At 32.1% G+C, this 72,089-nt stretch overlaps 1 protein-coding gene and 1 long non-coding RNA gene across 2 annotated transcripts; one reads left to right on the top strand and one right to left on the bottom strand.

The window, feature by feature from the left end:
* The first annotated feature begins 16,416 nt into the window (after positions 1 to 16,416).
* LOC139524458 (uncharacterized) lies at positions 16,417 to 22,810 on the top strand. Its single transcript, XR_011664799.1, has 2 exons — positions 16,417 to 16,625; positions 17,175 to 22,810. It is a non-coding gene; the product is annotated as an uncharacterized lncRNA (long non-coding RNA).
* A 4,743-nt stretch (positions 22,811 to 27,553) lies between these two features.
* Positions 27,554 to 30,473, bottom strand: LOC139524457 (cholecystokinin receptor-like). Its single transcript, XM_071319245.1, has one exon. The coding sequence runs from the start codon at positions 30,387 to 30,389 to the stop codon at positions 29,265 to 29,267; it is 1,125 nt and encodes a 374-aa protein (XP_071175346.1). The 5' UTR covers positions 30,390 to 30,473; the 3' UTR covers positions 27,554 to 29,264.
* Between the last annotated feature and the right edge of the window lie 41,616 nt (positions 30,474 to 72,089).

Raw genomic sequence — 72,089 nt, 5'->3', positions numbered from 1 at the left:
ATGACCCTATTAGCGTGCATGTACCCGTTCCAGTGCTTGGTTAATACCCTGTTACCTTTTCGTTACCTATTCGTTACCTATTCACTTATAATACGTTTGATGTACGTTGCAGCTTTTAGAAAAGGATTTTCAATTGTGTCCATGTCTTTGGTGGTAACAATGTGTTCTTAGAGATGAAATGACCTTATTAGCGCGCATGTACCCGTTCCACTGCTCGGTTAATACCCTGTTACCTATTCGTTACCTATTCGTTACCTATTCACTTATAATACGTTTGTTGTACGTTGCACCTATCAGAAAAGGATTTTCAATTGTTTTCATGTCTCCGGTGGTATTAATGTGTTCTAATAGATAAAATACCCCTATTAGCGCGTGTGTACCCGTTCCAGCGCTCGGATAATACCCGGTTACTTATTCGTTACTTATTCGCTTTTAATGCGCAGGGTATATATACTTTGCACCTTGAAATAAATTGTTTTTTAATTGTGTTCATGTCTCTGGTGGTAACAATGTGTTCTTAGAGATGAAATGACCCTATTAGCGCATATGTACTCGTTCCAGCGCTCGGTTAATATTCTGTTACCTATTCGTTACCTATTCGTTACTTATTCGCTTTAAATACGTTTGTTGTACTTTGCACCTTTTAGAAAAGGATTTTCACTTGTGTTCATGTCTCTGGTGGTAACAATGTGTAATTAGAGATGAAATGACCCTATTAGCGTGCATGTACCCGCTCCAGCGCTCGGTTAATACCCTGTTACCTATTCGTTACCTATTCGTTATTTATTCGCTTTTAATACGTTTGTTGTACGTTGCACCTTTTAGAAAAGGATTTTCAATTAAGTCCATGTCTCTGGTGGTAACAATGTCTTCTTAGAGATGAAATGACTCTATTAGCGTGCATGTACCCGTTCCAGCGCTCGGTTAATACCCTGTTACCTATTCGTTACCTATTCACTTATAATACGTTTGTTGTACGTTGCACCTTTCAAAAAAGGATTTTCAATTGTTTTCATGTCTCCGGTCGTATTAATGTGTTCTTATAGATAAAATACCCCTATTAGCGCGTGTGTACCCGTTCCAGCGCTCGGATAATACCCGGTTACTTATTCGTTACTTATTCGCTTTTAATGCGCAGGGTATATATACGTTGCACCTTGAAATAAATTGTTTTTTAATTGTGTTCATGTCTCTGGTGGTAACAATGTGTTCTTAGAGATGAAACGGCCCTATTAGCGCGCATGTACCCGTTCCAGCGCTCGGTTGATACCCTATTACCTATTCGTTACCTATTCGTTACTTATTTGCTTATAATACGTTTGTTGTACGTTGCACCTTTTAGAAAAAGATTTTCATTTGTGTTCATGTCTCTGGTGGTAACAATGTGTTCTTAGAGATGAAATAACCCTTTTAGCGCGTATGTACCCGTTCCAGCGTTCGGCTTATACCTTGTTACCTATTTGTTACTTCTTATTTCAAGGTGCAACGCATAGCATGCGTATTTAAAGCGAATAAGGAACGAATAAGTAACAGGGTATTAGTCGAGCGCTGAAACGGGTACATATGTTCGATTAAGTTCAATTTCTCCTCCAAGAATTGACAGTTACCACCAGAGACACAAAAATATTTCTTTTTAAAGTGCAACGCATTACACACATTTTAAAAGCGAATAAGGAACGAATAAGTAACAGGGTATCACTGAGCGGTGAAATGGGTACATATGCGCTAATAGGGTTTTTTTCAACTCAGATCACAGAACACATAATTACCACCAGAGACGTGAAAGCAATCGATAATCGATTTATTTCAAGGTGCAACGTATACCACGCGTATTTAAAGCGAATAAGGAACGAATAAGTAACCGGGTATCAGTCGAGCGCTGAAACGGGTACATATGTTCTTTTAGGGTAATTTCACCTCTAAAAACCGACAGTTATTACCAAAGACACAAACATATTTCTTTTTTTCAAGAGCAAACGCATAACACACGTTTTATTTTTTAATTTAAATATATTTATTTATAGTGGATTGGGAAACAAGTTTTGCAACTTATATTTACCCCTTTCCACTTTTCGGGTGCGAGTGCTGCCTCTAAGAACACATTGTTACCACCAGAGACATGAACACAAATGAAAATCTTTTTCTAAAAGGTGCAACGTACAACAAACGTATTATAAGCGAATAAGTAACGAATAGGTAACGAATAGGTAACAGGGTATTAACTGAGCGCTGGAACGGGTACATGCGCGCTAATAGGGTCGTTTCATCTCTAAGAACACATTGTTACCACCAGAGACATGAACACAATTAAAAAAACAATTTATTTCAAGGTGCAACGTATATATACCCTGCGCATTTAAGCGAATAAGTAACGAATAAGTAACCGGGTATTATCCGAGCGCTGGAACGGGTACACACGCGCTAATAGGGGTATTTTATCTATAAGAACACATTATTACCACCGGAGACATGAAAACAATTGAAAATTCTTTTCTGAAAGGTGCAACGTACAACAAACGTATTATAAGTGAATAGGTAACGAATAGGTAACAGGGTATTAATCGAGCGCTGGAACGGGTACATGCACGCTAATAGAGTCATTTCATCTCTAAGAAGACATTGTTACCACCAGAGACATGGACTTAATTGAAAATCCTTTTCTAAAAGGTGCAACGTACAACAAACGTATTAAAATCGAATAAATAACGAATAGGTAACAGGGTATTAACCGAGCGCTGGAACGGGTACATGCGCGCTAATAGCGTCATTTAATCTCTTAGAACACATTGTTACCTTCAGAGACATGGACACAATTGAAAATCCTTTTCTAAAAGGTGCAACGTACAACAAACGTATTATAAGTGAATAGGTAACGAATAGGTAACGAATAGGTAACAGGGTATTAACCGAGCGCTGGAGCGGGTACATGCACGCTAATAGGGTAATTTCATCTCTAATTACACATTGTTACCACCAGAGACATGAACACAAGTGAAAAGCCTTCTCTAAAAGGTGCAACGTACAACAAACGTATTTAAAGCGAATAAGTAACGAATAGGTAACGAATAGGTAACAAGATATTAACCGAGCGCTGGAACGGGTACATATGCGCTTATAGGGTCATTTCATCTCTAAGAACACATTGTTACCACCAGAGACATGAACACAATTGAAAATCCTTTTCTAAAAGGTGCAACGTACAACAAACGTATTATAAGTGAATAGGTAACGAATAGGTAACGAATAGGTAACGAATAGGTAACGAATAAGTAACAGGGTATGAACCGAGCGCTGGAACGGGTACATGCGCGCTAATAGTGTCATTTCATCTCTAAGAACACATTGTTACCACCAGAGACATGGACACAATTGAAAATACTTTTCTAAAAGGTGCAACGTACAACAAACGTATTATAAGTGAATAGGTAACGAATAGGTAACAGGGTAATAACCGAGCGCTGGAACGGGTACATGCACGCAAATAGGGTCATTTCATCTCTTATTACACATTGTTACCATCAGAGACATGAACACAAGTGAAAATCCTTTTCTAAAAGGTGCAACGTACAACGAACGTATTTAAAGCGAATAAGTAACGAATAGGTAACGAATAGGTAACAGGGTATTAACCGAGCGCTGGAACGGGTACATATGCGTTAATAGGGTCATTTCATCTCTTAGAACACATTGTTACCACCAGAGACATGGACACAATTGAAAATCCTTTCCTAAAAGGTGCAACGTACAACAAACGTATTATAAGTGGATAGGTAACGAATAGGTAACAGGGTAATAACCGAGCGCTGGAACGGGTAAATGCACGCTAATAGGGTCATTTCATCTCTAATTACACATTGTTACCACCAGAGACATGAACACAAGTGAAAATCCTTTTCTTAAAGGTGCAACGTACAACAAACGTATTATAAGTGAATAGGTAACGAATAGGTAACAGGGTATTAACCGAGCGCTGGAACGGGTACATGCGCTCTAATGGGGTCATTTCTTCTCTAAGAACACATTGTTACCACCAGAGACATGAACACAAGTGAAAATCCTTTTCTCAAAGGTGCAACGTACAACAAACGTATTATAAGTTAATAGGTAACGAATAGGTAACGAATAGGTAACGAATAGGTAACAGGGTATTAATCGAGCGCTGGAACGGGTAGATGCGCTCTAATAGGGTCATTTCTTCTCTAAGAACACATTGTTACCACCAGAAACATGAACACAATTAAAAAACGATTTTTTCAAGATGCAACGTATACTTACCCCGCGCATTAAAAGTGAATAAGGAACGAAGAAGTAACAGGGTATTATCCGAGCGCTGGAACGGGTACATGCATGCTAATAGGGTCATTTCATCTCTAATTACACATTGTTACCACCAGAGACATGAACACAAGTGAAAATCCTTTTCTAAAAGGTGCAACGTACAACAAACGTATTATAAGTGAATAGGTAACGAATAGGTAACAGGGTATTAACCGAGCGCTGGAACGGGTACATGCGCTCTAATAGGGTCATTTCTTCTCTAAGAACACATTGTTACCACCAGAGACATGAACACGATTAAAAAACGATTTATTTCAAGGTGTAACGTATACTTACCCCGCGCATTAAAAGCGAATAAGGAACGAATAAGTAACAGGGTATTATCCGAGCGCTGGAACGGGTACATATGCGCTTATAGAGTTATATCACCTCTAAGAACCCAAATCTACCACCAGAGACAACAAAACAATTGAAAATCATGTTTTACCACATGAAAGGTGCAACGTATGATACACGTATTATAAGCGAATTATAACGAGTGATGGAACGAATTAAACAAGGTAATAGCATGCTCCGAAACGATGTACACCCTGCTAACATGTTTAACCCAACCACATTATGTTAGTATGTGCCTCTCCCTAGACAAGACCCTGAAATTAAGTAGTTATCGTTTGTTTTTGTGTTACATATTTGTTTTCCGTTATTTTTTTGTATATGAAATACGGCCGTTAGTTTTGTTGTTTGAATTGTTTGAAATTGTCATATCTGGGCCTTTTATAGGTGACTGCACGGTTTGGGCTATGCTCATTGTTGAAGGCCGTACATTGACCTATAGTTGATAGTTTCTGTGTCATTTTGGTCTATTGTGGGTTGTTGTCTCATTGGCAATTATACCACATCTTTTTTTTTATGTAAGCGCTAACACGGTGATTTCATCCCTTCGAACCAAGATCCATCTTCAAACATACGGACATAAAGCAGTTAAAAGGTAGAACGTATAAAAATCAAATAAGGAACAAATGAGTATCGAACATAAAGTAAAAGAATCGGTTGAGCACAAACACATATAGATAGGTCATAAAAAGATCATTTTACCTCAACAAATTTAGAACTAGTACCAGATATAAGAGGATAAACAACAAGAAGTAATTGTAACAGGATGCTGTTACGAAGTCTCCCAAACAAAGCTCCCATAACACGCAATTCATATGGTCCCATGTTCATTTGATTTGATTTTTTGTACCATACAAGAATATATATGGCTTACTGGTGGGGATCTCCACCATTTACAAGTATTCAAACAGGAGGGGGTGGTGGTGACCCCCAGGGACTTTACCTACATTTAATTTTATTTGTTTTATTGTCCCCTACAAGAATATATATGGTTTAGGGGTGGGGATGTTGACCGTTTACAAGTTTTCAAACAAGAGGGGGTGGGATGACCCCCTCAGGACTTCCCTTTTATCTCATGTTATTTGTTTTATTGTCCCCTACAAGAACATATATGGTTTAGGGGTGGGGATCTGGACCATTTACAAGATAATAGTACATTCTCAAATTGAACGAGGTGGGGGTGACCCCAAGGAACTTCCATTTAATTTCATTTGATTAGTTTTATTGTCTCTTACAAGAATATATATAGCTTAGGGGTGGGGATGTTGACCGTTTACAAGTTTTCAAACAAGAGGGGGTGGGCTGACCCCCTAGGGACTTTCCTTTTATTTCATTTCATTTGTTTTATTGTCCCCTAAAAGAATATATATGGTTTAGGGTGGGGATCTGGACCATTTACAAGATAATAGTACATTCTCAAATTGAACGGGGTGGGGTGACCCCCAGGAACTTCATTTAATTTCATTTGATTAGTTTTATTGTCCCTTACTAGAATATATATAGTTTCGAGGTGGGGATGTTGACCGTTTATAAGTTTTCAAACAAGAGGGGGTGGGGTGACCCCTAGGGACTTTCCTTTTATTTCATTTCATTTGTTTTATTGTCCCCTACAAGAAAATATATGGTTTAGGGGTGGGGATCTGGACCATTTACAAGATAATAGTACATTCTCAAATTGAACGGGATGGGGTGACCCCCAGGATTTTCCATTTAATTTCATTTGATTAGTTTTATTGTCCCCTCCAAGAATATATATGGTTTTGGGGTGGGGATCTGGACCGTTTACAAGATAATAGCACATTCTAAAATTGAACGGGGTGGGAATGACCCCCGGGGACTTCCATTTAATTTCATTTGATTTGTTTTATCGTCCTATTCAAGAACATATATGGTTTAGGGGTGGGGATCTTGACCGTTTACAAGATAATAGTACATTCTCAAATTGAACGGAGTGGGGTGACCCCCAGGAACTTTTATTTAATTTCATTTGATTAGTTTTATTGTCCCATACAAGAATATATATGGTTTAGGGGTGGGGATCTGGACCGTTTACAAGTTAAAAGCATATTCTCGAATTGAAGGGGGTAGGGATGACACCCCCTGGGACTCCCCTATATTTCATGTGATTTGTTTTATTGTCCTTTAATCATTTCTGAAGACTGCATGTATCTATCACTTACAGTTTTCAAGTTATATTCATTTGAAAATTTTAGAAAATAAAATCCCATAGGGTTCTATAGTAAACCCCTCCCTTCTTTCTGCCCCCCCCCCAAAAAAAACCCTTTAATAGACCCCAATGCACAAATGAGCGATTGATGGCTCACCTAGACATATTAGTCTAACATTTTATGAAACCCTAAGTAAATCTGACAAGTAGTTTGGGAGAAATGCTGCGGACAAGTTCATTTTTAAAGTGGCGGAAGAAGAAGAGGAAGAAGAGGAAGAAGGAGAATAATAATTAATTAAAAAGGGGGAAGGATATTAAAAATCGAATAAGTAACGCATAGGTAACGATAGGGAATAGGGAATAAGTAACGAATAGGTAACGAATAGGGAATAGGGAATAGGTAACGAATAGGGAATAGGGAATAGGTAACGAATAGGTAACGAATAGGTAACGAATAGGGAATAGGGAATAGGTAACGAATAGGTAACGAATAGGTAACGAATAGGGAATAGGGAATAGGTAACGAATAGGTAACGAATAGGGAATAGGGAATAGGTAACGAATAGGTAACGAATAGGGAATAGGGAATAGGTAACGAATAGGGAATAGGGAATAGGTAACGAATAGGGAATAGGGAATAGGTAACCAACTTGACGTCCATTAGGACAGCTCCAAAATAGATTCATTTACCTATTGTGGTCTGCTTTTTCATATGTTTTTTTTTTAACCATTTCTATCTATTTTTACAACCTACAGATTATCCGAAGTCTTCCACTTTTTTTTACTCCATATATTTCGATATTGAAATATGGCTTCCATAAATAGATATATTGAACCCGTACAAAGACACTCATTATTGTGAAATACGAGAGTCCAAGCAAACTTGCCATTAAATTTCTTGAAATATCGCATGATTTACACATAAACACCGACTTAAATCAAATAATATATCGACAGGATTATAAAGTAAATTTGATACGTGAATTATTGCTCTTAGTCTTCTATCGATATAAGCGTGAGAATTATTTGTTCATAATTTATTTAAAGCAATTGAAATGTCACTGAATTGAATACGTTTTGAGTCCATGTGTTATAAGATAGACAATTTAAATACGAGAAGAACTGTTCCCGATAAGGGTTAATACCCACGCCAGAACTTAAGTGAACACGCACAAAAATTTGAGGGGTCTTTGAAATGATTTCATTATTAAATCATCTGTGACCTACCAAATATTAAAGGTCATACTTTGGTTCAATCAGTGATTACAAGATACATCATTTCAGCTAAAACATTGAACTTCATTAGATTTGAGTAAGATTATCACATTCCTTTCATGAAAGACTAGGCCCTGTGAACGAACAAACAGAGGAACATTGGCATACCTATAGACCCTTCAAACTCTATGATATATCCTGATAGAGTTAAGGTGAGAGCAAAATGTTTCAAGCCATTTAATACGAAAATAGGCTTGAAAATCGCAAATTATTGTCAGAAGAACAAACTATACTCGTTAACTTTCCGAGTTACGTTTCCGTTGGATAATACAAACGATTCGGATGTTTACGGTTATATTTTAAAATCTCTTTACTAATATTTCATGAGCTGCAAAACACTTGCTTTTTCTTATTTATAATATTATCACTGAAGTTGTCCACAATTAACGTTGCTCATTTTTTATATTGCTTGGTAATCTGTTTACATTGGAGGCATACAAGTAAAATGTGATATAGGGTTAGTTAGAAATATAACCTCACAACAGATCATTTACTTATCTGTTCCCATTTCCATGTGAGTTTATATAATATCACAACAGATCATTTACTTATCTGTTCCCATTTCCATGTGAGTTTATATAATCTCACAACAGACAATTTACTTATCTGTTCCCATTTCCATGTGAGTATATATAACCTCACAGCAGATCATTTACTTATCTGTTCCCATTTCCATGTGAGTTTATATAATCTCACAACAGATCATTTACTTATCTGTTCCCATTTCCATGTGAATTTATATAATCTCACAACAGACAATTTACTTATCTGTTCCCATTTCCATGTGGGTATATATAACCTCACAACAGATCATTTACTTATCTGTTCCCATTTCCATGTGAGTTTATATAATCTCACAACAGATCATTTACTTATCTGTTCCCATTTCCATGTGAGTATATATAACCTCACAACAGATCATTTACTTATCTGTTCCCATTTCAATGTGGGTATATATAACCTCACAACAGATCATTTACTTATCTGTTCCCATTTCCATGTGAATTTATATAATCTCACAACAGACAATTTACTTATCTGTTCCCATTTCCATGTGAGTATATATAACCTCACAACAGATCATTTACTTATCTGTTCCCATTTCCATGTGAGTTTATATAATCTCACAACAGATCATTTACTTATCTGTTCCCATTTCCATGTGAATTTATATAATCTCACAACAGACAATTTACTTATCTGTTCCCATTTCCATGTGAGTATATATAACCTCACAAAAGATCATTTACTTATCTGTTCCCATTTCCATGTGAGTTTATATAATCTCACAACAGATCATTTACTTATCTGTTCCCATTTCCATGTGAGTTTATATAATCTCACAACAGATCATTTACTTATCTGTTCCCATTTCCATGTGAGTTTATATGATATCACAACAGATCATTTACTTACCTGTTCCCATTTCCATGTGAGTTTATATAACTTCACAACAGATCATTTACTTATCTGTTCCCAGTTCCATGTGATTTTATATAATCTCACAACAGATCATTTACTTATCTGTTCCCATTTCCATGTGAGTTTATATAATCTCACAACAGATCATTTACTTATCTGTTCCCATTTCCATGTGAGTTTATATGATATCACAACAGATCATTTACTTACCTGTTCCCATTTCCATGTGAGTTTATATAACCTCACAACAGATCATTTACTTATCTGTTCCCATTTCCATGTGAGTTTATATAATCTCACAACAGATCATTTACTTATCTGTTCCCATTTCCATGTGAGTTTATATAATCTCACAACAGACAATTTACTTATCTGTTCCCATTTCCATGTGAGTTTATATAACTTCACAACAGATCATTTACTTATCTGTTCCCATTTCCATGTGATTTTATATAATCTCACAACAGATCATTTACTTATCTGTTCCCATTTCTCTGTGAGTTTATATAATCTCACAACAGATCATTTACTTATCTGTTCCCATTTCCATGTGAGTTTATATAATCTCGCAACAGATCATTTACTTATCTGTTCGCATTTCCATGTGAGTTTATATAACCTCACAACAGATCATTTACTTATCTGTTCCCATTTCCATGTGAGTTTATATAATCTCACAACAGATCATTTACTTATCTGTTCCCATTTCCATGTGAGTTTATATAATCTCACAACAGACAATTTACTTATCTGTTCCCATTTCCATGTGAGTTTATATAATCTCGCAACAGATCATTTACTTATCTGTTCGCATTTCCATGTGAGTTTATATAATATCACAACAGATCATTTACTTACCTGTTCCCATTTCCATGTGAGTTTATATAACCTCACAACAGATCATTTACTTATCTGTTCCCATTTCCATGTGAGTATATATAACCTCACAACAGATCATTTACTTATCTGTTCCCATTTCCATGAGAGTTTATATAATCTTACAACAAATCATTTACTTATCTGTTCCCATTTCCATGCGAGTATATATAACCTCACAACAGACAATTTACTTATCTGTTCCCATTTCCATGTGAGTTTATATAACCTCACAACAGATCATTTACTTATCTGTTCCCATTTCCATGTGAGTATATATTACCCCACAACAGGTTATTTACTTATCTGTTCCCATTTCCATGTGAGTTTATATAATATCACAGCAGGTTATTTACTTATCTGTTCCCATTTCCATGAGAGTTTATATAATCTCACAACAGATCATTTACTTATCTGTTCCCATTTCCATGTGAGTTTATATAATCTCACAACAGACCATTTACTTATCTGTTCCCATTTCCATGTGAGTATATATAACCTCACAACAGATCATTTACTTATCTGTTTCCATTTCCATGTGAGTTTATATAATCTCACAACAGATCATTTACTTATCTGTTCCCATTTCCATGTGAGTTTATATAATCTTACAACAGATCATTTACTTATCTGTTCCCATTTCCATGCGAGTTTATATAATCCCACAACAGATCATTTACTTATCTGTTTTCAATTCATGTTAGTTTATATAATCTCACAACAGATCATTTACTTATCTGTTCCCATTTCCATGTGAGTTTATATAACCTCACAACAGATCATTTACTTATCTGTTCCCATTTCCATATGAGTTTATATAATCTCAAAACAGATCATTTATTTATCTGTTCCCATTTCCATGTGAGTATATATAACCTCACAACAGATCATATACTTATCTGTTCCCATTTACATGTGAGTTGATATAATATCACAACAGATCATTAACTTATCTGTTCCCATTTCCATGTGAGTATATATAACCTCACAACAGATCATTTACTTATCTGTTCCCATTTCCATGTGAGTTTATATAATCTCACAACAGATCATTTACTTATCTGTTCCCATTTCCATGTGAGTATATATAACCTCGCAACAGACAATTTACTTATCTGTTCCCATTTCCATGTGAGTTTATATAATCTCACAACAGATCATTTACTTATCTGTTCCCATTTCCATGTGAGTATATATAACCTCACAACAGATCATTTACTTATCTGTTCCCATTTCCATGTGAGTATATATAACCTCACAACAGACAATTTACTTATCTGTTCCCATTTCCATGTGAGTTTATATAATCTCACAACAGATCATTTACTTATCTGTTCCCATTTCCATGTGAGTTTATATAATCTCACAACAGATCATTTACTTATCTGTTCCCATTTCCATGTGAGTTCATATAATCTCACAACAGATCATTTACTTATCTGTTCCCATTTCCATGTGAGTTTATATAATCTCACAACAGATCATTTACTTATCTGTTCCCATTTCCATATGAGTTTATATAATCTCACAACAGACCATTTACTTATCTGTTCCCATTTCCATGTGAGTTTATATAATCTCACAACATATCTTTTACTTATCTGTTCCCATTTCCATGTGAGTTCATATAATCTCACAACAGATCATTTACGTATCTGTTCCCATTTCCATGTGAGTATATATAACCTCACAACAGATCTTTTACTTATCTGTTCCCATTTCCATGTGAGTTTATATAATATCACAACAGATCATTTACTTATCTGTTCCCATTTTAATGTGAGTTTATATAATCTTACAACAGATCATTTAATTATCTGTTCCCATTTCCATGAGAGTTTATATAATCTCACAACAGATCATTTACTTATCTGTTCCCATTTCCATGTGAGTTTATATAATCTCACAACAGATCATTTACGTATCTGTTCTCATTTCCACGTGAATTTATATAATCTCACAACAGATCATTTACTTCTCTTTTCCCATTTCCATGTGAGTTTATATAATCTTACAACATATCATTTACTTATCTGTTCCCATTTCCACGTGAGTTTATATAATCTCACAACAGATCATTTACTTATCTGTTCCCATTTCCATGTGAGTTTATATAATCTCACCACATATTATTTACTTATCTGTTCCCATTTCCATGTGAGTTTATATAATCTCACAACAGATCATTTACTTATCTGTTCTCATTTCCATGTGAGTTTATATAATCTGACAACAGATCATTTACTTATATGTTCCCATTCCCATGTGAGTTTATATAATCTCCAAGATTGTAGGTAACCCACCAACACGTGCCTTGGATTTAAAGTCGTTCACCGACCAGATTCCGGTATTAAAATTAAGCATTTCTTGATACATGCAATTATTCCATGTACATTGCTTGCAGTCTCTCCGTCCCGCCCTAGTTCATCCTGGAATTAAGCTTATAAAATGTATCTTGAATGTTGAGTACAATACGCAGTTTATATAAATCTTCGACCAAGTTGCAGTTACAAGTACAGTGCTTAATTTGAAGAATTTTGTGATTACCTTGTAGAGTTTTAAAGATTTAATTTAAGGAATGACTGTAATATTTTTTCTGTCTATTCAAAATAACATAAAAAATGTGGTGCACACTTATAAATAAACCGCAACGCGAGTTATTCAGTGTGCACCACATTTTTTGTTATATTTCTTCATAGACAGAACAAATATTCTTATAATTTAATTCTAAATTCCATTATAAACAGGTATAAATCATGAAAAAACGTTGTTGACGTCACGGTCACATGACAAAATTATGTCTATGAGCTTATAAACATAACAACGTCAGCAAATCAGTTAAAATATCATGATATAGTGCATAACAAAATTACAAATTAGGAACACACTTGAGAAAATAAGGATGATGTTGCGATAATCAGTCGTTAAACGAAAACACATCGAGTATTCCGAAAACCTTCATAGTTTATATTTTAAACTTATTCGAACATGTATGTGTCAAGTAGCAGCACTGTTCCACGAGGTTTTTGGCGGAAAGGGTGTTTCATTTATCTATTCTTTAATTTTGTAGAGCTTTGTTTTGTATTCTGTATTTTTTTTTGCCTCTTCTCTATTCAATATTATTTTGAACATTTTGACCAATGTTTCTCTGTTCAGTATTTTTTTGGCCCATTTTTCTCAAATCTTGGAAAGTTATTCTCTATTCTGTTAACACCATCCATACCCTTTTCCATGGACTCATTAACAGTATAATTCAGAGCATGTCGAAATAACTTTTCAACTTTTTTCCCATGTTGTTTATGAGATTGCATGCATAAAGTCCGTCGGTCTACATCACAAGGAACAATTTAAGTAAGATAATAGTTTTCAATTAAACCTGTTTTGTTTACATATACAAAAGATATTATGCTGTGTGTGTGTGATCAGTGTGAACTAAATGTTCCTATTGGACTTTATCTTTTTGAACAGAAAACAAAAAAATAAAAAAATATGTTGTCATTTACTTAACTGTGTACACTTATCATGCCCTTTACGTATCAGTTACACCGTCTAACATATTTTCATCACCATTATATGACGGTGCGTATAAGTCGAAATCATCCATAACGAATATCGTCTTCAGACTTAACCTTTTCATACATTGAACACCCCCTGTCTTGTTTGACGAATAGAGAAGACAGCAGCTTTGTTCTTATATCATTTTCCATTGTGTCTAATACTTTTTAAAACCAATTATAACAAGACACGGAAAGAACTTTACGATCCTTCTATTGAAAAAGACGGAAATATTATTTTTGTTGTATCACAGGGTACAAAGGATATAAGTAGTCAGTGGTGTGGGAAAATGAAAAGGCTTGAGAAACTAGTTTAGTCAGTACAAAGTTGAGTAATATTTCAAAGCAACTTCACACAGTTTACAATACTCTCTGTGAAATTTGAACGCAGGACCTAAACTAATTAAAACAGGACATTTTTTTGAAAAGAATAATGTACATAGTGCAATTAACGAACGCAAGTAGGAGTCGGAACTCAGATATCTTTCTATAGTAAATATCTATAGAATCTTGCCGTTAGACATTTCCTCACTGCATAACTGATTCACCTCTAACGGTATTAAGGTACAAGTAAAAGTTACCTCCCTTTCAAGATATACGAATTGTTTCTTTTATCTCTAGTTCCAATCTCACATTATCAGAACTTTACAGAAAGCACCAGTACAGATCATGCTAATAGGTATGTCGTCGAGAATGTGCGATATGCACTGACTCGCTTCAATAATAAGATTTGGTGAAAAATTATTTTTCCCTTAAAGTTTTTATTGCTTTTTTATGAATACGTTTTTTTTTCGAAGTAATGTGAATTCCGATTTTTTTTAAAGTTGGGAATAAAGAATTTATCCTCGTATTGATGAAATGATTTAAAATAGCAACGTCTTAGTACAAAAATACATTGTACTAAATAAGAATTAGTGCAAGAGAAAAATTCAAGTAACTAAAAGGATAGAAACAACAACAATAAAAAAACACATATTAAGTTTTAAATTCTGTTTAGTGGTGTGCTTCCTTTATCACACATCGTAGTACGCCATCATTGTTGCCAAACACTATAGGCTATAACGACTATGTGTGGCTCACTTTCGGTCAATGTGCACCCTCAACAATTGACATTCTACGACATTAAAGACTAGATTAGAACTGATGACAAAACTCTCTTCTTTGTTAATTTTGTATTACTGATATTTTTTTTCTGTTTACATGAAGTTTTTCTCTATCTTCTTATGTGCCCAAAAAGCACAAAAAAAACGTCATTAAAGGGTTTTCTATCTGATAAAATGTCTACTAATGATTTCGGCAAAATTTACGTTATTCGTTAATCTTGTCTTGCTGAACATCTTTGCTATTTTTCTAGCTTTTCAAGATAATAGACAAAACGGCACAAAATTGGCAAATGCCGTCATTTAAGAGCAAACGCTCCAAATACATTTGTAAGAGTCGACGAACGATTTCGGCCTTGTTGACCTAATTTTAGATCTTGTCTTGCTGATAATTTTATGCTTTACAAAGTGTCTATCCATCTATTCCAGTTATCATGATAAAAGAATCACAGTTTATGACCAAACTATATAAAAACTTTCGAGTTAGATGCATTTCCGTCGTAAATTTTGGTTTTAGTTTAGGGGCATCATCACTTCCGTTGCCATGTTGAGCGAGTGGTTGGAAAACTTTGAAGTTTGGTTGTACCTGTAGAAATTTTATTTCAAATCGGGATAGCACATTCTCTATTTTTCGGAGATATTGTTTACCGTGTCCATAAATTTAGAAACAATCCTGTTTACCTTATCTATCCTGTATTCTAAAAGGTTACCAAATCAACAGAATCATCAATTAGAATCAGTAAATTAAAAGCAAACTAAATGTTTTTGTTATATAGATATGCACATTCTTGGGCTCTACAATCTATCGATACCTGTAGCTTTAGCATTGCACGAGGTTATGTTTATCCCTGACTATTTATGACGTCTTTACACTACATCCATTGCATATGATAATCATGCAACTACCATTTGGTTACCGTTTGTTGACACGTTACTGGTATTAGTGGGAATTTTGCTGATGATGTTATTTGAAAAAAAAAGATAATGTACATCTATTAAGATCGATAATTTACTCCCTGAAAACGTTTCTGAGTCAGTAAATATTCCAATGAAAACTAATTAATTAAATAGATTTTCATAGAAATATTATAACCAAATAATCATTTTTGTTACAGATGCAAGTTCAGATAAAGTTGCCACCCACAACTAATCAACATTGTATAGAGATGTAAGTTCGGATATGTGTTACCTCCCACACTCATCTTTTATCTGATCATTATATATTTATGTAGACATAATTTTTAGAATTTGTGCTCTCTATTTTTGTCTGATGAAACAACAATGTTTTCGCCCACACTTGGACAAGTTATACTTGTAATGACTGTATAGTAATAAGCTTATAAAATCCCACTTAATAAGATTTATTCCTATGAAGAATAAATCCGGTTATCGGAGGAAAGTGGGCTTACGTTTTGGGAGTTGTCCCGCTTTGAACACGTGGTGGAACTTGTTATGTATTATGAGTCACGTTAATTATTTTAACCTTGATAACTTTGACGTCATCATTCTTTCTTTGCCACGTACGATACAGCAGAGGGAAGACGCAAAAAATTGGGTTCCGTATGAATTAAATAATGTTTGTTTCAAAAGTTTCAAAAGTTAATAATATTTCTTTGATTTGGTATATGAAATGGATGTCTTTCAAAAAATCTTATTTTACTGAAAAGGTTCGGAAAGTTTGAAAGATAGGAAAAGCACATGGTTTTGATCCAGTATAAAATAGAGTTTAATAAAGATTTTATATCTTTTGTTGTTTCTTCTGTAAAGAGTTTCTAAATATTTCATTGTAAATTTTTAATTGTTGGTTTAATTCAGTGGAAATCATGAATTATATTTCCAAAAATAGAAATTTTAACAGACCCGTAATTTCAGATAAAAACTGCGCACATGGTTTTAAAGACACGTGTCGCATGGACGTCTGCGATTTTAAAACTATCGTTATATGAAATGTTTCATCTGCTACACAGCAAGCAATTTAAAGAGAAACCAATAATGAATAAATGTATGAAGTTTATAAAATATACAGATCTAACATTGTTGGGTTGATGTTTAGACGAGTTGTATAGATATTATAACTTTTCAACGGTCGTTTCACTAATATTATGGTAGTAATTTTTCAGTTTTAAAAACCAAACATCTTATGGAAATCGGGAAAGCAGATCGTATGTCACAAAGGCCCTCTAAAAGTCCTTATAAATGCAGCCAAAGGCAAAGGCCTGAAAGGGTACAGCAGAGGGGCGTACCGACACCGTTGGGAAACAGATCTAGCAATGTCGTTGGACAGCATACTTCCACGCAAGTTTTAGCTACATGTATAATGACTCCAGAACTTAGGAATGAAGTTGTTCAGATTGTCAATGGCAATGCCCTTATTCACTCTCCAGCTACTGTTAGTGTTACATCTCCTGACTCAGTCAATGAAAGGCAACAATCGAATACAGGTATAACACAAAGTTCTAATATTTGCCAATAACTAGTGCAAATGATAATCTATGTTTAAATGTTTCACAAAACTCGGAACAAAATAATTAATGGTGAATATGTAGATTTAGGTATATATTATTGCTTTAATACAAATTCAGGCACAGAACAGTAGATACAAATGGACAGCTGATTATCCAACTAAACTAAGTAAAAAGATTACTGATATTAACACGTGGATAGATGCTTTCCTTATTTACATAAGTATTTATGTTGGTGTACATTTAGAAGATGCACCTAACTTAACCGAATACATACATGTTAAAATATTTTGTGTATCCGTGTTTCCAGTGCAAAATTTACAAAATCTCTCATTAGAGGGTATTGTTGGTCTTGCATACCTACCAGTTGATAATGAGTGTGCACTTATTCTTAATTTAGTGATAAATAAAAAGTTAACCACAGTTTCCATCTTTTATCTTAGATAGTTCAAATTTAATTTAATTTTGTAGAAATCTTCTAGTTTCTGTTTGAAATTACTATTACAATGCTTGTGAAAGGGTATTCCAATATATTTCATTAATTCAGATAATTTATTAGACCACAAATTTTCTCTGTACTAAGTTGATATTTTAATAGGATTGATTGATTGTTGGTTGCTTAATGTCCAGTGGCAAATATTTCAGGCATATCTATCAGGACGAATATTTACACAGTGTCTGTAAATTGTGTCATTTTAGGATAATTTAGTTTGTATCAAGCGGATACATTGTTATGACACAGTGTCTGTAAATTATGTCTTTTTAGAATAACTTAGTTTGTATCAAGGAGATATTCTGGTAGGACACAGTGTCTGTAAATTGTGTCTTTTTAGGATAATCTAGTTTGTATCAATTAGATCCATTGATAGGACAAAGTGTCTGTAAATTGTGTCTTTTAAGGATAATATAGTTTGTATCAAGTAGATACATTGATATGACACAGTGTCTGTAAATTGTGTCTTTTAAGGATATTTTAGTTTGTATCAAGTAGATATGTTGATAGGACAGTGTCTGTAAATTGTGTCTTTTAAGGATAATATAGTTTGTATCAAGTAGATATGTTGATAGGACAGTGTCTGTAAATTGTGTCTTTTAAGGATAATATAGTTTGTGTCAAGTAGATATGTTGATAGGACATAGTGTGTTTAATTGTGTCTTTAAAGGATAATATAGTTTGTATCAAGTAGATATGTTGATAGGACACAGTGTCTGTAAATTGTGTCTTTTAAGGATAATATAGTTTGTATCAAGTAGATATGTTGATAGGACAGTGTCTGTAAATTGTGTCTTTTAAGGATAATATAGTTTGTTTCAAGTAGATATGTTGATAGGACACAGTGTCTGTAAATTGTGTCTTTTTAGGATAATTTAGTTTGTATCAAGTAGATACATTGATATGACACAGTGTCTGTAAATTGTGTCTTTTTAGGATAATTTAGTTTGTATCAAGTAGATACATTGATAGGACAGTGTCTGTAAATTGTGTCTTTTAAGAATAATTTAGTTTATATCAAGTAGATATGTTGATAGGACAGTGTCTGTAAATTGTGTTTTTTAAGGATAATTTAGTTTGTATCAAGTAGATATGTTGATAGGATACAGTGTCTGTAAATTGTGTCTTTTAAGGATAATATAGTTTGTATCAAGTAGATATGTTGATAGGACACAGTGTCTGTAAATTGTGTCTTTTAAGGATAATATAGTTTGTATCAAGTAGATATGTTGATAGGACACAGTGTCTGTAAATTGTGTCTTTTAAGGATATTTTAGTTTGTATCAAGTAGATACATTGATATGACACAGTGTCTGTAAATTGTGTCTTTTAAGAATAATTTAGTTTGTATCAAGTAGATATGTTGATAGGATACAGTGTGTGTAAATTGTGTCTTTTAAGGATAATTGAGTTTGTATCAAGTAGATACATTGATATGACACAGGGTCTGTAAATTGTGTCTTTTAAGGATATTTTAGTTTGTATCAAGTAGATACATTGATATGACACAGTGTCTGTAAATTGTGTCTTTTAAGGATGATTTAGTTTGTATCAAGTAGATACATTGATAGGACACAGTGTCTGTAAATTGTGTCGTTTAAGGATAATTTAGTTTGTATCAAGTAGATACATTGATATGACACAGTGTCTGTAAATTGTGTCGTTTAAGGATAATTTAGTTTGTATCAAGTAGATACATTGATAGGACAAAGTGTCTGTAAATTGTGTCTTTTAAGGATAATTTAGTTTGTATCTAGTAGATACATTGATATGACACAGTGTCTGTAAATTGTGTCGTTTAAGGATAATTTAATTTGTATCAAGTAGATACATTGATATGACACAGTGTCTGTAAATTATGTCTTTTAAGGATAATTTAGTTTGTATCAAGTAGATACATTGTTAGGAAACAGTGTCTGTAAATTGTGTCTTATGAGGATAATTTAGTTTGTATCAAGTAGATACATTGATAGGACAAAGTGTCTGTAAATTGTGTCTTTTAAGGATAATTTAGTTTGTATCAAGTAGATACATTGATAAGACACAGTGTCTGTAAATTGTGTCGTTTAAGGATGATTTAGTTTGTATCAAGTAGATACATTGATATGACACAGTGTCTGTTAATTGTGTCTTTTAAGGATAATTCAGTTTGTATCAAGTAGATACATTGAAAAGACACAATGTCTGTAAATTGTGTATTTTAAGGATAATTTAGTTTGTATCAAGTAGATACATTGATAGGACACAGTGTATGTAAATTGTGTATTTTAAGGATAATTTAGTTTGTATCAAGTAGATACATTGATAGGACACAGTGTCTGTAAATTGTGTATTTTAAGGATAATTTAGTTTGTATAAAGTAGATACATTGATAGGACACAGTGTCTGTATTTTAAGGATAATTTAGTTTGTATCAAGTAGATACATTGATAGGACACGGCGTCTGTAAATTGTGTATTTTAAGGATAATTTAGTTTGTATCAAGTAGATACATTGATAGGACACAGTGTCTGTAAATTGTTCCTTTTTAGTATTTTTGATTTGTATCAAGTAGATACATCAGAAACATAGTGTACATGTCTAGTGGCTTTCGAAGCGTTCCGTAAATTGTATAATTATGATATCATTTGGCCACCACTTTTAGAATCACTTAGGGCATTTTTATTGCATGCAACTATATTTATTGCTTATATGTCACTTGAAACAAATTAAATGGGTTTATAGGACAGCTAACTGTTATCCGTAAAGAAAGATCACGTTGCAAAATTTTGCTATTATTGTTATCCCATTCTCAAAAACGGATCAATGTTGTCATGGTACATGTATAGAAATAACAGAAACTAAACTAGAATATTGTCTAATTTATTTGTTAAAAATATGAAATGCAAAGACCAAAGGTTAAAGTCTCCTTATTCTCTGACTTTGGTGACAAGTACCAGTGTTCATGTGTTCTAAGTTTTAAAAGTTTGAATACATGTAGGAATAATGGATTCAGTTTCATTTTGAATCGGGGATATGGTAAAAACCAATAAGCATGAATAAAGCAGCCACAAGAATGTACACCTTTGCCGCTTAGCTATATATACAATTGGGAGGTTGTTACATAAAATAGCCTGAAATATATAATAAGCCCGATATATTCACATCTGACGGCGTTACTTTATCTCATGTGGGCAATTGTTTTTTTTCTTTTTCTTATTTCATTACAGGGTAATTTAAATATAAATATATGTGTGTGGTCATTTAAAAGTACGGTCACGGCTGGTGTGTTGTGTCGCTACCGCATTTGTGGCGGTGGTCGAACTCAGTGTCCAATAACTCTTGGCATAGCCACTGAATTCGACCATGTGGCGAAAATAGCGACACAACATCTACAAATATATTATGCTTCTTATAATGGAATTATGTATCCGCTGAGCTTCTGTTTCCCAGGGCCAGCATCCGATATATTTTGGAAGCAATAATGTTAATAAGGATATTATATTGATATATAAGGAAATGACATTATAAGGAATAACAATAAGGTGGAAATAAGGAATAAGAATAATGTGGAAATAAGGAATAAGGAATGGACAATAATGTGGAAATAAGGAATAAGGAATGGACAATAATGTGGAAATAAGGAATAAGGAATGGACTATAAGGTTTAATTATATATACTAGGGACTTGCCAATTATGTTTCTCGGCAGTCCCATTCTTTGTCAAGCCGTGGCCGTACAATTTTGTACTTTTGCCAAATAAAATATTTCTTACTTTATATATTTGTATGTCATTTGGCCCCACGTTGTCTCAGATAATAAGATTTATTCCTATGAAGAATAAATCCGGTTATCGGAGGAAAGTGGGCTTACGTTTTGGGAGTTGTCCCGCTTTGAACACGTGGTGGAACTTGTTATGTATTATGAGTCACGTTAATTATTTTAACCTTGATAACTTTGACGTCATCATTCTTTCTTTGCCACGTACGATACAGCAGAGGGAAGACGCAAAAAATTGGGTTCCGTATGAATTAACTAATGTTTGTTTCAAAAGTTACCCACCCACCCACCACTTAGATAAAAGACATACTCCTAAAATGTAGTTAATATACATGTGTTAAATGTTATATTATGTTATATCATGTTGTTCGTTTTTCTGCTGTTTTTGTTCTATTTTTCAGGTTGAAATGACCGGTAGCTTATTCCGATTGTAATCCCAATCCTTCGTCACGGCTTCAGACAAAGACTCCGACCATTGTAATCCCAATCCTTCGTCACGGCTTCAGACAAAGACTCCGACCATTGTAATCCCAATCCTTCGTCACGGCTTCAGACAAAGACTCCGACCATTGTAATCCCAATCCTTCGTCACGGCTTCAGACAAAGACTCCGACCATTTAATGGCGAAAATAGCGACACAACATCTACAAATATATTATGCTTCTTATAATGGAATTATGTATCCGCTGAGCTTCTGTTTCCCAGGGCCAGCATCCGATATATTTTGGAAGCAATAATGTTAATAAGGATATTATATTGATATATAAGGAAATGACATTATAAGGAATAACAATAAGGTGGAAATAAGGAATAAGAATAATGTGGAAATAAGGAATAAGGAATGGACAATAATGTGGAAATAAGGAATAAGGAATGGACAATAATGTGGAAATAAGGAATAAGGAATGGACTATAAGGTTTAATTATATATACTAGGGACTTGCCAATTATGTTTCTCGGCAGTCCCATTCTTTGTCAAGCCGTGGCCGTACAATTTTGTACTTTTGCCAAATAAAATATTTCTTACTTTATATATTTGTATGTCATTTGGCCCCACGTTGTCTCAGATAAACAGCTTCTTTATTTATAGCATGGTTACTTATTTATCATCATTTCCATACGCTTCTTTATTTATAGCATAGTTACTTATTTATACCTTGACTCCCATACTTATCAATTCAATCGATAGTATTTAAAATTTTAATTATGTAAAATCAGAGTAATTAACAGGTACATTTATGCTTACCTCTTTATATAACCCGTCTAGTTGTCACGTCATTAAAAAGACACTACCAAAGGTCATTTTTTCATTACAAATTAGTAATAACAAGAGTAACAAAATAAAATAAGCAGTTTCACACAGTAAATTTCATCACTAGTCAAAACTATAGAAAACACATTTTTTTTTATTACCGATATGTTATTACGAGTGAATGGCAAAATGTCGACCTGGGAAGATAACTTCCAAAAATATCTTAATGAACTGTTACACAAAAAGTCAACTGTTTTACTATAACCTGATGTAAAAGTCGACAGGATAAAGAGTCTAATAAATTGCTTACTTTTGAAACTTAATATGATTAGCTTTAGCAGTGCAATATTCATAAGTTTTAATACTTTTACGTGTTTTCTTTAAAAAAAAAAAGAATGACGTCACCGGCAGGACACTAGTTTATTTTTTAAAGTTGTCTGGTGATATGATGTACTTCAGTCATGTTACAATATTGGAGATCTAGAGCTTTTTCAGCGTAGACACATCGGATTGACACAGGACCCTAGAAAACCTATGATACCGTGTGGACGTAAATGTCACCCTACGCATCCATGCAAGAATGATTGCCACATGCAATTGTATTATTTACAATTCAAATAACATTGAATATTGATGCCAAAGTTAGTTTTCTTCGCTAATTGAAACAAGGGCTCCCGGAGTGTTGAATTGAATACTCAACGGCCGATATGATATCTGCTTGCGCCAAAATAAGCAGTCATTTGCGCAAATGTTTGTATCTACTTGTCTCATTTAAGCTACTTAATTTTCAAATTATTGGTATTAGATGCGGTAAATAAACTGGCATATATGGGTTGAGTAAATTTGACAAATTAATTTTATTCTTATAAATTTTACGAAATGATTGAACTGCCTCCTCCGTTATCATCAAAATCACCCCCTGTAAGTACAATTTTCCACATAAAATCATCGAATTTTCCGAACCATAACCCAACATAGATCATCGCTTTTATTCGTAAACAACACTAATACAATGTATGAAGTCTGTGAAATTCTCCCCGATTTGTTGGTTAAACTGGAATTAATTCCTTCTTTACCTTAAAATGGATTGCTGCAGAAATATCAGAATTTCTTTTCTTAATTTGGTCTATCTATTTTGAAGAGCTCAAAATTACTTACCCTAGAATGTCACTTGGATAACAATTATCGCTGGATTGGGATTTTATGATTTACAATACATTTTCAAACTCTTCTTTACATCAATGTATAGTGTTGAATTACAATTGTGTTTTATCACCCCCCCCCCCCCCCCCCGCGCCAGTTTTTTGGTGGGGTTCGTGTTGTTTATTCTTTAGTTTTCTATGTTGTGTCGTGTGTGCTGTTGTTTGTTTGTCTTTTTCATTATTAGCCATGGCGTTGTTAGTTTGTTTTAGATTTATGAGTTTGACTGTCCCTTTGGTATCTTTCGTCCCTCTTTACTGATACTGATACAGTGTATTTGTTTTTACTGGGAAAAAGGATAATATTAAGATGTTTGTTTTCTTGAGATGTATTAAGGACAATATAAAACTGTTGAAAAATAGCAAAGGTGCTGTTACCTGAAAATCCAAATCATATCATTTTCTTGATCTAATAAAGAAGTAAAATACATCGAACTTAAAGAACAGTTTCATAACTGGAACAAACAAATTCTGATATTAAATTACATCCTCTTAAATGACTAAGAAGTGCTAAATTTGTTAATTTATATAGCAAATAAAACGTAATGTGTCGACTGACAACCATTACTATATGTGAGAACGTAGCAAGATTTCATAAATAAAACTTTGAGAATATCAAGTGTACAACGATATCTTTCTCATTATATATCGGTTTGTTAAAATAAGTTGGCATTACATAACCTCCGAAAATTTTATAGTTCCATTTTGTAAACGAAACTGCACTTGACATCCTAACCTTGGAATTGTCATTTCAATCAACTTAATCATCATGATGATGCATTCCGGTATCAGGTATTGTTTTTTTTTTAGGTTTCCGATATTTGATAGGTTTATTTTGTAAACAAAACTGCACGTGACTTCTTATCATTGGAGATGTTATTTCAATCAACTTAATCAACAAATATTACGATATGTATTGCCATTTCCCTCAGGTTTCTGAATAACGCTTACAACTTTATCGTTTTTGATACAGGGATTCAACAAAAATCAGTACAACTGTGGCGTTAGAAATCCTGCTTGAGAGTATGACATCGTCACCCAATAACTCCGAAAATTATTAACTTGTTAACCTTTAACCGATTAATAGCCTAACACTGTGGCGTTAGAAATCCTGCTTGAGAGTATGACATCGTCACCCAATAACTCCGAAAATTACTAACTTGTTAACCTTTAACCGATTAATAGCCTAACACTGTGGCGTTAGAAATCCTGCTGGAGAGTATGACATCGTCACCCAATAACTCCGAAAATTACTAACTTGTTAACCTTTGACCGATTAATAGCCTTAAAAATAGTACAAAGTATAATGAATGGCAAAAACTGACCTTAAAACAATTGACAAGAACGTGGACTTTGGTGGTTTATATTCATTGATAATAGCCGAAAACACAAATTAATGCTTTTTAAAAATAGCCAGTGAGGGCACATAACAAATACCTTTATTAGCTGATTGACGGAAACAACTAGCAATAAGACAACATACAATAAATTCCACCCATATTTACATTATTACAATATATAGTTAGTATATGTATTTTAATCAAAATTTGACAATACCTTTCCGATCATTTGGTCTTAAGTTGATAATCATGCAACATACAACTTCAATAGTAAAAAGTAAAATCACAAAAAATACTGAACTCCTAAGAAAATTCAAAGCGGAAAGTCGCTAAACAAATGGCAGATCAAATGATAAAACACATCAAATGAATGGACAATACTTATCATATTCCTGACTAGGAACAGGCATTTTCAAATGTAGAAAATGTTGAATTTTCAGTATATAGTTTTGCATATGGAGTATAATTTGAAGATTTTATGTCAGGCCTCAGTTTACAGTAGTTTACCATTTTCCAAGTCTCACTGAGTAAAACGACACCATCGATCAAGAGCTAAAAGTGAAATTATATCTAGCTCATTAAAAGTGATCTGTCGAGTGATCACAAGAATCATATGTGATAAGTTGACGATACGATATATGTAAGTAAATAGAACTGCTAGTTTATTTTCCAGTTAAACGATATTTTTTTCAGTATTTGTTGTCATTAATCTGATGGCGATACTGAATGTTTTGTGTAATACCACATCAAACACACCAGTCTTATTATATGGTACACCATACCGGCGTTTCGTTTACATGTTTACACAAGATTCATCGTGTGCGCTCGAATCAAAACAGATAAAAGGACCGAATTAGATACTAAGCTGAAATTGTTCATTTGTATTTTTGAATTTTCGTTACATTCTTTATGGTTGATATTTTAGAAAAGAGAGAAATATCTCTACCACGTTCAGAAAATTGTTAAAAAGAAGGTAAACTATTATACTCTGTACTTCAATTACGTCGTCTACAAACGGCACATATATCATAAATGTATGTAAATAACTAATAACTGAAAACAAGGGAGCAATTGCTTCTAAATAAATTGATATTGTTTGTATCTATATCATATCATTTGATATGTGATGCTAATTTTGGGATATAAATAACCATTAATATACATTTATGCAACTGAAACTTTATTTCCTGATTTTGAGAGATAACTATTTTAATTATCTTAATCACCAGATCATTCCGGAATGTATTGGGTTTTCCCCAGTTTTTAAATATACGCTGATAACTTCCATGTATTTTATGGTAAACAGAGAGTCAACCAGTACAACCGAAAGATTTGAAACTGCCTGAAACTGTATGAAATTTCCAGTAAGTTGACTTTCAATGGTTTCGGTCAACTTTATTTGAATATCTTACAGAAGTACTTAAAGTTATATTGATATTCGGTTGGCATAATCTGACATGTATATTATACCATGGCAAAAACAAAGTAATAAAAAAACACCAAAAAAAACACATTACCCACAGTCAAACAAAAATAAAATCCTGGGGTCAAACATGAGGATATGGTTTACTTTGTTCACGTCATATAAAGGACACACCATGTGCAACTATATCAAATGCCTGTATATTGCGTAATACTATTTAACATTCACAAGAAACAAAACTTCCGAACTCCAATGCAAATTCGAAAGGGTTAGTCACAAAACGGACAAAATAGAACGCTATCATTGAACGGAATAAGTGGAAATCTACTACTACGATATACTGGAATATAATACATTAAAGGAACAAAACGTTCGTTATGTTCTTTTTCAACTCGACAGTAACTGACTTGATCTAAACAATTCGTACAATATTAAGACTCTACGAGGACGTAAGTGGTTGACAGTCATTGCTGATTGCCGAAAATTTAAATTAGGAAACGACACAGAGTTTTCTTTTTTTTTGTCTTACAAAAACAGACCCAAAAATAAGACAACAAACATAGCATTCGATCCGTTTATTACTTATACTTGGCATTTGTATCAAGACCTGACGATGCTGATTATTGCTATCATTTTTCATGTGGAAACTCTAACATTTATCCCATTTGTTCGATTTTTCTTTGCAATTTTTCATGATTATTTTTTAATTTGTTCAAGTTAAACAATCCAAATCGTGTAAATCTTCAGCGTCAGGTGTGATAGATTCATAAATATACCATCAATTTATATGGCACAATGTCTCAAAGAATACCTATGGTAAATTGTTTTAAGAAATGATGTCATAAATATGATTGGTCATCATTGTCGTATTGCAAATAATAATTACAGAAAAACTAAACCAGGCAATAAACAATAGGATACTGAAAAAGGTGAATTGTAAATTAAGGAAAAAAATAATACAGAAAAAGATGGACTGGGAATATATCAAGATATAAGTAATACATGTTTTGAGATGAAGAATAATAATAAAAGGGCTCTTTACTTTTGGTGTTTTTTTGTATGCATTTACTGTTGTTGTGTCATGGATAGATGAGTTCTTTTCTATTTGACATGTATTTTTCTGTCAAGAAAATAAGAGTGCAAATGTTACGAATGCATTAATTGTGGTTAGCTAACAAGTAATGACTAATGGTAGTTGTAGTTTCGGATTTGCATTGAAAGTGTTTATTTGCAGAAGCCTTAATGCTTCAAAGGAATTAAAAGCACATTAATTGCCAGATCAATTGTATAGCTGTTTACAGGATTCTATAATGACCATCACTTGTCTATATTATCTAACAAAAGAGAACTTAATTAGCAGGTAATACAAAACTCACTAGGCGGATAATGCATTAGAATATCATTTAATTAAACTTTTATCCTTGCCATAATGAGTTTATTTATTTACGGTCTTGTTTTCAATCTTTTGGCCTTTATTGCGGTCGTAGGTGTACTTGACTGTGATTGGATTGTTGCATATTGTTGATGTAATTTGTACTTCATATAAAATGTATCATTCAGTGCGTAACGATATGATGAAACAACAGAATTATGCCAACACAATAACAATTCCGGTTCATTGGACTATTCAGCTGCTAAAATGTCTTAAGTGAAATTAAAACATGCAAACGTTAATCCAATGTACTTTTATGAGCTAATAATTCAGCAGTTGTCTAAATTTCTTGTTTGCCAAATTTCTGTTCTTGATAAATCATTTGATTCGTTTTTCTCGATTCCATTGTCTACCATTTTGTCTATCGGGGCCTTATAAAACTGACTGTATGTTACGAAGTCTCTCATTGTTTAATGCCATATATATACAAGGACCCATGCTTACATATACGTCACGTAGAGTCTATTTGATATTTAAATCGTTGGCAATCATAACAGTATTTCTTGACTTTTATTTAATATATGTATTGCATATTTAGATTTATTAATAAACCAAATCATCGCTCTCTTCAAATATTCCTAAAAAAATTAATAAACAAAGATATGTTTTTTCTGCATATTCTTTTCTTTCTATCAATACATTTTATTTAGATAATAAAAATGAGTGAAAAATTAGCTTCGATTGACATGTTATGTAACAGATAAAATCTGGATAAATTAATTGTATAGCAAAAGATATGTCGTGGCCTTATCTTTATTGGGTTATGTTACATGTAATTTATTGTTATATATATGTAAGTTATAGTGCAAATTATTTCATACTCTTTTAAATATTAATAATTAAAATCTGCAGTGCAAAACACGACTTAAAAAAACTGTCGCTTTTTTGCGAAACTTGATGTCCATAAAAGCATAAATAAAAGGATTCACGATATTATTAATAATAAACATTTCATATATAAAAAACGCGCCAGGTCGCTCCTTGTTTGATAACTTTTCCCAGAAATCATCGTATAATCCTTCAATTATAAGTAAGACAACTTTTGGCAAATAACTTAACACAAAGACCAACGTTATAACAAGAAACATAATTGTCAGTTTGTGAGTTATTCGACGGTTACTTTTTTGTCTTTTTTTGGATCCAGTTATAGTTATTTGGTGATTTTTGACAAGACTTGTATTAGAAATGTTTGAATCTGCATCGGAAGTGACAGGAGTTTGTATACCACCATTTTGACCTTTATCAGAAGCTTCCTCGTTGTCAATGATTTTCTTCGACTTTCTGACTTCTTCCTGATCACTATGCAATTTGTTCAATTTAAATTGACGAACAACTACGCATCCGATTTTTGAGTATAAGACAATAAGTGTAGTTACCATAGCAACAGCAAGAAAGCCTATCACAATTGCATATACAGCCCTTGCTATTTGGTGACCATCTTTTAATTTGCCACAGTTTGTTCCCGTAATTCCATAAGTGGCGCTGTGGAATGGAATAGAGCCGTAAACGAACGGTAACGGGAATGCACATACCAATGATACAACAATGGTTAGTATCAACGCAAATCTTTTAACACGAAGCGACATTGCTGGTTTATTAGGCACACATACTTTTAGATATCGTTGAACTGCAATAATAAGTAATAAAAGAATCGGAATAAATGTTGTGAATCCAGCAAAAAACTGTGCTGTCTTACACAATGCATTGTTAGTAAATGTCACCGTGTAAAAGCATTGTATTATCAAGAATATTCCACAATAGATTGTTACAACCATGTCAAATACAGCTAGAATCGGTATGAAATATCTTTCATCTGACGATCCTTTCATTTGAAAAGAATAAACCAACAAAACTAATATATTTCCGCATGTGCCAAGAACTACATAAATCATAAGTATAACAATGTTTGGTATAAGAGTCTTTGCTATTATTTCATTCCACTCAGACACTGTAATGTTATCCATTGTTTCTAATATATTTTTTTTCTCAATCAAATGTGACTTATTATCTGAGCAAAGTACAAGTTATTTCCTTTTCACAGTTAAACACTTAATGTCGTTATATATCGGATATTTATAATGTTAAAATCTAAAAACGACGACACTTTCCTGTTACAAACAAAAGGAAAATAACTTTGTTTTATTTAACAAATACAGTGTATATTAAGTACAAAGAACCAGGAAGCTTTTTTTAAAAAGATAAATCAATACAAAAGCCTCTCTATTTTGTGTTTGATTGTTTCCGTAAAATTGTGAATGTCATTGACCCTTTTTGTACAGGTCCACGAAACAGTTGCTATTTCAACGAGGAAATACTAAACCTGAGCATGCTCTAAAATCATCACGCTATTTGTCTTTCGTCAAATGAATAAAAGTTTACATTCGTTTAAAAAAACTGAAACTTATGTTGACGTTGGTAACTTTAATGATAATGGTTCCCTAGTGATTTTTGCACTGTAAAAAATCTCATTGGAAATCAAATCTCATGTAGTCAAAGTACATTTTTTTCTTCTGATTTTTTAACCTGTTATTTATAAATGATGCTGTTACATGTAGTTTATGGGTAAAAAGTTCTATTCATTCAAACTTATTCATTTAACCATTTTTAAGAAACTATTATTTTCATTTTGAAAAAAAACTTACTTCAAATGAATTAAATATAAACACCAATACATGTACTTTCATTTTTCTGAATACATGTATTTCAGTACCTACGGGTTAAAATTTACGACACGAGGAACGATATTTTGTTCCTACTGTAAATTTTTCATTTGGGGACGTTGGTGTGCCTTTGGACCCATATTTGTCAACCTTGGCTCCCGTGCCTGTAGTGAAATTTTATTTTTTCAATGCATGTAATTTATGTATCACGGATAACTTATGAAATTAGAGGATTTGATACCCTGAATTACTAAAAATCTTTACTAGATTCTTACAGAGATACAAATATTTGGCTTGAAAGTTTGTTTGTACTTCACTTAACTTAATTCAAACGTGATATCACATCCTTTATTTTTAATATTATGTTCTTTATAGATTCTAAAAGTGTAGACACGATCCGTGTAAACATATCAATCCATGTTAAATCCTGCTACATTCTTCCTATGCCTGTCCCAAATCAGGAGCCTGTTATTCGGTTGGTTTCCATTGTTGTTGCATATTATATTTAGTGTTCGTTCAATGTTTTGTGCATAAATCAAATCGTTAGTTTTTTTCGTTTGAATTGTTTTATATTTGACATACCATCAACATTCAGTTTCTGATAAAATTGTTGTCTCAGGCAATCATACCACATCGTATTTTCATACTTTGATGGCATTAACACCGACTCTCTGTTGAATAGGAGGTTTCGATTTAAAATCAAGTATACCTCCTGGAGTAATAGGATGAAATACGCCGTTGTAAATTCTGTTCCGGTAACTCCGTAATGTTCTATCGTTCGTCCTTTAGTCCGTTGTTCCCATAATTCCTTTAAGGTTTGCACATAATATACCAGTTAATATGTTGGCTAGCGAAGATGATCTCCGAAAACAGGTCTCAAACTGTAACATGTGTAATTTAAATTTTCATGTTTATTTCGGTTTATATGACCGTCGAAAGTCTTCGGAGGCCATCTCGATAACTACTTAGATGACGTTTAGACACAAATACACACGGAATAACAACATATATTATCGAGTCCATTCGTTGTCAATTTTTGTTATTTTGATATAAATGTTTTAGTGTATTATTATAAATCAAATATGAAATTTGAGTCAAATTGGTGAAATGAATTTGATAGCTAATGTCCTTTTTAAGGTATTATGATAATATTCATCAGTCTGAAACAATTAGCAGTCCATTACATTCCATCGGTGAAAAAAAATGAACGGAAATGAAAAATGCTTTCCTTATGTTATATGAAAACAATAACAATACATGATAATTAACGTCGAGTCTCCAACAAATGATGAGGGTTCGTTGTACGGTATGTTATATTGTGTTATTATTTTTTAATGAGCAGTCAACATTTTCAGTTTACTTAACCTAATTGAAGCTTATATACACAAACAACATTGCTAATGGTTATGGTCATTTTATTATCATTGAAAACAGCGTAATGCCATATTTCAAATTATTTGTTTCCGTCATAGACTATTATATATATAGAAAACAAATAAGTTTAATTGAAGTCTGGAGCTGGCATGTCAGTTAACTGCTAGTAGTCTGTTGTTATTTATGTATTATTGTCATTTTGTTTATTTTCTTTGGTTACATCTTCTGACATCAGACTCGGACTTCTCTTGAACTGAATTTTAATGTGCGTATTGTTATGCGTTTACTTTTCTACATTGGCTAGAGGTATAGGGGAGGGTTTAGATCTCACAAACATGTTTAACCCCGCCGCATTTTTGCGCCTGTCCCAAGTCAGGAGCCTCTGGCCTTTGTTAGTCTTGTATTATTTTAATTTTAGTTTCTTGTGTACAATTTGGAAATTAGTATGGCGTTCATTATCACTGAACTAGTATATATTTGTTTAGGGGCCAGTTGAAGGACGCCTCCGGGTGGGGGAATTTCTCGCTACATTGAAGACCTGTTGGTGACCTTCTGCTGTTGTTTTTTTTCTATGGTCGGGTTGTTGTCTCTTTGGCACATTCCCCATTTCCATTCTCAATTTTATGACGGATACATAAAAGGAGAATGAGTAAAAGAGATGTCGACCAAAATTAGGGGAAAAAAACGACGAAAAGTCTTAAACAAACACACTTTTACAAAAACTAATGACAGAAAAACACAAACCAAAACAAAATGAGGCCGAATATCATGTGCTCTGGTAAAGTAAACTTATCCTTCTTCTAGCCAACACGTTGCACTTGCCCTGTTGCTCATTCAATGATTTCACGGTCGAGGAGGAAATGAGAACAAGGCGATTGAAAATTTCCTTTATCATCTGTAAAACAAATATTATATTACGGTCAACCAACTCATCATTACCCATGAAATAAAAAATACAATTAACGTCAATCATAAAAATCATAATCAATTTTAATAAACCGGTACACTAGGATCAGGCCATAACATAAGAGCCTTAATAAAACGATAAAAAAACAAATATCAAATTAAAATCCTATGAAATTATAACCCCCGCCTGTTTAGAGGCAACAACTTGCAATAGTTCTTTGCTTGATAAGTCAGTTTGTTATTAAGATGTGGCCCGGGAGGAGGATATTTTCTTCTTCCAAATCTTATTTCATTCATAAAAAGATTAAAACATGATGCAAGTTTTCATATCTATAGACCCCCTTTAGGGGATCGCATGATGTATGATCTTCTATTCTGTTTTATAGATACAATTATTATTGATTTAATCTTATGTTTTGAATAGTATTGGGAATACACAGATAATTCTCGCATCATTTGATAGAATTTGATATTTAATTATTAAATATTCGTCTTTAGTTTTACATTGTATGATGAATCATACAACAATGATTACATAATGGTATTTTATATGATGTAATTATAATCATTCCCCAGAATTAATTCATTTATTTGTATATTGAATTACTGATGCGTTAAATTATCGATTGACCAACCAGCAATACATACTATTAACCCTGCTATTGTACTTTTGAGGGGGAATGATGGATTGATTGTTGTTTGCCTTACGTCCAACAGTGCAGAAAATTGGCAGACATGTGACGGAAATCATTCGCTAAATTGTCATTATTTTGAACAAACGAAAATGTAGAGCAAAGGGTGAGGTTTAAGATCTCACAAAACCTGTTAAACACCGCCGTATAATTGAACCTGTCCCAATGCATTTCTAAATATTAAATCAAGTTATCTATAGCTAAAAACTTTAAAAATATATATAAAATAAAAATGAATACAAAGGACATACCCAACAAAACCAGAACTCTATCAAGTTGCATATTATGTTTTCCAAACACATAAAAAAAAAACTAATCGTGTGAATTTGTTAGATACGATGCCCTTGAATTGTTTAATTCCTCTAACGTTTGTCTCTTGTCAATAGTTGTCTCATTTGCAGTCATACCACGTCATTTTTTTTTACATTAATAGAAAATTTTCAAGTAACTTTAGAACTGATTCAGCAATCTATAAGTTAAACATGTTAAATTAGAAGTACTAAATTAACAAGACCTTCACCACTCGAACAGCAGACACATGTAGCACATTAAAACACTCTGAAGACCATTTTATCGCTTCTTATTACGGAGACATTGCCATATTACTATAGTCTGGATACAAGACATGTGATTCTTATGCAAATGGAAACACAGCCATTATGTTACTACCCTATTACTCAACAAAACATATTATATAATGATTACTAATTTATTCGTCTTATATGATATCGTGGTAGTTATTACCTCTTAGGTTTTATAATCAGTATTTGCTTTTAATTACTATTAATATATATGAAGGTTTCTAACTTTATGAATCAGTTGCAACTAGTATGTGTAATCTTCAAGCAAAAAAGGTGACAAATTTACAGAACAATTGCAAATATATATATATATACATTTGTTAAAGCCTTATATATTACACGATAGGTCGAACGGACTCCGAATGTATGAATTTTTTTTCTGTTGACAAATGTTTTTATCAGTTTGGAATCCGTTCGTGTACTAACCAAATTGAACGGACGCATAATGAATGCCTCGGACGAGTTAGGATATGAAACGTTCTAGAAACACAAACGTTCCGGACAGAACGGATGTTGAACGTACATTGTATGTCAAACGGACGAGTACCGAATAAAACAGACACATAACGGAAGCGTACCGGATAAGACGGATGAACAAGATAGAGAAAAGTTAAAGGCGTCAATGATTATACATGTGAGCTTAAAATGGTTAAATGTTTCTGTGTTACTGGTTTTCTGGTATTCTTTTAAATGTCACCATGGAATAGGAAGAGGTATAAAATGTCGGAGAAAAATGCCGCCTAACCATGACGAAGAAGCCAAGCCAAATGCAAAAACTTATGCTACTGAAAACCCACGAGAAAGCATACCTTCACAGGGACGTCCCTGCCCTCCAGTAGAGCCTAGTAATCATTCACATAAAAACTCTGACCAATCAATTATTGCATTTCTTACGGAAAATTTTGAATTGGCATATATCCGTTTTACATTCAGTACGTTATCCTTATGTTATGTCCGCTTCACATCCATTTATCATCCGTTTTATACGTTATACGTCCTAAAAGAAGTCCGTTAGTGTATGGATCTACCGAAGCTCAAACGAATATATAACCGGCATATACAATGATATAACGAATACAAAACGGAAACGGAACGAACAAGTACCGTAAAAATTGACATTTCATTCGTTGAACATCTTTTTAAAGTTTTGAACATGCCCAAACTTGACAACAGGACAGAATGGACGTACACGGATTAAACAGACGCTGAACGGAAATGAAAAGAATATGGACGGACGTCTCAATGATAATAACGGACATACAATGATTGAAAAAGTTATCCGGATGGGGTTTTCAGGTTAAAATGAAATACAAATAACAGAAATAAACAGCAAAAAAAGAACTGAAAATGTTTTCAACTTACTAACATATAAAATGAGACTCCTCAAATTTATTTGTTAATAGTAAAACTGATTTTGCAAGTAAATACTAACATCAACTTCGTCTAATCTGGAAAGTGGGGACACTTACATTTTCTCTGTTGGAGAGTTGTCACATTGACAATCAAACGAAATCTCCTCATATTCTATATAACTGAAAATTTAAAACCAGGTTCAATTCACCATTTTCTACATTTGAAAATGCTTGTATCAAGTCAGGAATATGACAGTTGTTGTCCATTTATTTGATGTGTTTTGTCATTTGATTTTGCCATGTGATTAGGGACTTTTCGATTGGATTTTCCTCGGAATTCAGTATTTTTGTGATTTTACTTTTGATTCAACTTTGGAACTGATTCATCAATCTTTAAGTTAACTTAGAAGAACAATACTTTACTCAATCAAACAGCAGCTAAATATAACACATTGCAGACTATTTTATCGCTTCTAATTACTGAGTCATTACAATGTTACGATCGTCTGGATACAAAACATGCGACTCTTATGCACATGGAAACACAGCCATTATGTTACTAACCTATTGGAATATTCACCTAAATATATTATATATAAATACTCATTTAAACATCCAATATGATAATGTTGTAGTTAATGCATTTTTCGGCTCTATAATCGGTCTGCTTGTATAAATGGCAATAAATATCTATGAAGTTGCTCATATTTCTTGAATCAATTGCAACTCTCTGTAATCTTCAAGCAAAAAAGCGTTGACAAATTTAAAATACAATTGCTAATAAATTTCACAACTGTAAAATCTTTAAGAGTAAAATGAAATACAAATAACAGAATTTAAAGGTGTCTTAGGTAATCATTAATCTGTAAGTTAACTTAGAAGTAATATATTTAAAACAAACCCTTTGCGGAGAATGATGGATTGACTGTTGTTTGATTAACGTCTAACTGTGTAGTATGAGCCTAGGTGTATTGGTTAGTGCATCGGACTACTAACACAAAGGTTCCTGGTTCGATTCCCGTCTGGGATGAAAATTTCAGGAACTGAATTTTCGGCTCTCCCTTGACACCATTTGCGAGTATGGTCTCGAGGAAACGATGATAGTCCGTCGGAAGGGGACTATACATGGCTGACCCGTGTTACGAGAGAGCCATATCTCTTGCACGTTAAAACACCCTTGTAGATTTCGAAAAAGAGCAGGCTAATGCCGCTACAAGGCAGAACTCGCACCCGCAAAGTGGAAAGGGATAAATATAAGTTGCAAAACTTTTTTCCCAATTCACTATAAATAAATATGTTTAAACTAAAACTAACAGTGTAGTAAAATCGTAGACATGTGACGGAAATCATTCTCTAAATTGTCATCAGTTTGGACTAACGAAGATGTAGGGTAAAGGGTAAGGGTTGAAATCTCACAAAACCGTATAATTGCACCTGTCCCAATGCACTTCTAAATATTAAAATAAGTTATTTTTAGCTAATAACTTAGAAAATATATAAAATAAAAAAGAATACAAAGGACGTTCCCAACAAAACCGAAATTCTATCAAATTTATCAGTGGCGCTGACTGACCTAAAGGGGGGGGGGGGGGGGCGCCCGCTCCAGTCATGCTTCAGTGATTCCCTATATAATTATCCAAATTTTTCCTACGAAAGGGGGGGGGGGGGAGCCCCCAGGTCCCCTAGATCCGCATATGTTTATAGACATATTATGTCTTCCAAATACATAAAAAAAACTAATCATTTGACTTTGTTGACAACGATGCCCTAAAACTGTTTACATCCTCGAACTTTTGTCTCTTGTCAATATTTGTCTCATTGGAAATCATACCATGTCTCCTTATTTTTCTATTACTAGAAATTTGACTTAACTTTAGAACTGATTCAGCTGTCTACAAGTTAAAATAGAAGTACTAAATTAACAAGACCTTCACCACTCGAACAGCAGACACATATAGCACATTAAAACACTCTGAAGACCATTTTAACGCTTCTTATTACGGAGACATTGCTATATTACTCTAGTCTGGATACAAGACATGTGATTCTTATGCAAATGGAAACACAGCCATTATGTTACTAACCTATTACTCAACAAAACATATTATATAGTAATTACTAATTTATTTGTCTTATAAGATATCGTGGCAGTTATTACCTTTTAATAATAAGTATTTGCTTTTAATTATTATGAATATATATAAAGTTTTCTAATTTTATGAATCAGTTGTAACTCTGTGTAATCTTCAAGCAAAAAAGTGTTGAGATATTTAGAGAACAATTGCAAATATATTTACATTTGTTAAAGCCATATATATTACCGGATAGGTCGAGCGGACCCCGAACGGATGAACTTTAAAAAACTGAAAATCCAATAATTGGCATTGATTCGTTTTATATGAAATACGTTATCCTTACATTATGTCCGTTTCAAATCCATTTATCATCCGTTTCATACGGTATACGTCCGACAAGAAGTCCGTTGATTAATTGATATATCGAACTTCAAACGACATATAACGGATACATAAAAGGGAACGGAACGGAAGAGTATCGCATAAAACGAACACTTTATCCGTTGGATGTCCTTTCAAAGTTTTGAACATGCTCAAACTTTTCAACCGGACAGAATGGACATTATAAACGAAAATTGACGGACGTCTCAATAATCAGAACAGAGATATAATGAACATACACTGATTGAAAAAGTTATCCGAATTGGGTTTTCAGGTTAAATTGAAATACAAATAATAGAAATAAACAGCAAAAAAAAAAAGAAAAAAAAAAAAAAAGAACAGGCAATGTTATGCACAAGAATCTTACTAACATATAAAATGAGACTCCTCAAATTTATTTGTTAATAGTAAAACTGACTTCGCCAGTGAATACCAACATAAACTTCGCGTAATCGATAAAGCGGTGACACTTACATTTTCTGTGGTGGAGAGTTGTCACATTGACAATCAAACGAAATACTCTCATTTTCTATTGAAATTAAAAATTTGATTCAACTTTGGAACTGATTCATCAATCTTTAAGTTAACTTAGAAGTACTTATTTAACAAGACTTTAACCAGACAAAGCAGACAAATATTGCATATTGCAGACTATTTTATCGCTTTTAATGACAGAGGTATTACCATGTTACAATAGTCTGGATACCAGGCCTTGCGGTCATAAAACTTTCGAGCACGGTTTTTGTACTCAGACTCTAGAATCAACCAATCAAAATACAGGATTTGGTGTTTCGAGCATGATTTTTGTGCTCCCAGCACTGAGCAAAGTTTGATGACTTCAACCCCAGACATGTGATTCTTGTGCATATGGAAACACAGTCATTGTGTTACTAACCTATTGGAATATTCCCCTAAATATATTATACATAAATACTCATTTAAACATCCAATATGAAAATGTTGTAGTTAATGCATTTTTCGGATCTATTACCGGTCCGCATGTATAAATGGCAATGCATATATATGAAGTTGTTCATATTTATTGACTGAATTGCAACTCTGTGTAATCTTCAAGCAAAAAAGTATGAACACATATAAAATATAATTGTTAATATATTTACATCTGAATAAGCTTTAAGGGTTAATTGAAAGACAAATCACAGAACTGAAAGATGACGTAGTTTCCAATGTTTTTAGTTATTATAATTGCTAATAGTTTCATATGTAGCAATTAAATATAACAACAAAACAAAAAAAACAAAGAGCCTTACCAACATTTACAGAAAACAATTAGCCCAAATTTCATTTGTTAAAAAATAATACTTCTTATTTTTCATATAAACTGCAAATGTGATTCAATTTTGGAACGGATTCAGCAATCTATAAGTTAACTTTGAAATTATAAATATAAAACAAGAACTACACCACCTAGCAGACAAATAAAGCATTATAAATTCTAAGAAGACTAGAGTATCGTTCCAATTATTGTGGTATTGACATGTAACTTGTCACACACATGTGAATATCGTGCATATGGAAGGACAATCATAATTTAACTAACGTATTTGAATAGTTATAGGGTTCATCAGGGATTTGATTCTCTTGAAATTTTCTTTGAAGAATGATTGGTGTCGATGCTACCCAATTTTCGTATATATTGGCGTTATTTCCGTTTTCTAACATATTCTAAAAAGCCAATTTTCGTAAGGTTAGACTCTTATTTAAACAATGGCATAAACGGCTCTTGGTTTAATAAGTTGATCGCTGTTGACCATCATCATTACTGTCTGATTTTCGTTCAACATTTGTTACCGGAGGTCTCAACAAAACATATATGAAATTGCTCATATTTCTGGAATCAAATGCAACGCTGAGTGATCTCGCAATGAAAAAGCGTTGACAAATATGATATTGATTTAAGAATCTGTTTACATCTGTTAAAAAGCTTCAACTTTAAAGAAAAATTCAAATACTGAATTGAAGTTGACATAATATCAATAATTAATTGTAAGAGCAACAAAAAGAGCATTTAACAAACAATTGAAATCACCTTTCTTACTTATCGATAAAATAAAACCCGCTTCAAGTTGAATTCGTTTAATAAAAATCGCTATTCCTGATTGAGTACTTTTATAATCTATGTCTAACTGTTACAGCGAGGACTCCTATATTTTCTCTGGTTAATAGTTGGCACATTGCCAATTAACCCAAGTCTATTTATATAAACGAAAATTTGATTCAACTTTTGAACTGATTCAGCAATCTATAAATTAACTTATAAGTACAATATTAACAAGTACTTCACCATCAGAACAGCAGACAAATAAAGCACATTACAACACTCAGAAGACTAGAGTATCGTTTCCAATTATTGGAGTATTGACATGTAACTAGTCTGAGGAAACAAGACATATGAATATCGTGCATATGGAAGCACAACCATTATGTAACTAAGAAGATAATTTAGTACATGTAGTTTTTCTTCTCGCTTTTTCGGTTCTATAATCAGTATTTGCTGGTATGAATATATATGCAGTTGCTCATATTTTTTTAATCAGTTGTAACCCAAAGTTTAAAAGTGTTGATAAATTTAAAATATGAATACATGTGCAAAAGCCTTAAGGTTAAGATAAAATACAAACGAAATAATTGAAATATGATATAGGAGCATTGGTAATAATTAATTGTAACAGCAAAGAAAAAAGAAAGCATTTATTTCACCTTACAAACATGTAGAAAAAACTCCCAAAGGTTCATTTGTTAAGTAAAATACTCTGTTCTCGAGTGAATACTTATATTATCTACGTCCAACCGATCGGGACACTGGTGGATAGTTGGTACGCAGGAAACCAAACCAAGCTTCTTATTTTTCATATAAATTGAAAGTTTTATTCAACTATGGAATTTATTCAGAAAATCTATAGATTAACTTAAAAGTACTGTTTTAACAAGACAGTCACCACCCAGCAGACAAATATAGCATTATAAAACTCTATGAAGACTATTTTATCTCTTCCAATTATTGTAGTATTGACATGTTACTAGTCTGAGGAAAGGATGTGATTCTTGTGAATATAGAAACACAACCATTATGACCTATTAGAATAGTATATATATAATATATATGCTAATTTTTGCATCCATAAGATAATATGGTATTTAATGCCTTTTCGGTTCTATTATCAAGTATTCTTGTAAATGATTATGCCTATGCAAATGTATGAAATTGCTCATATTTCAATCAGTTGTAAAACTGTGTAATCTCAAAATGAAAAAGCAGTGAAACATTTAAAATTAAATCTGTGAATCTGTATACATCAGTAAAATCTTTAAATGGGCACTAGCTACGAGATAAAAATCTAAAATATGATTTTGTATTTGTTCCATCATTAATGAAAGAGAAATAGTGAAGTGATAATTCCCTTTTAGCGGCCAGTATGATTCAAGTTTGTCGAAATAAGCAAATAGAAACATTGATGATGAGTTATTCACTGGCAAGTAAATAATTCAAACTCATGAGTCCTTATTCATGAAAATTTCAATTTACCTCCTTAGCTAGAGATTCATAACACATGCATTGTGCGTGTTGTTTTATTTAAATGAAACAAATTTCAACATCTAAAGTAAAAGAAAGGTAAATCATTTGATTGACTTATACGAGCCACAAAACAGCATTCGTAAACAGGTAAAAAGGATGATCAGTATATAGTTTAAATCAATATTATGAAATTAAACAGACCTAAAATAAAAATCCAAATGTACTTGTTCACTATATATTCATATTTATATTTATTTTTATATTGCTTACATGACCATCGCTTATCTTCGGAGATCAACTCAAACATTATTAGATGGCATCTAGACTAAAATACACAGAAAACGAAGCTACATATCCTCGAGCGCATGCCCTGTAAATTGTTTATTTCAGATTGTGTTCACCTTCCATCAAATAGAAAAAAAAACGTCCATAGGTTCATTTGTTAAAATAAATACTCTATTCTCGAGTAAATGGTTAAATGAACTTCGTCTAAACGATACAGCGGTGACAATTGTTATCTTTTTTTGTGAATAGTTGGCATATTGGGAATCAAACCAGACCTTCTTATTTTCTGTGTCAATTATATTCAATTTTGAAACTGATTCAGCAATCTATAAGTTAGCTTAGAAGTACTATATAAAAAGACCTTCACAAACTCAGCACACAAATATAGCATTATAAAACTCTTAAGAAGACTAGTTTATCGCTTCCAATTATTGTGGTATTGACATGTAACTAGTCTGAGGAAAGAATACATGCGATCTTATGCATATGGAAATACAAACATTATATTAGTAACCAATCAGAATAGATATCGAAATTTATATAATTACTCATGTATACATTAAGACAATATTTAATCTCAAATCTGAAAAGCCCTTACAATTTCAGAAACAAATGGCAAATATATATACAGAGGTAAAAGCTTCAAATTTAAAATGAAATACAAATAATAGATTGAAAAAAATTACTAATCATTTAAATGAAACAGCCAAAAAAAAAAAGAAAAAAAAAGAAGAAAAATCAAGACCCTTAAAAAAATTCAAACGAAAAACGTACGAAAGATAACAATGTTCTCACTTCACAAGCGTTTACTAGATAACACAGATATAAAGTTCCTTGGTTTAATATTAAACTCTATTCTCGATTGTATACTTACATCAAATATAGCCGTGACAATTGTATTGGATATGAATATCACTTTGATACTTGGAAGTAAACACTGCACACAATGTGTTACACGTGCTATCAATGCAGACTAAAATAGGGAGCACTTAAAAACTCTTCCGTGCAACAGGGTGCAGTTTCAAAATAAGAAGTTGATTTATCATCTGTTGCGGATTCATTTGTTTTGGGATGTTACGGGGGTTAGAGCCTCCTCATTTGTTTTACGATCAATGCTTTTACACGGGGAGATATGACTGAACCCCCTTTTATAAACAGGACTGGATCCGCCCATGTTCATTTTTAATGCGATAACTATACAGAAAAGACTAAATGATGAGGATGTAAAAAACCATAGGCCATTATTATCATTTTGTTATATAACTTCATAGAAACAAGTTATGATGAAAAACCTCTACAGAATTTATTCAAAATTAGAAGACAAAAAACGTTCAAGATAAACAAAAAAGGTAGAGACTTAACCGTATTTTGATCAGATGACTTGCCGGTTTTAGTTTGCTTTTATATTTTTGTAACCATTCAATGATAGAAAATAGCCGTTTATGAGTTCTAGTTTTGTATATATAGATATTAGAAATATATTTATCTTATGAAATGCCTCGGATTATTAAATATATCAATAACTGCGCAACGTCTACTCTCACTGTAACAAGCAGTTAGATTTAACCCATTTACCTAATTTCAGAAAAATCAAGAGTACAACAACAAAAAATTTCTCATAGCCATGTGTACTTTTAACTTTAGAAATAGGTTTCGAGTTTACTAAATTACGTAACTAGAGTTCTTCTTCCTAATTCAGAATAACCAAAAATAGAAATCATTATTTCTACCTTCCGGAATTGTATAGGTTCGAATGTTTTAGCCAGCAATTCTATATCAAAATGTTCGTTTTCTAAACAGTTTATTGAGTTAAGAAACGCAACATAGTTCGAATCAGTTTCAAATTTCGTAGAAAACGGGAAAACAAAAGATAATTAAATTGGCGGGAAAGAGAATTGTCAATTATCGTTGATATTTGAGTATATAAAACACTCTCATTTACATGTTTGTCATGAAAAATCTCACGAATGTATAAAAAAATATTTTTATGGAAGTCTGCTAATCTTTAAGTGTCATGCCTTTGAAGTTGTTCTTTTCATAAAATATAAAGATTGTTTGTCAATGATAATGGTTTATATGGTTTACAAATGTGGTCAGTTTTCTTGTTTTTTTTAAAAACCGACTGATCGCGTGATATTTTTGTTACAACAATGCATCTGCTTAACAATTTCCTTAGCAAATGTCAGTTTATTTCGAATTTATCTATAGTTTTTAAAACGTAGTTGTCAGTAATTTATATCCATTTTGAATTAAATCTTATATTCTCACGAGGTATGCCTGAACAATATTAGTTTTCAAGAGCTACCTTTTTTGAAACAAACATTCAAAGTTTAAAATAAAAAAAATATCGAATGATTGGTTTGTATATTCATGATAATTTTCCATTGCGCTAATCTTTAAGTGTCATGCCTTTGAAGTTGTTCTTTTCATAAAATATAAAGATTGTTTGTCAATGATAATGGTTTATATGGTTTACAAATGTGGTCAGTTTTCTTGTTTTTTTTAAAAACCGACTGATCGCGTGATATTTTTGTTACAACAATGCATCTGCTTAACAATTTCCTTAGCAAATGTCAGTTTATTTCGAATTTATCTATAGTTTTTAAAACGTAGTTGTCAGTAATTTATATCCATTTTGAATTAAATCTTATATTCTCACGAGGTATGCCTGAACAATATTAGTTTTCAAGAGCTACCTTTTTTGAAACAAACATTCAAAGTTTAAAATAAAAAAAATATCGAATGATTGGTTTGTATATTCATGATAATTTTCCATTGCGCTAATCTTTAAGTGTCATGCCTTTGAAGTTGTTCTTTTCATAAAATATAAAGATTGTTTGTCAATGATAATGGTTTATATGGTTTACAAATGTGGTCAGTTTTCTTGTTTTTTTTTAATAACAATTGACAGCCATACAAATGATAGAATAAGACTCATATTATATAGTTTGATCGTCTTATTCACTGGTGTGCGATAAACGTGCAGTGTCAAATAGTTCACGAATGACGGAATGTTAATAGGGCAGAAATTCGGCAATGCAAACAGTTGGATACCGTACGATCGGTCTGTCATCTTCTAATCGTTGATTATCTTTTGGCAGACTTCCATAAAAATATTTTTTTATACATTCGTGAGATTTTTCATGACAAACATGTAAATGTTACCTCAACGTACATACTCCCTATACCAAACAACCGATCTAACTTCACTATTCCGACCGGATGTGATTGTGTATTTGTTATACTTTTTCAGCCATACGAGGACGGACTGCCTCATTATACAATGTCATACCAAGGGGCCTTCAGTTATGTAAGTATAACAAAATAGTATGAGTATTGTATTTTTGCAAAACCGATCAGTGAAATATGTCGGTGACATAACTTTAGCAATCATGGATATGCTGATGACACGCAAGTCTACCTAGTTATCAAACCACTCGATAATTGGGACAACATATCTTCCCGTCTAGAGACTTAGCTGACATTTGTAAATGGATGTGCTTAAACATGCTGAAACTGAACCAAGACAAAACGGAACTGATCTTATTTTCACCAAAAAATCGTGTAAAGGAATTTTCGAATTGTCATCTGTTATTTGATGGATCAATAGTAAGCAATGCATCTGTGATAAAAAATATTGGTGTTTATTTTGATAGAACATTTAGCATGGAAAAGCAGGTCAATGGCATCACAAAGTCGTGCTTCCTCCAAATTAGGAACATTGGTAGAATTAGGCAATAGATCACTGAGGATGCCTGTAAAACTTTAGTCTGCTCGCTCGTCACGTCACGTCTAGACTACGGAAACGCTCTGTTTTATGGAGTAGATACCAGCTTAGTCAACAAGTTGCAACGAGTACAGAATACGGCAGAAAGGCTCGTTACACGTCCCAAGAAACATGATCATATAACACCAGTTCTTGTGTATCTTCATTGGATCCCGGTGCAGTACCGAATACAATATAAACTTCTTTTGTATACTTTCAAAATCCTGCATGGCCTAGCGCCCGTCTATCTTGAGGAACTCATTAGTGCCTATCAACCATCAAAATCTCTTAGATCGAAAAATGCCATGCAGCTTTTACAACCTCGTGTACGCACCAAAATCTATGGAGAAAGACGTTTCGACAAAGCTACTGCGAGCCTTTGGAACAATCTTCCAAGCCATCTAAGACATGAACACTCAATCGAACTTTTTAAGAAAAATTTGAAAACCCATTATTTTAGATTCGCTTTCAGTGATTACATGTAACTTTTTATACTGACAATGGCTTTTTAACTTTGTTCTTTTCTTTGTAGTATAATATGTCTTTTAATTATGATTATTTATTTTTGAACTTGTCTGTTCCTTTTTTTTTTTTTTTATATGTATTTCATTCTTATTGCATTGATTGTTTTAATGTTTAACACCTTTTTTTTTTAACTGCATTGCTTGATTTATGTTAAGCGCTTAGGGTAATTTTAATTAGATAATGCGCTATTTAAATATTGTAAATAATAATAATTTAAATTCACAGTGGTACTATCCAGAATTTCTTTTACGAGCCTCGTTTTTCATTGAAACTTAAAACTTTTATGTTACCTGATAAAAAGTATGGATCAAAATTAAACGTATTTAATCTTGGTACAAATAAAATAAAACCTTGTGGTGCAACAGAAATACCGCAATAAAACATAGCACATTTGCAAATGTATAGTGTTACAACTGGTGTTAGATCCCGTAACACATAAGGGTACAAACCACTCTTGTATGTCAACCACACTTTTTATATTTGTCTGATGTGGAGTGTTTTCTCATTTGCAATCATACCACATCTTCTTTTTTTATATTTTTAACTCCTCAAAAGGATAGTGAAATTGATTGCTTTACATCAACAGTGTTATTTTGAAAAGAGACGAGATTACGAATACATTGTAGATACTCCTTCGTGCTCAATTACAAATAAGAATTATATGAAATATGTGTACTTGAGCAACATTTATCAAAAATAAAATCAAATGAAAATGTGTTGGGAATAGCTATGAAAGTAAGATAACTTTTTTATTATCAAATAATAATCCTTTCAATTCTTAATACACATTTTTTACGTCCCTTGCTCATTTTTAGTGATTAATGACAAGGAACATTGATTATGAAGGACTTTCCTTCTAGTTACTTTAGGAATAAGGTCAATAAGGCATTTCAATGCAAAGAAAACATGACCTTCGTCCAAAGAAAACAAGTGATACTATATTTAATAGCAAGACTGTCCTATATTTTTCTAAGTTATCATAATTGCATTTTAACGCAAAAACTACATTACAATCGATGATTACTTTTGATAATTGTATTACAACGCACCAAGAGGAAAATTGAAAGCTGCGGTTTACAAAATTGATGAATCAATAAACCAGAATTTTATAATTGTTGATAATTACTGTTTCAACCACAAATTTAAATTACACAATTACTCAATTGTCAGTTATGCAGCTTCTAATACCAATAATGATTATCAAAGATGAAAATGAAAACTCTATCAAAGAATCAAATTCCAAGTTATTTATTGAAAAAACGCTTTTTATTGTTGACATTTTTTACGTCAACTATGCGTACCGAACGAACATATTGCTTTATACATATAGACTGGTTATTGTTTATGAAAAACAAATTATAATTCATTCTTTCAAAATAGTTATTTCTGATTTTTTTTTATAAATTAAATTTTAATCTGTGCATATAATTGGGGACTTAGTAAAAAAAAAGGTGGCTTAATTTAGATAATAGCAAACGGTAGTCTGAGCATAACAAAAAAACAATAAAATGGTGTCTTCAATCTATCTTTGAAATATTTAATCTATGCCAACCAGAAATATAACGGTGTTATCAAACATTTTATTTTGGTTGTGTCCATGTGTTGAGTTTAAAGAAGGAGAAACTTCAATATCCATTCTATTGGTGGATGTTACAAATCGATATGTTTCTGAGTCATTAAATAAAAATTCCTTGGCCGACAATACTATCGGTGCCTGAATAAAGAATATTTTTTCATTCATAATTGGCCTACTTATTCCTATGAACGTTAAGCATCCTATGGAAATGATATTTATACAACATGTAGAACACTTCGTAAATGTCAATGGATGTTTATCACAAAATTATTCTTCATTTATGAAGATTAGTGAGTTAAGACGTAGCATTGACTGAAATGAATAAATACATTATACAAGACGGATATATCTAATACTGTTTTATCTCTGTATTATATTGTCATGCCGAAGATCTCGTTTAAGTTTCTGAATTGATATTCATTGACACAGATAATAATTTTCATATTTTTAGAAACTCGGGCACCAAATTATGATTGGCAATAAAATACCTTGTATAATTACAAGTCTCGCCAGTTCCATTTTATTTCATCATCGCTTTAATATTTGCATTTTCAGTACTTAGTAGCTTGCAATGTATATACAATATAGTAGGTACATATATATCAAAATATGCTTCTTTGGTTGCTCGATAAAATCGTCTGACTATTTCTTGATAATATTTTTTGATGGCTTTCCTAATGACATTTTTAGATTTCTGTCTTGTTTATATGAATAATATAAATAATCGGGTTTTCTTCACAATAATATCGTAAAATAGAGCCAGAATGTAAATCTTTTTGGCGAATGATTGCAGCAAATGAGCTAAAAAGCTTCACATTGTGTCGAGCGGCTGCTATTTTACGACATCTATACAAAGAAAACCCGATTTTCTGTTTATTATTCTATAACTGATCTTTCCCCTCCAAGACAGTTTTACGTCTGACGAAAACAAGCTTAATAACGTCTCCTAACACATTGTGTAGTCGATGATAATTTTTCCTAAGACATTGTGACGTCGCTGTTACCGTCCTTTTCCGACGCCTATATCACCCTGCTTGTTCGCTCCGTAATTCTCATATCACGGCTTTGAGTAGAACCATACAAATTTACCGAATAATGAGGCAGATAAAATGGTTGCAGCTTTCAGTACAGTATTATGATATCGAAAATAAAGACACAATTTGGATATACCTCTAACATGTTGAACACGCGGGTCTAAATGTTTTTTGTTCAAATCAAGATTAATGTACAAACAGTATAGAATATGGGACAAAAGAAATTGGTGGTAAAAAAAAGGTGACAAAAAAATTAATAGAATAAAGTATGCTAAAATATAAAGAATAGAGAATAAAGAAAATAATGAAAAAGTAAAACTAGTCTAAGAAAATTTAGAATAGAGAAATGAAGTACTTCCACCAAGACCATCTTAAAAGAATCTGTTTATAGACCGGGAAATCTCTATTTTAATTGCTGAAAACATTAATTCTCTACGACACTTCTTTGCATGCCTGTCCAAGGATCAATTACATCAAATGATGATACACCACGGAAAGGAAACTCTTTTCCATAGTTAAAGTTACTTAAAATGTCTAGTGACGTCAATGAAATCTGGGGTAATTAACGAATTATATTCTGTCGTGTTCCTACGGCAATACTAGACAAAACACAATTAGCTAGTATTATCATCAAGAAGTCAAGAATTCAACGATTTATGTCCGTTATAAATTTTCATTCACAAACAAACAAAACGACTTGAAAGATATTGTACCTGAGTTTTAGAATTAGATTACAGGGGGCATATATCAACTTACATTTCTTTTCATCCACATTGTAAGCAACGCGTCCTTAGATGTCAATATCCTTAACGAATTAAAAGATAATCTTTGTTAGATCAATAATCAAATACAGTGTTTAATTTTTGAATCAAATATAAAAATAAGAAGATGTGGTATGTTTGCTTATAATTTTTTTTCCACCAGAGACCAAATGACATTGAGTATGTTCACACCTAACAGTAAAATCAAGATGGCTCTTAGCTCCAGTATCTGTGGAGTCTTGCACGGTCGGTAGTATTCGATCCCAATAGTAAACTTCATATATTGCAATATTTGATAGTGTATAAAAGTCTTTTCCGGTTCTGTCTTGCATATATCTAATTTGTTCGTTTTGTTCCGCATCGTTTGTATTTTATCATCTATACTCCGTAATTAGATTGCCATACTAGAAAATAGTCCAATATCCGATTTCATTTTATGACAGTCAGTACATACCTCATTCTTGGGTTAATCTAACTTTAGAATATATTGTCGCCCAAAACGGTAAATAGATTAACATCTTTTTTATTATCTTTGATGTGTTTATTATGTTTTAATGCGAAGCCGAGCAGAAAAAAGAACATATTATGTCATTCCATCATTGCAATTTAAAATGAACGTTACAAGGTCTATCTCCTTCATAAATGAGTTATTCAACATTATGTATAACACACTAAAAAATCGTTGTGTGGGCAATAAACGTACAAAACGAAACGATGTAAATAAAGATAATGACATCAACTTGACACCATATTTCCAATGAGCGAATCACTTTTTTTTAAATTTATGACTCGGAAAATTGACGGAAATCCTGTTCAATTTAAGACTATGGGTGTGAAGCACTATATTTTAAAAGAGAAGATAGAAATACCTTAAATGGCATTACATGTTAATTTTTACATTTCTTTCACATCTGTTTCTAACAGCATTTATTGTTCTAAATAAAGTAAGGTGTTGCTTACTATGTTTAATACATATTCCCACCAATTAAAGTATGACTCTTGAATTATAAGTACAAAAAAGTTAAATCATCACCATATATTTCCTCAGAAAGAATTTTTCTTTTTTTATACTTAAAATTGAGAATGGAGTTTAAACATATTTATTTATAGTGGATTGGGAAGTGCTGCCTTGTAGCGGTATTAGCCTACTCTTTTTCGAAATCTACAAGGGTGTCTTTAACGTGCAAGAGATATGGCTCTCTTTTAACACGGGTCAGCCATTTATCGTCCCCTTCCGACGGACTACCATCGTTTCCTCAAAACCATACTTATTCATATATGTACATGTAGTACTATTGTTCGAATTTTAAAATATTCTCTGATTTTGTTTGTTAACCTCATTTGTGTTTGTTTTTTTTCCTCTAGTTCCTTTTTTTTTTATTGACATGGAATAAAAGAGGCAAAAGATACCAAAAGGATATTCATACTGACAACGCCATGGCAAAAACGAAAATAACTGAAAGATAAACATCTGTACACAAAATACACTACATAAAACCAAAAGCTGAGCAACACGAACCCACCAAAATCTGAGGGTGCTCGCGCTCAGGTGCTCCAGAAGGGTAATCAGATCCAGGGCAACATGTGACGCCGTCGTAATGTTCGTGTCATTACAACCCGGTGATGAGTCAGATTATGTAGTCACATCCAGGGGAAATAGAACGGACTAATAGTTTCTATGTTGTGCGTTGTGTTCTTTTATTTTTCTGTTTGTCTTTGTCTTTTTTACTTGTCAGTTTATTTTCGACCGACAAATTTGGCTGTTCATCTTGTATTTGTCGTCCCTCTTTTGCAACATATCTGTCATTAACTCTGACACATATATTTCATAACGGCAAAGATTTTGCTTTGACAGCCAGTTTCTTTATCAATAACTCTTCATACAGCTTTCCTGAACTTATTCTGTCTGACGATAACATTATCGCCTAATAATATAAAAAGATAAACATAACTCTTGATTAACTCTGACGTTATATATTTTTAATGCCATTTGGTGAAAATAAGAAAGTATTTTGTCATTAAAAAATATTTGACATTTAAAAGGATCGTTTAAAGAAAATCGTTTCATAAATAAGTTCATATCATGAGTAAAATATGATTTGTTGTGGGCAATTATCTGACACGTGGACATAGTGCAGATAAAGAAAATGACTTCAATTTGACATGAAACTCCACGTGAGAGGAACACCTTTTCTTGGATTGTTAGTCAGACTTATTAGAAATAGTTAAAGTTGCGGATGAAACTCTCTATTGAAGAAAGTGGAAATGGTTAATAAGGCATTAGATGTTGGAATGACAAGTAATTCACATCTGCTGCTAAAACTAAGGTATTTCAGGTTTATGTCATCTAAATAATAATAGTGTTTCTTACCATGATAAACACTAGTTTCTAACAAATTATAGTACAGAACGCAGTATGATTCTTCGCTTTGACTTAAGTAATATCGTCACAGAAAATGAATTTGCATAGATTCAAAACATGTGCCTTGAAGATGATGCACTATCCTTTATATGCATAGGTTATTATGACTTTTGGGCACACCTGTTATTGTAGGAATTGTCTAATAATTTGACAAAATTGAGTATGACGGTGCCATATGTAAACGCACGATCATATATGTACCTAGTTCTTCAAAGATTTACGTCATTTCTTAATTTTATTTACAAACAAAACACCAATCGAATGATATCGTATCTGATGTTTGAGTCTAAATACCAGGGGGGATTTATAAAGTTGCAATGCAATCACATTGTCAGCAACGCGTCTTTAGATGTCAATGTCCTTAACGAAATGAAAATAAAATATCTTCCGATCAATCAAACTGTTGAACATTTCGTATCGAAGTCTATATATCAGTTACAGCATACAAACGTCAAACATCATAGTCATATCTTGGCCTGAAAAGAAACGTAATCATAAAGATACATTAGAGTTTTTTATTGTCTGAAATATTGTCTGTTTGCGCTTCATATGTGGTATAAACGCTCACTTGTCTTCTGTTAAAAACATAACGTCTACATATGCTATTGTGTTGTGTTGTAATTAATGTCTGATTTACATTCATATTCACAATAAACGCTTTCTTACTGTATTATATATTTAAGAAATCAGTACAGATAGATACTGTAATAGCATTATTTTTCTACTTTAGTAAAAAGGGCATATGACATTAAAATCCTTACATCTACATCTACTGAACATCACCAAAACACATTACTAAAAGATAAAAGGATAGCACTTCAAAAACTCTATTTATCTCAAAGTCATAATTTACCTTTAAATCAGAGCAAAAGCTCAAACCGTAACAACCTCGAGATGTGCTTTACTACCAATTTGACTTGAATAAATTCTTCGTGTCGGTACATTTTAAACTCTTCATCTGTTCTGTGTTTTAATCATCATTAAATACATACGAGAATGAGTAACATCATTGACTACCTACACGGGTCTAACACGGTCAACAGCATTCGATTTACAAGGTTAAAGTTTTAAATTATAATAATGTTTGATTGCATAAAATTACTTCTGAATTTGTCGGTAGAGCTGTTTTTTCTGTTTTCTTTTGTTTACCTGATAACAATATTGTATTGCAATAAAACAACGGTTGGTTCAATATCACTTTTGCTTATACATGACAGACGATACCTCTTTCTGGAAGTTAACCTGATTTGAGATCAAATTGCCGCCTAAAATTATGATAAAATCATTCCTCTTCGTTAAATCTGACGTGTTGATATTTTAATTCGATGCCTATATATAAAGTAAGTGAAAATAGAACAGTATTATGTCTTCCAACCACGACATTTAAAGGAACGTTTGAATGTCTATGGCATTCATGAATCGAGTCATTCTATATCATTTGTAGAATTAACGACATAACATTTGCTGTAGGCAATAAATTAACATAAGAAAAATGTAAATATTGACAATGACATCAACTTGACATCAATGTCATGGTGAGAGAATCAACCTTTCTAAAGATAATGAATCATATATATATAGATTCTTACACTGCAACAAGTGTATTACGATATTTCTCCACTCGAGACAGTTAAATTTTATTATTTAAAGCGCGAGGCTTGCCGAGCCCTTTAAATAATAAAATTTAACTGTCGAGAGTGGAGAAATATCGTAATACACGAGTTATAGTGTCGGAATCTGTTTCTCTAATGCTTTTTATCGTTCTTTTTCAAAGATTTTCAGAAAATTGTGCTCTTTATATGCGACGTCATCAGGCAAGGTCGCCTTTTTTCATGACGTCACAAAAGGAAAATTGAGAAGAAAACAAAACATTTTGACGTCATAATCAAATTTCGACTAATCATTTGCCGAGAACAGATTTTTCACTAGTGAGGAGAAATATTTTTCTCACACCGGTCAGGAAATGTGAAAATAGCACAAAAATTAGAGAAATATTGACAATGACATCAACTTGACATCAATGTCATGGTGAGAGAATCAACCTTTCTAAAAATAATGAATCATATATATATTGACAATGACATCAACTTGACATCAATGTCATGGTGAGAGAGTCAACCTTTCTAAAGATAATGAATCATATATATATATTGACAATGACATCAACTTGACATCAATGTCATGGTGAGAGAGTCAACCTTTCTAAAGATAATGAATCATATATATATTGACAATGACATCAACTTGACATCAATGTCATGGTGAGAGAGTCAACCTTTCTAAAGATAATGAATCATAACTATTACCACAATGGCGGATATCCTGTTCAAATTAAGAAAATTTGTCTGAAGCGCTCTACCAAAGCAAGTTGAAATGTGTCAAAGGAATGCATGTTGTATTGTTTTATCTTATCACCATCAATAAATATTTACAAGGACGGTGAACGGCATTGACTGCCAAAAATGGTCTCACACGGTCAATGTTTGTTTCGATCTGAATGGCGAAAGTTATTAATCATAGAAATATAATATTTTATAAAAGATATTTTTTTACTTTTTCTGGAGATTGTTTTTCGTTTTTTTTATCTCCCCGATTCCGAAATTGTATTGAAATGTTACAACAGTGGTTCAATGTAAGATATGCTTATTCATGATAACCCTTTTCTCTTCCGTGAAGTTAACCTGATTTAAGATTTAATTGCCGCTTAAAAATATGATAACAATATTCCTCTTCATTAACTCTGACGTATTCATATTTTGAATTCGATGCTTAGTGTGAAATTTAGACAAAATTTTGTCTTCCAGCCATGACATTTAAAGGAACGTTTGAATATCTATGGTATTCATGTATTGATTTGTTGGTTTTTCCGTTTGAATGGTTTTACATTACTAATGTTTTGGGTCCTTTATAGCTTTCTGTTCGGTGTGAGCCAAGTCTCCCTGTTTAAGGCCGTATCTTGACCTATAATGGTTTACTTTTATAAATTGTTATTTGGATCGAGAGTTGTCTTATTGTCACTTATACCACATCTTCCTGTATCTATATATGGAGTATATCATTCTATATCTTGTGTAAAACATATGACATAAGATTTGTTATAGACAACAATTTAACATAAGGAAAGGATGTAAATAAAGACAATGACATCAACTTGACATTAATTTCAAGGTGAGAGATTCACCTTTGCTAAGATAATGAGTCATACCTATTTCCACAATGGCGGATATCCTGTTCAAGTTAAGAAAATAGCCATGGAGCGCTTCATCAAAGAAAGTTTAAATGAGTCAAATGAATGAATGTTGTATCTTATGTACGTCTGTTGAAACTAAGGGGATGGTACGAATGCATATGATACATTTATTCATCAAATTGAAATGACAAGGATATAAGCAAGTTGTTATTTTTAAAGGTTTATGTAATACGAATGATTAAGGCGTTCTTACTTTGTTAAATGTATTCCTAACAAATTATAGTATGAAACCATAAATCTTTATATCTTTTTTATTAAAAAAACTACTTAGCTTCATAACAATATGTTTTGTTAGGTTCCCAATAATTTTTAATCCTTTAAATGAGTAATAAGTTAATAATAACACATGGTCTACTAATTTCACATTAAAATAAAGTTTGGGTTTGGGTTCGTTTTGCGATCGAAATTCACGTTCCTATTCAAATATCAAGAGTTTACTAACGAATTAGGCGCCCGGTTGTGGAGTTTACTGTTTCGTTGATTGTATTTGTCTGTAGGATATACTTTGAAGTAACCTCAAGATTATGGTATTACTTTGTTTCTTCGCAGATTATATTATTAATTTATTATTCTATTTTGACGGTATGTTTGCTTCAAGCGGAATTTTATTCACATTTTATCATCTAAAAACCTTGGATTAATTTGATTTATTTGGTAAAGTTTCATTAGATATAGTATTTTACTTTGTTTAGATCAATTTATGTTGTTGCTTTTAGAAGATATTGCAACTAACCAAACAAAAACATTATAAACATTATTGACTATATATAACTTTATCAATATTAGCATTTGAGAAGGTCAAAACTATGTAAAGCTAATATAATATAGAGTAATGCGTAGGTGCATGTATCGGTAACAAGTAATCAACTTTGTCATAGTTGTGTTTGTCCTTACTGCGTCTGTCGTATATTTGTATGTCCTGTTGTTTTTTGTTTACTCTTCCTTTGGATGGCTAAATAGATTTATGTGAAATGTTTATAATTTTGTTGTTTGTGCTTAAAAAAATATACCAATTCAAATAAGCCTATTTAGCCAAAGAAGAAAATTTAAAGAACGGTTATTATAGACTATACGTGTAACCATCAATGTATGATTAAAGGAGACGAAAATCAAGTTAGATTCATAAATAAGAAATAAATTAAAAAAAACCCTGATAATTTACATTAAATGTTTAATCTAAATATCTGTATAGGTATCATTAAATAAGGACACTTAATGAGTGCCTCTTCGCGGGTCTTTATATTGCACCTTCAAAGGAGTTTTCTCTATTTTGTTTATGTAAGCACTCCGTTATAATCCTCAATTAAAAATGTTGAACCGTATCTCCATTCTGTAAATGCAACCCATACTCTCGTACAGCCATATCATTTAGGTCAGTTTTGCTTCATGGAGTACGTGCACATGCATTTACGTAGTTTAACTTACATAGTCAATATTCACCAATCTAGAACTTGTTTTAAGTTAAACGAGCTGACCTTCCCACAATCTACCAATGTTTCTTTTTATAATCAAGATGTAGTCACAGTTTGAAATATTGCGTTAACTTATAATTTGACAGTGCCTTGTAAGCTATTTGTGTTTTTATTTTGTAAAATATCAACACAATTGGTATAACTCCGCCCTATTCTGTTCCTAAAGGTCATTAGAAGAACTTCCAATCCCATTTTACTTCCTTATCTGAATGTTAGTGTTTCAGATGAAAAATTTGAATATTGTTACTAATACTTTAAAATATTTAGCTTAATCTCCTCCTAGATACTGATTGTGTGTTTGGTGTCATCATTTCCTGTTATATCCCAACATCTATTACATACACGCAATATAGGGTGGAAAGTAGGATTTTCAATCTAGTTAATTGTTTATGTTGAATTGTATATCAAACCTTTCAATCTGTATTCTATGTTATTTAGAGAGTTTGCGGTTGATTGCAAAATTTGTAATAGTTTGTGTTAAATATATTGACAACTTTTCTTCGCAGCTAATTTTGTACAGAACATTTGTAAAGCTATAAATTTGAAATACTTAAAAAAAAAGGCATCAAATTAAACATTTCTATTTGGTTTTCAGAAAGCAAAATCATTGACTATATAAACCTCAAATGTCAAAATTCAAATTTTTAGAAAGTCAACACTTTCCAGCGCTAATACCATAACGAGTAACACAAGGTATATAGGTGAACTAGGTGTCTTGGTTACTAAAACAAGAAATCAATTTCATCGTACTACAGTTTTTTTCAACTGTGACTGTTGGTTTTTGTATCTACTTTAGTTATTTGTTTAAATAGCAACAGCACAATTATTATTATGAATAAGCCTATTTAGCCAAAGAGAACAATTTGAAGAACAAATTCCGAAGACTAACCGTAGCTAGCTATATCCATAATAAACACCTTAAAAAGGTGGTGCTGTTAAAATCGCAATTTCGTTTTTACATCTAGTGATGTTAAGAAATATAAGTAAATACTAAATTTATTGAAATCAGAGTTGTCACAACAAATGCACGTTCATCGAACCAACTTGAAAATATAACTTACTTTAGAAGAAACCAAAGAAAAATCACTATCAGAAAAGGACAATTTTACCAAAAGAAAAGAACAACCGTCTGGTTTATCATACATTATGTACGAAAGTTTCTGTTTGACGATATCATATCAAAATATTTTATGTGCGATTTAGTTAGAGGAAGTTTAAAGTTCATGAATTAAATTTGTATATTTTGAATAATCAGCATTGATCAGGATTGTTTTTAGTTATTATTTCATCTTAATATCTAGATCTTTTCTTCAAAACTTCAATTAAGGAGTGTTTAGTGCTTAACTTTTATTATGATTTTTCTTCTAAATAAAACCTAACTATCAGATTTTTTATTATATTCACAACGAAGTATTATCTACAGTATACCCTATCCATGCCGTCGTACACCTAACATCATTTAAGTCAGCTTTAATTCAGGTAGGTGTCATCTTATCCACAGAAATACAAAGTTTAGTTCATACTTCACTTTAGGATTTGGTCAATATACTTCAATGTAAAGACATTTTGACCTTCACACTGCCTTAACATGCTTCTATCTATAACTGCGATGTAGTTTTATTTTGAATAAACTGCGTTTCAATTTGTGCCTCGAGCTCCTTATTTGTATTTGGATGACTGGCATATAAAATAACACAATAAACGGTACAATGTTTACAGATATCATCTTTTATTATTAAAGGTTATGAGAACTTGCTATCTCGTTTTACATTATTACTTACTATTTAACATTATCTCATTCCACTTACTTTTTGTGTTTGATGTTGTTTTTTACAATTATATGCTAAAATTTGTTTTATACACGTAAGAGAAGGCGGAAAATCGGATTTCCATTTTAGCTAATTGATTATGTTAAATTGTATATCAATAAAATTGAGAATGGAAATGGGGAATGTGTCAAAGAGACAACAACCCAACCATAGAAAAAACAAACATCCTTTAATCTTAATTCTATTTTATTTGGAGAGTTTGCAAATAATTGCAGATCACTTGTCTACGCAGTTAATTTCGCAAAAGAAATTTTGTAGTACTATAAATTTAAAACACCTGAAACAAAGGCTTACAATCAACCATGTTCGTTTTTAGACTAAACGTGTTTTCTTTATTAAAAATAATAACCGTGGAAAGGGAATTGCATACCGGAAAAATTGCATACCGTCTCTCCGTGTGTGAGGTTTTTTAATATAGGAGACTGGTTCCCGATCGCAATATTCACTATGTTACACATATAGCAATAATGAGAGCTGTGGTGTAGTGGTTAGTGCATCGGACTACTTACATAAAGGTTCCTGGTTCGATTCCCGTCTGGGATGAAAATTTTAGGGACTGAATTTTCGGCTCTCCCTTGACACCATTTACGAGTATGGTCTTGAGGAAACGATGATAGTCCATCGGAAGGGGACGATAAATGACTGACCCGTGTTAAGAGAGAGTCATATCTCTTGCACGTTAAAGACACTCTTGTAGATTTCGAAAAAGAGCAGGCTAATCCCGCCTTAAGGCAGCACTCGCACCCGCAAAGTGGAAAGGGATTAATATAGTTTGCAGAACTTTTTTCCCAAGCCACTATTAATAAATATGTTTAAACTAAAACCCATATAACCCCGTGACAGCGTATGGCTATCAGTATTGGTTTTAGTCATTATGTCATCTAAATATATAAAGGAGTGTTTTTGCTTAGTCTTTATTTAAGAAATAATTCCTTCATGTCATGCTCTATGCTCATTTTAACATGGGTAGGCATATATTTGTCGATATTTTACACTGAGCGTTAGCGAGGTGTAAAATGTGGTCAAATATAATGCCTACCCATGTTAAAATGAGCATAGAGCATTACATGAAGGAATTATTTCGATTCTAATAGGACAAATACTGTATTTTTATAAGTTGAAGCGTACGAAAATACCGTAAAAATCTTTGGCTATTCCCGTTTCCTCCCCGAGGAGTCTGTACATTACATTTCAAATTTGATAAGTTTAATAGCTACGTACAGGGAAAATATATGTTGTTTTATGAAAATATACAATAAAAGTTTATGTTAGCTGCTTAAATGTATATATTTTAACGAATAACGATTGAAATAACGTAAATATAAACAGTAAGTTCGTGCGCATGTGTCAAACATAGTTTGTGCTCATTAGAACACGGCTTTGTTTACAAAGCGAAATAAGGACGTCATATTAGAATGTGTGTTCTCTTCTAAATATTATCTTACTATCAGATTTTAATCTTTACAACGAAATATTCTTAATAGTTCACGAGAATGCATATTATAGTTTTAACGTTTCAAAGTTAAATTGGTCAATGCAACCTTTTTTGTTGACCTCGTTCCCGCTCGAGTTATCAGGAATCCAGTACGCCGTCTTTCAAAAATTCTGTATCAACCTTCTACATTCTTATATGTATATTGTTTTTTTTAAGTATCTTATATTGTAATATGCTCTACTGAGTTCATTTTATGGAACTTATAACATCTTCTTTTTCTTGAACTATAGATGGTATTCCTTTCTTTTTTCTTTAATGAAATTTTGTCTTCTTATTTTTTAAGGTTATCACATATTATTAATAATTTGGACCATTTTCTTTATTCCTTATTTCTTTAGGATTTGGTCAATATTCGTCAATGTAACGACATTTTGACCTTCACACACCTTTGACATGCTTATACCGATAACTAAGATGTAGGTTTGTATCGAATAAACTGCGTTTTAATTTTTGCCCCGTAGGCCTTTATTTGTATTTGGATACTGTAATATAAAATAACACAATAAATGGTACTCGTTTACAGATAACTTCTTTTTATTATCAAAGGTTATGAGAACTTGAAATCCCGGTTTCCATTAGTATTTAGTATTTAGCATAATCTCATTCTATTTTCTTATTGTGTTTGATGTTGTTATTAACAGAAATATGCTAACATTTGTTATAGACACGCAACAGAAGGTGGAAAATCGGATTTCAATTTTAGTTAACTGTTAATGTAATATAACATAGCAAAGCTCTCAATCAGTATCGTTAAATATTTAAAGGGTTTGGATTTGATCGCATTATCGTTGATAGTATCTGTATAATTCATTCACAGTTTTCTACGCAGCTCCTTTTGCATATGACCTTTTGGTATAACTGTTCTTAATAAGTACTTTTGTAATACAATTTAATACCACAAAATCATTGCAATTTTCTGTATGTTCGTTGATGTTGTACGGTTTGCATGTTGTGTCGGCTATTATATTATCTGTTTGTGCGTTTCTCTGTTATGCATGTTCTTGCGTGTGTTTTGCTGTATTACTGTCACGTAGTGTTACCATTATAACATTGTTATAAAACGAGATTTGGTTGGCCATTAAACCAAGTTCTATTCACTATTAAGGTTGATGTTACCTCGGTTTTAGTTTGTAGTCCGGATTTGTTTTCTCTCCATCGATTCATGACTTTTGAACACCGGTATACTACTGTTGCCTATATTTAGTATCATAATTTCAAAGTACTAAATTAGTATCTCAATTTTAAAATAAAAATTCGTTACATATATGTTTCAGGTACAAACACTTTTTTGCATAAAACCAGTACTTTCGAATATATACTTACACTTTCAAGCAATGCTGCAAAACAAAAATTACTACTTTATGGTACTTTCATATTACTATACAACTGTAGTACAAATATTGTACTTTACAATGTTGGTACTTACCTAGTGCAACTGTTTGGACGTGATATATCACTACTACATGTACATTATCAAGGTAAATATACAGTACTATAGAATTATATTACTTAAACAGTACACGTATATACGTAACAGTGCAGACTTTTCTTATTGTCTTCATATCTATATATTCTGTTGACCTGTAGATGTTATTTTTTATTTGTGTTTTTTATTTGCTTCTTTTTCGAAATTCCCAAAATACCTTAAATGCATATACTCATAATATTTATAACAAAACAATATAAGTTGATCAAGAAGTGTAAATACATTTCTCGTGTTATAAACATTCAAGTCAAAGAAAACGTCAAAAGACAATGAAAAACATGAGATTCCTCAATCTATGTTACCATGGTTACGAAATGCTGTATTTGTCAAAATATGCTTTTGTTTTATTAATGGAAAGGCTAGTGACGAACATCACATACATATGTGAACAATAGCATGTCAAAATCAAAGAAACATACTATACTATGCCCTAACCCGCCACACTGAGCTAATTGTTAACATGCCGTAGATAACATAGTGACAGTACTTAACATGAATCGTCCTTCAAATCCAGACAAATAATTTTCATTCCGAGCCGAGGCGGAAGATTATGTAAGAATTGACACCATTTATGTCAGTAATGCAATAAAAAAATTTCCCCTGTATATTTTCACAAAGTTTCTATAATATTGTTTGTATAATGTCTAGGAATTGTATTCTAATCTGAAACATGACAATTTTATTTTGTTCTGTCTTGATTATAGTCAGCATTCATTATGTAATTTTGACTGATATGAATCCTTTATTAGCCATTTTGTTCGTATTTGCTTTGATTTATTTGTTATTGGTATGTAACATAATCATTTCAATTGACTGTTTATTTCAAGAAAATTATTACCGATTGCTATATTTATTGGTAAAATTCAAAAATAGACATTAGTTTTAGTAAATTAAACTTAAGTAAGGTCAATTTGAATCTGATAGATTTGATAGACTACAAATTAGAAGTAGTCCATTGATAGATCTACAAACATAAAACTACGGCAATGATTGTGAAACTGAAAGACAGAAATTTCCAAACTTCACTAATGGAAATACCCAGTCCTTAACAATTTTTAGGTGTATAAACAATATGCCAAGTTCTTAAACTTCACGACACTTAAATATATTTTACAAATTAACATTGTTTTGAAAGAAATAGAATGCAAAAGCTATGATTATTTAAAAAGGCAAAAAATATCGGGTAGGAAGTAAAATATCAAAAATACTGAACTCCGAGAAAATCTAAAAAACGGAAAATCCTTTATTTATTATCAAATGGCAAACACAAAAGTTCGAACACATCAAATGAATACAGAGCAACTGTCATACTCCTGACTTGGTACAGGCGTATCATTATGTATATTGTTGTGTATTAAACCTGTTTTATAGCTGTCTAAACCTCTCACTTATTCGACAGTTGCATACAATTTCATTATCAGAATAGTAATTTGTAAACAAAACAAACAGTCATAATAAGTTTAAATGTCAATAATAGGAGTACAGCAGTCACAGATATAAGGCTTTTTAACTATTTTGATCTGAGCGTCACTGATGAGTCTTATGTAGACGAAACGCGCGTCTGGCGTATAAAATTATAATCCTGGTACTTTTGATAACTAATTATAATCTATCAAAAATAACCAAACAGCGCGATAGCATAATGACACGATAGCAATGAGGCAGCATTAAACAACACAACTTATCGAACTTAAATGACCTTCATAAATGTGTAATGAGGTATTCGTTATCAAAAGCAAGTAAAATTAATCTCTCAAAATAAAATTGTTCCAAGTTGTGAGCATTTTCACAAATTTCCTGTTTACAAAACTGAATTTTTCGAAAAACTAAGGATTTTCTTATCCCAGGAAGATTACCTAAGCTGCATTAGGCACAACTTTTTGGAATTTTGAATCCTCAATGCTCTTCATCTTTGAACTTGTTTGGCTTTATAAATATTTTGATATGAGCGTCACTGATGAGTCTTACGTAGACAAAACGCGCGTCTGGCGTACTAAATTATAAACCTGGTACCTGTGAAAACTATTGAATCTGTGAAATTTAAATTTTGGTGACAAATGGTAAGACTTGAAGAAGAGAAAAAGGGATACAGGTGTGAGTATATAATAATAATAATTTATATAACACGAAAATGTCAACTCACGAAACATATAATTTGTTGCTGATATATGCATGATATACTTTCTGTTTAAAAAACATATAACAGACTTAATTTAGCTTAGCAATTTATGCTTCAACTATAGACATTATTTTTGATACTATTATGAATAATTGTGCTATATTATCAATATTATATACCATTACCTCTTTATTATTTCTATTATCAATATTGAATATTACAGGTTATATGATACTTAATATGTATAATCTACAAAAGATAATTAACTTTGATGGATTCTTGAACGAGGTTTCTTCTAAAAATCAATTGCATATGTTTTGATTATTGTCATTATTTTCATAGTGACCTTCACTTGATCCTCTGACATTTAAAAAAATCTAGAGACAATGACGCTGGCTGCAAAATTAGGCTTTTTATACTGTGTTTATATATACTTGTTTATTGATGAGAAATATATAGTACTCTTAGATAATTACTTTGGATATGTTCTATTGCTAGGCTTTTCGACAGAAAACACACTCATGATATTTTATTGACAAACACACTATTTTCTGTTTTAAATTGTAATTTTAGATAAAAGTCACATGTGAGCCAAATGACATATGTTGACTCGTCAAGTTCAAGTGTAGATTGCCTCATTGCTTATTCCTGTTTCTTGTTATGCTTGTACCACGAAATGATACTTAACACTTTTCGTGGTATCTTTTCATAATAAATAAACGTACTTTATTTGGCCTTTTTAACTTTTTTGGATTCGAGCGTCACTGATGAGTGTTTTGTAGACGAAACGCGCGTCTAGCGTATATACTAAATTTAGTCCTAGTATCTATGATGAGTTTTTTACGACTGTAATACAGAGTGAGGTTTGGTAAGATTTAAACCAGGTTTCATCCACTATTTTCTACATATTGAAATGGTTATACAAAGTCAGGAATATGACAGTTGTTTTACATTCGCGATCGTTAAATGTATTTCAACACTTCATATTGCCACGTTTGAAGGACCTTCCGTTTGAAATTTTCCTTGGAGTTCGTTTTTGTGTTGTTATTTTTGCTATTTTACTTTTTTTTATATATTTTTCGGACAGGAGCTAATTGGCCTCCTTTAGCACATCATTCCAAAAATTAAGGAAATGAGATATGATCGCCAATGAGACAAGTCTTCACCAGAGACCAAATGACATAGAACTTGACAACTATAGGTCACTCTACAGCCTTTAACTATGAGCCAAACCAATACCGCATAGTCAGATATAATTAGCCTTGAAAGAACAAATGTATACAATTTAAACGAAAGAACTAAGGCCTGTTTAGTGTACAAAACATCAACGAAAAATCAAGTAACTTTTTGTGGATTGGAGCATGTTGCTCTTTATTTTGAAAGTTACATTTGGTTTTTTTGCCTTTTCCCCTGAGTTATAGCCTTGTCTGTTGTTTTCAAATCATGTATTCTTGTACTTTATTCATTTGTTGTGTCTTTACTGTGATTTGTATTAAAACTGGACTTTTATGAATTTATATATATATTTCACTTTATTAATGAATAAAATAATTTTGTTTACAAATAATTTGTACCCTACTATTTGATTCTAAGCTTCTCTCAACAGTATTATAATCTCAAGTGATTTCTGGATCTATTTTATTTTGATATATATTTCTTTATCTCCCTAGACTGACTACAAGAAACACATTTATTTAAAATGTATCAACAATTATGTTATTAAATAAAAATGGATTTTTTTTTATCGTCGAAGGCCATAAATGATATGATTAAAATTAATGATAGAAAATTTTACAAGAAAGAAAACACGATACGGTTTGATCAAAAGTCTATTTTCTAATTACTGTCTTTGTAAGCAATCTTATATATTTTTTTTTATCAAAAAGAATGATATTCTACCCATATCATTATAAAACTTATAGAAGATGTTTTGATAGTTTTGCATACCTACAATTTTGTAAATAATTATTGCATTGTCATCTATTTTGCAACCCAATTCTTATCATAAAACAATGCACTCATGAAGTAAAACTTATTGGCAGATCCTTCACAATAAACCGTATACGTACTTGTTTTATTTTATTTTCTAGACCTGAAGACAGTTTGCCCTATTTATGCACAGTTTTCTTTAGAAAAAAACAAATGTACACTAAATTAGTGATTCGCAAATTGATATATTTGCTTACAGTGTAAAAAATAAAATTTGTTTTTAAAATATGGTATCGAGAGAGATTGAGAATGATCGAGACATATATCGATCTATCGATCAAAAGATGGAGAGATACTTCTTGATTGTTTCTCCTAAAATGATTTTTATAATTAAAATAATAATAACATGACCACCTTTAACAAATGTGGTAATTATATACATATGCCCTAGGTCACTCATTGCTTTCATTTGAAAATGCATAAAAAGTAAATTCATACAAATACTGAACTTAGAGGAAATCAATTCGGAATGTCCATAATCACATGGCAAAATCAAATAACAAAAGGATTACTATGTCTTTTGAGAGAGTTGAGCCATTTCAATTGGTATTTTATAGTATATATTTCTATGTTGTGATGTTACACTTTTGTTTCAAACAAGGGTGACGGTTGGTACCAGTTGAAACATTACAATCCGCTGCGTTTGTTTGCATTTGTCCTATGTCTTGAACCTTATGTTCAGTGGTTGTCGTTGGTTGATGTGGTTCATACGTGTTTCTTGTTTCTATTTTTTTTAATATAGATTAGACCGTTTCCCCCCGTTTGAATGGTTTAATACTAGTCATCTTTAAGGGCCGTTATAGCTCGCTGTTCATTGTGCATTGTGTATTGTTCATTGTTCATTGTTCATGTGTTGAAGACCATACTTTGACCTATAATGGTTAACTTTTACAAATTGTGACTTGATTGAAGGGTTGTCTTATTGAACCTCTTACCACATATTCTGATATCTATAAGCTTCATTGATTTGAATAATGACATGAAATCCTACGCCTTTGCACATTTTTTATTGAGAAGTCTTAATAAAACCTGTTCTCGTCTATCTGCGCTTTTAAATGCCTTAATGCAAATAAATTCGTAATACTATCACATTCTATATTTATGTTAAACGATCATATATCGCTTTTAGCTGCTCGTAATATTACATTTAAGCCTAAATATAAGCTACAAAAGTACCAAAAATAGAAATATTTAAGACAACGTGAGTTATATTTTTAACCATATAAATTATTTTATATTGACTCTCTTAGGTTATAGTAAAAATAAACACGTAATTAAAGATCAATAATTAAATCGACAGTTTAATAACATGAAAACTGATGCTTTAAATTGTTTAATAGAAAGTAATCAGACCCATTGGTTGCCTTCGGCTGTTGTTTGCTCTATGGTCGGGTGGTTGTCGCTTTGACATATTCACCATTTCCTTTCTCAATTTTATAATACTAGTATTACTAACGTTTTATATAAAAACTATACCTTTGGATGGTAGATGAAATGTTATTACTTTTACATCTCAAGAAACTGTTGCGTACGGGCATCGACCGAGTGGTTGTAAATTAACTCATTATAGATACAAGGATTGCATTTTATATTTACGCCAGACATGCGTTTCGTCTACAAAAGACTCATCAGTGTCGCTCGAATCCAAAAAGTTACAAAGACAAACAGAAAAACAACAGTTCACAAAAACATAGACAACTTAAGACTAGCTAAGCAACACGAACTTCTCCAAAAACTTGACATTATCTCAGGTGTTCCTAAAGGGTATGCATATCATGCTCCACATGTGGTACCCGTCGCGTTGGTAGCCTCCTATTTGTAACAGGATATAAAGACATATAGAACAAAACAGGAAATCAACAACTGTTGACGTTTTGTTTTCTTTAGGGTTTTCAATAACGTTATATGAAACACCGATTTACCGCACTTTTCATGAATCAAATCAGTTCTATAAATCTAAGTAATACAGATGTCTTAAACAAAAAGAAAGCGAACAGAAACGACAATAAAAGAAAGAAAAACAAATGTTTTCATCAAATCAAAGTACAGAAAAAGTAACATCGAAACAACACTAAGGTTTGATACCAGTTTTATTAATACAAAAGAGAAGGACAGTATTCTAAAAGGGTATTAAGTGATGTTATATATTCAACTTATATAGGATTTCGCTCAAACATATCTTGTCGTGGACTTTATTGGAATATCTAAAATTACAGATGGGCGAAGTCATAATTACCTGTACAAAAGTGAACTTTGAGTACACATGTAGCGTTCTACACGGTGTAACACACTGATGTATAAATTTTATAGAGAATATACGGCTTTCCAAGCAATTATCATAGACACCTACTTTTCATGTTAAGATTTCGAAGAGTTGTTAGAAGTATAGATATAAAAACTATCATTTCTATAAATGTCGATTATTACGTAATATTTGTATTCTTCATAATGTGTCAAACTTAAAGTATATCAATTTCAAATAAACATGAGTATAGTATAGTACTTACAATTAAAACGTTACAAATGAATGTCAAATATTCTCAAAACAATAAATTCAAATTGTAATAAAAGATAATTAAAATTGAGTCATATAAACAATTATTTTGGCAATAATCATACTTATAAATAAAGTACAAATGTATTGACAAAAATATCGTAATCTAAGGTAAATCCTGAGAGAGGGAAGTCCAATAACCCATACAAAATAAAACGCTCTTCTATATTATTTGGCAGAACACATATATAACAACTGTCATATTCCTGTTTTTGCAAAAGAATTTGAACGAAAATGATTGGTCAAACTTGGTTTCATAGCTTGATAAACCGCCAACCTGTTTTTACAGTTGTTTATATTTCCATTATATTGACCAGATAAGTTATTAACCAAAACAGATATCATTGATTACTAATTTCGACCAACAGTGAAAACTGTGGAAACAAACATCACAGGTATACAAAGATAAACACAAAAATTCTGAACTCCGAAGAAAACTCAAAACGGAAAGTCCCTAATCAAATGGCACAATCAAATGATAAAACACGTCAAATGAATGAACAACAACTGTCATATTCCTGACTTGGTACAGACATTGTCAAATGTAGAAAATGGTGGACTGCATCTGGTTTTATAGCGCTTAACCTCCCACTTGTATGACAGTCGCATCAAATTCCATTATATTTAAAACGATGCAACATAATTTACATACGACATAGACTACAATTAAAGTGTGTGTAGTTGATGGTACATGTAATGATAACAAACTACAGAGGTAATCATGTCGTAAAGGGCAGACAAATCCACGATCAAAATAATCAAACTGAGTATAGTCTACAAGGTACCAAACAGAAAAGTTATTTCTTTTCTTGTAATACCTTTTTTCGTCACTCATGACTACTGACGATCCAGAGAAACGTGATGATCGTGGTTTTCATCTTTGTCACCACAAATAGAATAAAGTTGACATTTATGTCTTGAATCATTGATTGTTTTATTAAAGCCATTGTAAATTTGTAATGTATTTGAATATTGTAACGTAAAGAATAATGCTGTTCATGTATTTTTATCACGTCGTATAACATCTCGCCCACGTTTATTTCTCATTAAGTATTGTATATCTATTACAACTTAAATAAATAAACACAATGTCATGTAGTAAGTTGTGAAATCCGACAACAGCACTCAGTAAATTTTTCATATTTGGTAATTATTTTTATCATCTGAATAAAACATAACAAAATACGCAAATAGAAGAATGTAATTTATCACCTTTATACATCAAAGAATCTGACAAAAGTGAATTTAATTTTGAAACATTGTATATTGAATAAATTGTTTTGAATGTAGTTGTCTCCGCAGGTAACAGTTTTTTGTGTAGTGTTGTATGTCAATTTGTCCTTTTTTCTTTTCCTCGATGTGTTGACAGGTCCTTCTTCTTGGCATGCTATTCTGACATCTACACTAGGCCGTATCTTCTAACTATTTTCAAATTATTAAACCTCTTGGAAGGGTTATCAGTTTATATATCCAATTCTTTGACTGTTAAGATAGTTGGAAGCGATAAAATGTAATTGTAAATCTCAAACGGAACAAATATCCTACGTATAAGGTGACATGTAGAGGTCTTTGATATCTGTAGTATTGCGTTAGCTAGGAGGTTGAAAGTCCGACTTACCTTGTTGGTTGGATAGTGGATACATATACGTCTTACAATTGGTAGGTTCAGCAGGCTTTTGGATCAAGTTTATCCCACTATTTTCTTTTAACAAAACGCCTATACAAAATCAAGGATATTACAGTTTTGCACTTGGTCCAATAGTTGATAATGTAGATTGTGTCTTGTTTTCATGGGAAAAAACTCTTTCTGAATTGAACTTTGAGTTCGATATTGTTGTAATACTTTTTGATTTTATTCATCTGACCCATAAAATAAATGAAATATTTGCCCCTAGACGTTTAGCATGTACAAACTGTTTTCTTAATGTATAACAGTCAATAAACTAAACGGTCCCACATCATTTTACAGAAAAGCAGGCCAAATTAATTCAACACAATTTCAAAGTGCAAATGGAGTTGGGAAAATATGTTTTAAAACAATAGATAAGAATTAAATGTTTTACCGAATTAAAACCAATACACTATCAATGAACAATGTTGTCATATATTTATGTCAAATGCCAATAATTGAAAGAGGTGTAACATTACCCTGTAATATTGCCTGATGCATCAATGAATTTATTTAAATGATTCCTACAAAATGGAAATATCATAGGTTGCGTTTTTAAATTCCGCGATCGGCTAATCAAGTAAAAGACCTTAAGGCAATATGGTTAACTTAAGATATGATTGAAGTGCAAATATGAAAAATTTACTGAGTGCAGTTGTCGGATTTCACAACTTACTACATGACATTGTGTTTATTTATTTAAGTTGAAATAGATATACAATACTTAATGAGAAATAAACGAGGGCGAGATGTTATACGACGTGATAAAAATACATGAACAGCATTATTCTTTACGTTACAATATTCAAATACATTACAAATTTACAATGGCTTCAATAAAACAATCAATGATTCAAGACATAAATGTCAACTTTATTCTATTTGTGGTGACAAAGATGAAAACCACGATCATCACGTTTCTCTGGATCGTCAGTAGTCATGAGTGACGAAAAAAGGTATTACAAGAAAAGAAATAACTTTTCTGTTTGGTACCTTGTAGACTATACTCAGTTTGATTATTTTGATCGTGGAGTTGTCTGCCCTTTACGACATGATTACCTCTGTAGTTTGTAATTATTACATGTACCATCAGCTACACACACTTTAATTGTAGTCTATGTCGTATGTAAATTATGTTGCATCGTTTTAAATTTATCTATCATGATGTTGCTTGCTTATATCTTGTTAATTTGTCTGAATAGTTTCTATAAACTATGCAAAAGAAATCTACATTGTACGATAAGTAAACAGATTCAGTCTGTTGTAAGAAAAACACTATTTTATAGAATAAATCAATTGTACTAATAAAACTATCACACAACATTAAACAAAAGTACGTTCAAACATCAGCGTTAAAATGTTTGTGCATCCAGAGAACAGATTAGTAACAATGCTTATGTTGTTACCGTAGTTTACCATATTCTGAATTCGAAACTCAAAGGTAAATGTAAACAATACAGCAGTCAACATGGTGTAATAATCTTAATCACTAAAAAAAAAAACCAAAACACATAAATATGTTACAAATAAACTCATCATAGATACCAGGACTAAATTAAGTATATACGCCAGACGTGCGTTTCGTCTACAAAAAACTCATCAGTGACGCTCGAATCAAAAATAGTTAAAAAGGCCAAATAAAGTACGAAGTTGAAGAGCAGTGAGAACCAAATTTCCTAAAAGTTTTGCCAAATACAGCTAAACTCATACAAAGAAGCTCAAAATGGCATATAAACCAAGCATATAAACAAACATTAAAGACAAAAATACACAAATACACAAATGTACCATAGTACAATAACACAATGACGGGATGTATAAGTACAGAGCCACGTCATATATGTTATTCCTTCGGACTGAGTTCTAACTATTT

This window comes from Mytilus edulis, chromosome 5, assembly GCF_963676685.1.
Source record: "Mytilus edulis chromosome 5, xbMytEdul2.2, whole genome shotgun sequence".
Classification (NCBI taxonomy): domain Eukaryota; kingdom Metazoa; phylum Mollusca; class Bivalvia; order Mytilida; family Mytilidae; genus Mytilus; species Mytilus edulis.
The sequence above is the reverse complement of the archived record's forward strand: the minus strand, read 5'-3'. Positions and strand labels throughout refer to the sequence as shown.

What these genes read in the sequence shown, in the direction of transcription:
- LOC139524457 (XM_071319245.1), bottom strand. Translation starts at nt 30,389, where the DNA reads ATGGATAACATTACAGTGTCTGAGTGGAATGAAATAATAGCAAAGACT.